The sequence below is a fragment of the Giraffa tippelskirchi genome, chromosome 5, assembly GCF_054371585.1.
Source record: "Giraffa tippelskirchi isolate mGirTip1 chromosome 5, T2T-mGirTip1v1.2.pri, whole genome shotgun sequence".
Taxonomy (NCBI): Eukaryota; Metazoa; Chordata; class Mammalia; order Artiodactyla; family Giraffidae; genus Giraffa; species Giraffa tippelskirchi.
The window spans coordinates 76,992,115-77,062,818 of NC_137279.1; the positions used below are offsets into that span (position 1 = coordinate 76,992,115).

Genomic DNA, 70,704 nt, shown 5'->3' on the forward strand with positions numbered 1-70,704 from the left:
AGTCATATTTCTTCTTGAGTCTTTGAAGCTCCTACTCCATTTTGAAGACATCAATATACATTGCTAGCATGGTTCATGCAAGAAAATCATCTTGGAATCCAACCAGCAAACTCAGAAGACCTGGTCTTACATGAAAATATGGATCTACACATGTACTTTTAGTTATTTTAAATTGAAACTGAATGTTTAAGGTAAATATATACTGTTTCGTAATGATTCCTTGCTTTAACTAGGTTCTTTTTAATGAATCATATTTTTATTTATTTATTTGGCTACATAGGGTCTTAGTTGCAGCGTGCAAGCTCTTCATTGAGTCATGCGGGATCTTTCATTGTGGCACATGGACTCTCTAGTCAGGAGTTCCCTAGTGGCCTAGTGGTTAGGATTCTAGGCTTTCACTACTGTGACCCCAGGTTCAATCCCTGTCCGAGGAACTGAGATCCCATGTGCATGCACATGTGGTGTGTAGGGTCCAGAGTGTGCAGGCTCAATAGCTGCTCTGAGATATGTGGGATCTTAGTTTCCAAATTAGGTATGGAACCCACACCCCCTGCATTTCAAGGTGGATTCTTAACTACTGGACCACCAGGGAAGTCCTAAACTGAGTTTTAAGATAACCTACTTTCCAGAAGCCCAGTACTACTGAATGAGAGGCCTTCCAGTGTTTAACCATTTTACAAATAAGAAAACTGAGGTTCAAGAGATAAGGTGACTTCCCAAATCCCCAAAACAACTGACAGATTCCCAAACTCTCAACTGTTACTCCAAGTGATCCTCCTCCTTCTTGGGAGCTCTGACACCACAGAGCCAGACACAGGCTACCATCTTTGAAACTGATGAAGAAGCCAGTTCTGGCTTTAACAGGCTTATTACAAAAACTGAGTTGCAAATGCTCCCTTGGAAGTTGCTCATTTGGCCAATACTTCAGTTTATGGAAGTATTTAACTACATGAAAAATGAAACCAGGCAGCACAGCCCTGGCTCTGTGTCAGTCCTGCCCAGATCCCTTAGCAGAGGGTTCCCTTCAGTACAGCTGGTGCTCCATCCCTGCAGGGCTGCGGCTGCCAGACCTTGGGAGGTGCTCTGAGTCTCAGGATCCCTCTCTCTGACACATAACTTTCTTTACAGCTTACAAACAGATTTCTGTCACGTTAGCTTTTTTTTTTTTTTTGGTCAGCTTGTGGGATCTCGGGGCTTCCCGGGTGGCACTAGTGATAAAGAAGCTGCCTATCAATAATGGAAACACAAGAGACATGGGTTTGATCCCTGGGTTGGGAAGATCCCCTGGAGGAGGGCATGGCAACCCTCTCCAGTATTCTTGCCTGGAGAATAATCCCCATGGACAGAGGAGCCTGGCGGGCTCACAAAAAGTCAGACATGACTAAAGTGAGTGAGCATGCATGCACATGGGATCTCAGTTCCCAGGACAGGGATTGAACCTGGGGTCACAGTAGTGAAAGCCTAGAATCCTAACCACTAGGCCACTAGGGAACTCCTGACTCTCAGCTACCTTTAAAGTCAGTGGGACAGATTTTACCTCATTTTACAGAGAATTGAGCTGAGAGAGGTTAATTTCCCTAAGTCCCATGGCTACTATGTGTCAGGGATAGAGCTGAGATATAAACCCAGGTGTGTGCTTTCAGCTCCATATTCCTTCTGCCACACCACATGACTTTCTCCTGCTGCCATGCCAAATCCCATCACCTCAAAACCTGGTGCCTCTGTGCCCAGTGAGAGAACACCTTTGGAGGTGAGTAGCCTTGGTTTGAGTCAGGGCTCTGACTCCTATCAGCAGTTTTCTCATCTTTCACATGGGAAAGAATAACCACATCAATTCACATAGAAGTGGTGAGGATCAAGTGTGCATTTGCTGAAAGCCACAGTCACGACATCTGGCTCACAGTAAGGCTTCACTCCCGCACTAGTGTCTGTACCTAAGTGTTAATGTCTGTGCTCTGCATCTGTGCCTTTCATTCTACCCTTACAATGGGCTACGTCTAGGGGCTTCCAGCCTGACTGGAAATTTCCCAAGAGCAGGGACCTTGTCCCCTCTATGCAAAATGCTTTGAAGTAGCTCCGGCCCTTGACCAGGAGCCAGGAGACTTGAATTCTAGTCTTGGGTCGTTTTCTTCCTCTGAGTCTCAATTTTCCCATTTGTAAACTGAAGAGGTTTGACCAAGTGATATATATGATCCTTCTAAATGAGAATATTCTATGGTTTTCCTCACACAGGCTAGAAGCTACCTGAAGACAGAGGAACTGTGGCCCATTTTGCCTTGAATACTTCCTATCTCCAGCCCAGCGCCTGGACAGGGCTCTGCATGTTCACAAATGTTTAAGTGCGAGTGTTGTGTGCTCAGCCTGATGCTCCAGGAAGACACAAGGGAAAGAAAGCAGCCCCATCCCCCAGGACTCCTGCTCACCAAGTTCTCCCCTCTGGTCTCTGAGAAGATAGCATGAGCACACATGAAAACATGGATGACACTTGGTTTAGGCCCCGGGTGTCTCTCCCTTGGAGGAATCTAAACAGCTTCCTCACTAACAGACTTCCTCACTTCCAGTATCCCACCTTGCTAATTTACCGCCCACCCCACCCCCACCCCTGCCCACGCAGCTGCTGGATATTCGGAGGCCTGATTTCATCAGATCACCCTCTGGCTCTGAATCTTTCAGTGCTCCTTCTCTCTTTCTATTGAAAATCTAAACTTATTAGCATGGCAGCGAACTCTTGGCTGGCCTGTCCCAGGGCCTGCCCTGGGGGCTCCAGCTGTCTTCACTCCTCACCAGAGCCTGGATGCTGGTCAGTTGGAAAGCGCCTGCTCTCATTCCCATTCCCAGCCCCAGTCTTCCAGCATGCTTGGAAGCCTCTGCAGCCCCCATGATTTGCTTGACCAATTTAGGTATTAAAACAATCCAATCACATTTCATTTACTTATTTCATCTTCATTTCAGCCTGAAGTGCCCTTATCATCAGACATTCCAGAATCTTCCTTTTCTCTCTCATTTCCTGCTACTCCACTGCACCCAATTGCCTAGCAACCTGGGGGCAGACTCAGTCCAAAGAGATTCGAGTGTGAGAAAAGTCAAAGTATAGGGAAAATGAGAATCATGCAAGATAAACCAGGATGGGTTTCTCGGAAACAAAGGACTTTCATCAGAATTTAGAATGTACAAGAACTTCAACAGGTCAATGGGTTGGGAATGGGGAAGGGAGGACCTCTGAAGAATGGAATCAATAGCCAAGGGGTAGAAAAAAATCAGAGCCTCTGACTCAGAATGCAGTGACTTCAGTCATCAAGACAGTATGGTACTGGCACAAAGATAGAAATATAGACCAATGGAACAAAATAGAAAGCCCAGAGATAAACCCACGCACCTATGGACACCTTATCTTCGACAAAGGAGGCAAGAATATACAATGGAGAAAAGACAATCTCTTTAACAAGTGGTGCTGGGAAAACTGGTCAACCACTTGTAAAAGAATGAAACTAGAACACTTCCTAACACCATACACAAAAAAAAACTCAAAATGGATTAAAGATCTAAACGTTAAGACCAGAAACTATAAAACTCCTAGAGGAAAACATAGGCAAAACACTCTCCGACATAAATCACAGCAGGATCCTCCATGACCCACCTCCCAGAATATTGGAAATAAAAGCAAAAATAAACAAATGGGACCTAATTAAATTAAAAGCTTTTGCACAACAAAGGAAACTATAAGCAAGGTGAAAAGACAGCCTTCAGAATGGGAGAAAATAATAGCAAACGAAGCAACAGACAAACAATTAATCTCAAAAATATACAAGCAACGTCTGCAGCTGAATTCCAGAAAAATAAACGACCCAATCAAAAAATGGGCCAAAGAACTAAACAGATATTTCTCCAAAGAAGATATACAGATGGCTAACAAACACATGAAAAGATGCTCAACATCACTCATTATTAGAGAAATGCAAATCAAAACCACAATGAGGTATCATTTCACACCAGTCAGAATGGCTGCTATCCAAAAGTCTATAAGCAATAAATGCTGGAGAGGGTGTGGAGAAAAGGGAACCCTCTTACACTGTTGGTGGGAATGCAAACTAGTACAGCCACTATGGAGAACAGTGTGGAGATTCCTTAAAAAACTGGGAATAGAACTGCCATATGACCCAGCAATCCCACTGCTGGGCATATACACCGAGGAAACCAGAATTGAAAGAGACACGTGTACCCCAATGTTCATCGCAGCACTGTTTACAATAGCCAGGACATGGAAGCAACCTAGATGTCCATCAGCAGACGAATGGATAAGGAAGCTGTGGTACATATACACAATGGAATATTACTCAGCCATTAAAAAAATACATTTGAATCGGTTCTACTGAGATGGATGAAACTGGAGCCCATTATACAGAGTGAAGTAAGCCAGAAAGAAAACACCAATACAGTATACTAATGCATATATATGGAATTTGAAAGATGGTAACGATAACCCTATATGCGAGACAGAGTAAGAGACACAGATGCAAAGAACAATTTTATGGACTCTGAGGGAGAAGGTGAGGGTGGGATGTTCTGGGAGAATAGCATTGAAACATGTATATTATCATATGTGAAACAGAACACCATTCCATGTTCGATGCATGAGACAAGGGCTCAGGGCCGGGGCAATGGGAAGGCCCAGAGGGATGGGATGGGGAGGGAGGTGGGTGGGGGGTCCAGGAAGGGGAACACATGTAGACCCATGGCTGATTCATGTTAATGTATGGCAAAAACTATTACAATATTGTAAAGTAATTAGCCCCCAACTAAAATAAATAAACTTATTAAAAAAAAAAAAAAGAATGCAGTGACTCTGCTTGATAAATTCCAGTCTGGTAAGACTTTCAGGAAATGGGTGCCCTCATTCAATGCTGATATTGTTCTAAATTGGTGAAGTCCTTGAGAGCCATATGTTCATGTCTTTGACAAGTAATCCAGCTCATGAAAATTTATGCTTCAAGGAAATAACTCAATGGAACACCAAATGCTCTTAGAACAATAGTGTTTATAGAGGCATTCTATATAGAAGAAAGCATTTGGAAGCAATCAAAATTTCAACAGTAGGAGCTGGTTAAATAAAATATGAAGCATCTAGATAATGAAGTGTTAGGAATATATTAAAACTGATTATTGAAACAGACACAGAGAACAGACTTATGCACATGGTGGGGGCAGTGGGGAGAGGGAGGAGAGGGTGGGATGTATGGAGAGAGGAACATGGAAACTTACATTACTACACATAAAATAGATAGCCAATGGGAATTTGCTGTATGACTCAGGGAACTCAAACAGGGGCTCTGTATCAACCTAGAGGGCTGGGATGGGGAGGGAGATGGGAGGGAGGTTTAAGAGAAAGGGGACATTTGTATACCTATGGCTGATTTGTGTTGATGTTTGACAGAAAACAACAAAATTCTGTAAAGCAATTACCCTTCAAAAAATAAATTAATTAAAAAAAATGAAAAATAAAATAAAAAGTGATCATTAAAGTCTGCACTATTTAATTCTGAATTAACAGTTCAGCAAATATGGATAGAAGGTGCTGTATTAGGGCTGCTATAACAAAGTACCATAAACTGGGTGACTCAAAGAGCAGAAATTTATTTTCCCACAGTTCTGCAGGCTGGAAGTCTGAGATCAAGGTGTTAGCAGAGTTGGTTTCTTTTGAGGTTTTTATCCTTTGCTTGCAGATGTCTTCTCCCCATGTCTGCACATGGTTTTCCCTTTGTGTGTGTCTGTGTCCCAGTTTCCTCTTATAAGGACGAGTGCTACTGGATTAGGGCCAAATCTAGCGACTTCTATTTTAATTTAGTTAATTCTTTATTTTACTGTTTATTTTTTGGCTGTGCTGGGTCTTTGCTGTTCCGTGAAGGTTTTTATAGTTTTGGCAAGTGGGGGCTGCTCTCCAGCTGCAGTGCGCAGGCTTCTCATTGTGGTGGCTTCCCTTGTTGCAGAGCGTGGTTTCTGGAGTGCGGGCTCAGGGGCTGTAGCACATGGGCTTAGTTGCCTATCAGCGTGTAGAATCTTCCCAGAACTTGGATTGAACCTGGTCCCCTGCATTGGCGGGCAGATTCTTAACCACTGGACCACCAGGGAAGTCCAATTAACTACTTTTTTAAAGACCCTATCTCCACATACTGTCACACTTGGAGGTATAGTGAATTAGGACTTCAATATATGAATACTGGCAGGAAATGATGGCTTGTTCTGTATCCACGACTGCACTGTAGGTGTGTGTGTGTGTTAGTTGGTTAGTCATGTCCAACTCTTTGCAACCCCATAGACCACAGCCCACCAGGCCCCTTCATCCATGGGATTCTCCAGGCAAGAATGCTGGAGTGGGTTGCCATTTCCTACTCCTAAAGAAACTATAGAAAGAAAGAAAGTGAAGTCGCTCAGTCGTGTTCGACTATTTGCAACCCCATGGACTGTAGCCTACCAGGCTCCTCCATCCATGGAATTTTCCAGGCAAGAATACTGGAATGGGTTCCCATGTCCTTCTCCAACTGTAGGTGTGGGGGACTGATATAAGAAATACCCAGCCACTGGTTGTCAAACATCTGTAGACAAGAAAAAAGGCTGGCTTTCATGGAAGGATACAACTCTGACAGGCAAAATGGTTGGGTGGGCAGGGAACAATTAGGGCACAGGCCTGGAAGCAGAGCAGATTACACTTGACCTCTGTGAAGTGATTCTTGGATGCTATACACACAGGACTCAAAGGCTATAATCACTGAGTGAGTTTATTTTGTCTCCCATCTCCTTTTAAAATTTGTTCAGCTGGAAAATTTCCTCCTCTGCTCCTGCACAAAAACTCACACAGTCTGATCATTCTTAGTTAATAAGATTTTTGGATTATGTTAAGTTGTCAAACTCTATCCCAGTTAAATAATCAAATTAACTTGATGATGTCAAAGCCTAACACTTAAAATTATAGCCCCTTGTTTTGCTGGCCCACTTGTTACAGGTGAGTTATCTGGGGCAAGGGGCTGGGTGATGCTAACCTTTCCCCCATTCATCTTCCTTCTCTCTCCCACTCTTGGATTGGGATTGAGGGAGGGAGAAAAAGATATGCTATTCCTGTACACACACTATCTCTGTGGCTACACAGGATCTCCTTGGCTCGGGAAGGTTTTTGCCAGGTGTGGACTGGCCAGCCAAGAGCAGAGAGTATAGGGAGCTATCACCTAAGACCTCTCAGCTTTTAAAGAGGTGACACAGCCTGGTCTGTGGTTTCCTAATGACCGCCTTAACTTCAATCAGTTCTAATAATTTATGAGCTTGAGACTTAAGCTGGCTCTCTTGAGAGCCTCTCAGGCCAAGAAACGAAATCAACTCTAACAGAAACTGCAATGCAAATTGAGATATGGGGACCATATGTAAGTTTATGTTCTCTATAAAAGTGATAGAAGAGGTTAGAGGCAGTGAACCTCATGGACAAGAAGCAAGGTCAGAGATTGTCTGGTGTCTCACAGTGGAGAAGTGCTGTAGCCTGGATCTGCAGACTTCTGGCCCCAGAGATATTGCATTACTTGCTTGAATAAGGCAGTGTAGTGTTAAGAACATAGGCTTTGGGGTCACAGACATAAATTCTGACTCCATCTCTACACTAATTAGATCTGTGGCCTTGAACAAGTCACTTAGCTTCTATTTTATCTAGTTTTCAGAGTTGTCATGAGGATTACAATATATAAAATATACAGAAGCATCTACCCAGTACCTGCTACATGAAAAGTCATAAATTAGTTATTTTTGCCTCTCCTTTCCTTATTAATGTTGAAATGCAGCCTTTTCTGAGTCTAAATGAAAGACTACAGTTAATGAGATGTGGTTGAGCTGATTCTCTGAAATGTGGGACCTTGTTGAGAGTTTCCAGGACCTGAGGGTAACCCAGGTAACAACATTGCGAAGGACATTAAGACTTGTCCAGACAGGAAGGATGCTCAGACAGTCTGCTTCCCCTCCAGCTACTCCAGGTGCCCTGGTCTCACCCAGTTGCAGATCCAGAATGCTCACCCTCTAGGCAACTGGATTCCTATTAGCCATTGTCCGGAACCTCAGTGCTGTGGTCCTCATGGCCTCGCTGGGAGGTGTCCAATTCCCACCCTCCTCCACCAGCCACCAGCCAAGTGGCCGGTTCCCCATCAGGCTGTGGCTGTTCCTCCTGTGGGCCCAGTTCGGTGGGGACCCAGTCTCTACTCTTCCTATTTCCATGAGCAAGGGCTTCTCTGGGTATCCTGATCTCTCTCGTCCCACCCAAGGAACAAGGCATCGACTTACTCTGTTAGTGGTTTTTGAGGATGGGATTGAATATCTCTGTCTTGAGATCTGCACTCTGAACTACTTGTCTACTCCGTGTGAGCTTAGGGAGCATGGTCTGACTCCTCAGAACAGGCTGACTGCTGTGTGTGGGGTGGGCGATGGGAGTGGAGGGAGGGATGGGGGGAATGGAGAGTGGGTCAAAGTATAATTTTCAAAAAAGTTGAAAACATCACTTCCATACAAATATATGGAAGAATATATGTCAAAGTTGTGTCTAACTCGTGAATAAGAAAATGTTAAAGCTGGGTCTTAAAAGCATTTGATGAAGAAATTTATATAGTTAGTCAAGAAAGGAATGCTGAAATAAGTCCATTAAATTAGATGTAAAACCAGCTAATATACTCCCATGCAATCAAATGATAGCCTCTGCAGTTATTTTCCCTATCAAGCAGATTCAAACAGACCTCTATCAGACAAAAATCTACATTTAACATGTAATGTTAATGAATGCTAATGAATCTGGGCCTTAATACAGAGTCAATAAAAGTGAAGTAAAAACTAATTTCTCCTTGGTGGAGCTCTTAAACAGTGGTCCACTCTAATATTGAGAGAACAAGAAGTCATGTTTTTGCATTATTTCCAAAATTTTGATAATCCTGAGTAATTCTTAATAAGGGATAAATTCAGTACTGGGGAGGGGATATTAGCAAGCACAGAACATCTGTACATTTTGTTAAGATATAATTTTTTTACTATCTCTATCTTTGTAATTACTGGGTCTCTCTCTCCTTTGGCTTTTCACTTAGGTAGAGAAAAGAGGGGTGCTATTTATTGAGCCTCCTAGACTCCAACAGGCATCCTCTTTGTTTGGTGAATCCCACCTCTGCCTTAGGAGCTGCTCCAGGCTAGCCCTGGTTGGGTGATGGCCTAGATCTCTTTGTTCCCTGTGACTCCCAGGCCAAAAGGCAACATCAATTCAACTCTCAGACTATGAAAGTGCAGGAGGAAACAGACTTATTCATTTTCTGCTATAAATCTGACAAGATGCCAGTTTAATAAACAAAATAAGTATTTCTTCTCAGTGTTTTCTCCTACTATGTATATTTATGAGCTCTTAGAACTTAGGGAAGAGGCAGGCTTTTGAGGATAACTCCTGGATTTAGAGCCCCAATAGGCAGAGAATTGCAGAGAGCCTGTGTGCCCTATTCTTTAACCCCCAAGAACTTCCACCTTCATACAGGGCCTCTGAAGATGTTTAGGGAGAAATGAGATTGGGTGAATAGCCACATCAATGAACATTCAGTGAATGTTGTTGTTGTTCAGTTCTAAGTCATGTCTGACTCTTTGTGACCCCGTGGACTGCAGCATGCCAAGCTTCCTTGTCCTTCACTATCTCCTGGCATTTGCTCAAACTCATGCCCATTGAGTTAGTGATGCCATTCAACCATCTCACCCTCTGTTGTCCCCTTCTCCTCCTGCCTTCAATCTTTCCCAGCATCAGAGTCTTTCTCAATAAGTCATTTCTTCGCATCAGGTGGCCAAAATGTTGAAGCTTCAACTTCAGCACCAGTCCTTCCAATGAATATTCAGGGTTGATTTCCTTTAGGATTGATTGGTTTGATCTCCTTGCAGTTCAAGGGTCTCTGAATAGTCTTCTCCAACACCACAGTTTGAAAGTATCAATTCTTCAGCCCTCTGCCTTCTTTATTGTCCAACTCTCACATCCATACATGAATGACTAGAGGAAAATCCATAGTTTTGACTATACAGACATTTGTTGGCAAAGTGATGTCTCTGCTTCTTAATACACTGTCTTGGCTGGTCATAGCTTTTCTTTCAATGAGCAAGTGTCTTTTAATTTCATGGCTGCAGTCACCATCCACAGTGATTTTGGAGCAGAAAAAAATAAAATCTGTCACTGTTTCCATTTTTTCCCCACCGATTTGCCATGAAGTGATGGGATCGGATGCCACAATCTTAGATTTTTGAATGTTGAGTTTTAAGCCAGTTTTACACTCTCCTCTTTTACCCTCATCAAGAAGCTCTTTAGTTCTTCTTCACTTTCTGCCATAAGGATGGTGGTATCTGCATATCTGAAGTTATTGATACTTCTCCTAGCAATCTTGATTCCAGCTTGTGATTCATCTAGCTTGGCATTTCACATGATGTATTCTGAATATAAGTTAAATAAGCGGGGTGACAGTATACGGCCTTGACGTACTTTTTCCCAATTTTGAACTGGTTCATTGTTTCATGTCCAGTTATAACTTGCTTGTTGACCTGCATACAGGTTTCTCAGGAAACAGGTGAAGGTGGTCTGGTATTCCCATCTCTTTAAGAATTTTCCACAGTTTCTTGTGATCCATACAGTCAAAAGCTTTAGTGTAGTCAATGAAGCAGAAGTAGATGTTTTTCTGGACTTCACTTGCTTTTTCTATGATCCAATGGATGTTGGCAATTTGATCTCCGGTTCCTCTGCCGTTCCTAAATTAAGCTTGTACACTGGAAGTTCTCTGTTCACATACTGTTGAAGCCTAGCTTGAAGGATTTTGAGCATAACCTTGCTAGTGTGAGTGCAATTGTGTGGTAAGTTTGAACATTCTTTGGCATTGCCCTTTTTTGGGATTGGAATGAACACTGACCTTTTCCAGTCCTATGGACACTGCTGACTGAGTTTTCCAAATTTGCTGACATATTGAGTGTAGCACTTTAACAGCATCATCTTTTAGGATCTGAAATAGCTCAGCTGGAATTCAATCACCTCCACTATCTTTGTTCATAGTGATGCTTCCTAAGGCCCACTTGACTTCACACTCCAGGATGTCTGGCTCTAAGTGAGTGACCACACCATTGTGGTTATCCAGGTCATAAAGACCTTTCTTGTACAGTTCTTCTGTGTATTCTTGCCACCTCTTCTTAATCTTTTCTGCTTCTGTTAGGTCCTCACCATTTCTGTACTTTATCATGTCCATCTTTGCATGAAATTCTCACTTGGTATCTCTAATTTTCTTGAAGAGATCTCTAGTCTTTCCCATTTTCCTGTATTTCTTTACATTGTTCACTTAAGATGGCTTTCTTATCTCTCGCTCCTATTCTCTGGAACTCTGCATTCAGGTGGGTATATCTTTTCTTTTCTCCTTTGTCTTTTGCTTCTCTCTCTTTTGCTTTTCTCAGCTATTTGTAGGGCCTCCTCAGACAACCATTTTGCCTTCTTGCATTTCTTTTTCTTTGGGATGGTTTTGGTATTCCCCTCTGTACGATATTATGAACCTCCATCCATAGTTCTTCAGGCACTCGTCTGTCAGATCTAATCCTTTGAATCTATTTGTCATTTTCACGGTATAATCATAAGGGGTTTGATTTAGGTCATACACAAATGGCCTGTGGTTTTCCCTACTTTCTTCAATTTAATGCCTACTATTTGACAATCACAGAGCTAGGACCAAAATGTATAAACTAAAATGTCCAAGATGTATATTCTCAGTCCTTGACAAGTTCATGGTTTTCTTGGAGAAAAATGTGTAGACAAACAGATCTCAAATGCAATGTGGCAAACAGGGCAATGGGAGCATGTGGGTGGCGTAGGCTTCAGTTGAATGTCTTGGGCGGCCTATTTGTAAAATGAGGTCAATGCCCTCTTTACTGATTTTGTGAGTTTTGGAAATAATGTATTTAAAGCACTAAATATAGTAAGTAGCATCTTATTGGCACTCAATAAAGTATAGCTGTTAATAAGAGGCATTTAAAATTTTATTTATCTATCTATACTTGGGCTTCCCTTGTAGTTCAGTCAATAAAGAATCTACCTACAGTGCCAGAAACCCTGGGCTGGGAAGATCCCCTGGAGAAGGAAATGGCAACCCACTCCAGTATTCTTGCCTGGAGAATCCCGTGGACTGTAGCCTGCCAGGCTCCTCTGTCCATGGAGTCGCAAGAGTGGACATGACTTAGCGACTAAACCACCACCATTTGTACTTAGCTACAATAAATAACTCATGATAGAACGGCCTTTTGTAGTGTATAAGGCACTTTCAATCCATTATCTCAACACTGGGAAGGAGTTATTTTTGGCTCTCATTTACTGATGAGGAACCTGGGGCTTAGAGAGGTGAGATGCCTTGGCCAAGGTCCATAGTTCATGCAGAAATGCTGAGCGAGAATCACTTTTGGTTAAGACAGAGAGTACTGACCTTTTCAAGCCCAGTGCTAAGAAGAGGGACCACCAGAAGGAAAGAAATTGGTGTGGCCTTTGCTAATGTAGGGCTTGTTGGAAGGTGGTAGAGGTCACATAGCCCACTTAGGGCGATACAATCAGAGGGTGGGAGCAAGTGGAGTCCCTACCTTTCCTTTCAATTTCAGAAAAAAACTTTAGACAGGAGAGGTCAAGTGTGTATAAATGCCCACAGACTTGGGAATCTTTGTCACTTTCCCTTGTTTGATGGTTTTATCTCCTGCCCATTCATTCTCCTGAACCATGAGCAATAAAATCCTAATAAAAAAAATCATCTATCTGCATATTTTGGAGGCAGCAAAGAAACAAGAATTACATGGAAAAAGAAGAACCCCAAAGGATATGTGGCTAACGGCAGCTTTTCGGAGGAAAGGCTAAATCTTCAGGACATAGCAGAGGCTGGGAAAAAGTAAGAACACAGGAGCTTCCGAGTGAGAGTGGGGCCCATCAGTAGTCCTGGGATTTTACAGGGGAACAGCTAGCTGCCTGGGCCCACGTGGAGCCAGACCATGGAGCTAGGTCATATCATCACACTGTACACGGCACAGAAATGCTGCAGCTCCTGGTCTCAGGCCTCAGGTAATGAAGGGGCTCATCTAATCATCTAGTGGCAGATGACCGGGAGCTTTCAGAGAAGTTCTGAGGAGGGTCAGATAGTCGGCCATTGGCTGCATCTGCTGCCAGACTGAGAGAGGAGGGGAGGCAGGGAAGATGGCCTCGAGTGTGTTCAGCTTGAGGGCTCCCTGAGGCGAGTGCAGCAGTTCCTCTCCAGCAAGAAGACTTGGGAAGAGCCGCAGCGTGCCGCCTGGGTCCTGCCCCAGTCACCAGCACTGACTCATCTGTGCTGCTCTTTCACACAACTCCCCAGGCCACCATGTCTTCACTTGTAAAACGGGGACAAATAATTCTAACTTTAACCATTTCATAGCATTCTGAACAAGAACCAGTTGAAGTTAATAGATATAAAAGAACACTGAAAATTGTAACAAATTCTGAAGGACTAGAAGAGAATTTTGTGTGTTCTCATTTATAATTAATTAATTTTAAAACACTCTCTAATCCACTAGTGTGGCAATGTGTCATTTATTACTGACTTAGAGCTCTCTGATTCTGGTCCAGGTGTATGTACCCATCTAGACTGTCGGGTACAGGTGAGCAGCCAGTTTCCATGTCAGAACAGAATGGTACACGCTTCATTTGCAGCAACATGGATTTTGGCTAGACTTTAGATAGATTAAGTTAACTGGAAGGCCCAAGGAAAGAAAAAGAAGAGACTGTGTGAAGTTTTGAGAATTTTCTTCTAAGATTTTTTTTTTTGATCTTTTTTTCTGAAGCATTTTACAGTAGATTAAAGATATTATGATTTTTCATTCCTAGTTACTTCAGTTTGATGATTTTTGATGATGAAGGTGGATTTTGTATGCATGTGTGCAAGTGCAGGCAGCTCTTTTTGAGAGGGTTTGGGCACCCCTGTACTCAGAGTCAGGAGAATAGACTATATATATTCTCCTCACGTCCCTCCTGGATTTTAGTGCTGCCATCTCATGCTCAGCCTGGGTGTCTTCAAGCTCTCAGGGAAGGGAGGCACCTGGAGCCGAAGAGAGGAGCAGACAGGGCAAGCTGACTCAAGGGAAATTCCTGTTTCTCTGTCTCCCATCACAGCCTTTCCCTGAGGCACTAAGTATCCAAAGCCAGTGGCTCTATAATAATCTCTCACCGAGAAAACTGAACAAAACTGAGGGTTGAGTGTGGTACCCAAGTTGCAAATCAACGAAGTCTGAATTAAATATTGATTTTCCCCATTTTCTTTCAGGAAAGCTCCTTTAGAGTAATTGCCTTGCTGGTTTTGTTTTCTACTTTCAAATTTTCACCCTGATTTTTAGTCACTCCAGTGCTGAAAGACTAATAATCCTGTAAGGAAGAGCTCCGTCCTCCCCACTTCCCTTTCACCTTCTTCCCAGCCCTCCTCCCTCCTCCCCTGGTAACTTTCCTCTCCAAAAATGGAATGTCAGGAAGTGGGAGATGCGGCTCATAACATAGGACTGAGCACATCAGCCCACAAGGCTGTGCAGGGCGAAGGGCAGTCAGCCCCACCCCCGGGGCCCCTGTATGGACGCCTTGTCCCAGAAGGAAGAGCAAAGTATCGTCTTCTTAATGTTTAAGATGTAATACATAAACTCTAAAGTCCTTTAGCAAAACTGACCATATGTATATCAAAAGCATAAATATGTTAAGGCCATTTTTTCCTCCAGTAATTCTCAATTTTTGACAATTAAACCCAGGATAGTAATCCTAAACACACACACACACACACACAAGCTTGTAGCACAAATAAGAGCAAGGCATTATCACCAAGGTCAAATAAGAGATGAAGACTAAGCATCACAGGGGCTTGACTTCAGTGGGATTCACATAGGCTGTTCTCTTCACACTCTTCTTCAAAAAGTCTTCCTTGGTCTGTCTCTCCTAAAACCCAGGGCTTTTATTCTTGGATATGGGCCTGCCAGAGCTGGAGGGAAATATTTAAGAAGTCCTGAGCCTTAAAAAGATTCTGGTGCTTTCTCAACTGTGCCAAATCCTCATATAGCAGAAAAGGAAACATAAGTTAAGGCAAGAATCTCCAAAATAGTTCTGACTCTCCCATAATGATGACTAGAATGTCAAGTAGGAATCATTCAAATTGTTTTTGTGTGTGTCTGCTTTGTTGAGTGTCCAATAAGTGGTGGAGCACTAGGTGTGGTGAGAGGGCAGGTCCATTTCTGAAAGGCTGGAGTCTGCCTGGTGGCCTGTAATTCTCCACCCTCCCTGGAGAAGCTGTCAGTCCCAGGCTCTAGGTAACAAGGAAAGCACCTCACCCCGACCCGCCTTCTCTCCCCTGTGTGCCAGAAGCTTCTGGGCCTCTAGCACGTCCAGTCAGCCACTGGCTCCAGGCTGCAGAAAAAGAAAACAGTCCAGTCTCTATTCCCGGAGGACCAGACTGGAGGCAAAGATGTTCCGGGATGAGCTCATTAGCAGAGAAATTTAATTACTTCCCTCTCACCAGACCAAAGGTTCTATGTTTCCACAATGCCTCCCTCTTGAGCTCCCCAGTGTTGGTTACGAGCAGGTCTGTAAGTGTCAAGGTGCAAGTGTGGAGAACAGGAAGATGGTGCAGGCCCAGGGGATTTCAGAGTTCCCCCAGGAGGAGAATAATCTACGTGCTTCCTCCTGCCCTGCTTCATTCACTTTTGCTGGAAATTCCTCAGACTTCAGAATGAGCCAAATCTGGGTTTGCATGGCAGCAAATGCATTCATTCACTAAACACTTATTGAGACCTACTGTGAACCAGGACTCAGGTAAAGAAGTATGGAGATAAAAGTCACAGCCTGTGATCTTAAAGACCCCTTTCTAGGGAGACAGACACATATGCAATTATAATATAGCTTGGTGAGGGCTGTGATGGGCACATCCACGAGTGCATGTAAGAGGAACACCTAAAGTCTATTAAATGAGACCAAGTGGGACCAGCTTTATGGGACTTTGGGAAGGTAATGAATAAGTGAGACGATCTGTATAAAGTGCTTCCCCTTCATGGATCACAGTGTTGTCATGGAAGAGAGGCTTTTGTAACTCAATGAAGCTATGAGCCATGCCGTGCAGGGCTACCCAAGATAGATGGGTCATAGTGAAGAGTTCTGACAAAATGTGGTCCACTAGAGGAGGGAACGGCCAACCACTCCAGTATTCTTATATGAGAACCCTGTGAAAAGTATGAAAAGGCAAAAAGATATGACACCGAAAGGTGAGCCCCCCAGGTTGGAAGGTGTCCAATATGCTACTAGGGAAAAGTGGAGGGCAATTGTTAATACTAATAGCTCCAGAAAGAGTGAAGTGACTGGGCCAAAGCAGAAACGACACCCAGCTGTGGATGTGTCTGGTGGTGAAAGTGAAGTTCAATGCTGTAAAGAACAATATTGCATAACCTGGAATGTTAGGTCCATGAATCAATGCAAATTGGATGCAGTCAAGCAGGAGATGGCAAGAATGAACACTGACATCTTAGGAATCAGTGAAATAAAATGGATGGGAATGGGTGAATTTAATTCAGATGACCATTACATCTACTACTGTGGGCAAGAATCCCTTGGAAGAAACGCAGTAGCCCTCATAGTCAACAAAAGAGTCAAAAATGCAGTACTTGGGAGCAATCTCAAAAACGACAGAATGACCCTGATTTGTTTACAAGATAACTCAATTAACATTACAGTAATCCAAGTTTATGCCTAAACCACTAATGCTGAATAAGTTGAATTTGACCAGTTCTTTGAAGACCTACAAGACCTTCTAGAACTAACAGAAAAAATAGATGTCCTTTTCATAATATGGGACTGGAATGCAAAAGTAGGAAGTCAAGAGATACCTAGAGTAGCAGGCAAGTTTGACCTTGGAGTATACAATGAAGCAGGGCAAAGACTAACAGTTTTGTCAAGAGAACACACTGGTCAAAGCAAACACAATTTTCCAACAACACAAGAGGTGACTCTACACGTGGGCATCACCAAATGGTCAATACCGAAATCAGATTGGTTATGTTCTTTGCAGCCAAAGAAGGAGAAGCTCTATACAGTCAGCAAAAACAGAACGAGGAGCTGACTGTGGCTCAGAACACGAACTCCTTATTGCAAATTTCAGGCTTAAATAGAATAAAGCAGAGAAAACCACTAGCCCATTCAGGTATGACCTAAATCAAATTCCTTATGATTATATAGTGGAGGTGATGAATAGATTCAAAGGATTAGATCTGTAGACAGAGAGACTGAAGAACTATGAACAGAGGTTTGTAACATTGTACAGAAGACAGTGACCAAAACCATCCCAAAGAAAAAGAAATGCAATAAGGCAAAGTAGTTGTCTGCAGAGGGCTTACTCTGAGAAAGCTGAGAAAAGAAGAGAAGTGAAAAACAAGGGAGAAAAGGAAAGATATACACACCTGAATGCAGAGTTCCAGAGAATAGCAAGGAGAAAAGAAGGCCTTCTTAAACTAGCAATGCCAAGAAACAGAGGAAGACAACAGAATGGGAAAGACTAGAGATCTCTTCAAGAAAATTGGAGATATCAAGAGAACATTTTTAGTGCAAAGATGGGCACTAAAAAGGACAGAAACGGTGAGGACCTAAGAGAAGCAGAAGAGATTAAGAAGAAGTGGCAAGAATAAACAGGAGAACTATACAAAAAAAGTCTTAATGACCCAGATAACCACCAAAGTGTAGTTACTCACCTCTAAGCCAGACATCCTGGAGTGTGAAGTCAAGTGGGCCTTAGGAAGTATCACTATGAACAAAGTTAGTGGAAGTGATTGAATTTCTGCTGAGCTATTTCAGATCCTAAAATATGATGCTGTTAAAGTGCTACACTCAACATGTCAGCAAATTTGGAAAACTCAGCAGTGTCCATAGGACTGGAAAAGGTCAGTTTTCATTCCAATCCCAAAGAAGGACAATGCCAAAGAATGTTCAAGCTACCATACAATTGTGCTCATTTTACATGCTAGCAAGGTCATGCTTAAAATCCTTCAAGCTAGGCTTTAGCAGTGTATGAACCAAGAACTTCCAGATGTACAAGCTGGGTTTAGAAAAGGCAGAGAAACCAGAGATCAAATTGCCAACATTCGTTGCATCATAGAGAAATCAAGGAAATTTCAGAAAAGCATCTGAAATTGACTGCTTCATTGACTATATTAAAGCCTTTGACTGTGTGGATCACAGCAAACTGTGGAGAATTCTTAAAGAGATGGAAATGCCAGACCACCTTCACTTGTCTCCTGAGAAATCTGTATGAAGATCAAGAAATAACTGGATATAGAACAACAGACTTGATCAAAATTGGGAAAGAAGTATGAGCAGGCTATATACTGTGACCCTGCTTATTTAACTTATATGCAGAGTTCAGTTCAGTTCAGTCACTCAGTCGTGTCTGACTCTTTGCTACCCCATAAACTGCAGCACTCCAGGCTTCCCTGTCCAATCACTAACTCCCGGAGCTTGCTCAAACTCATGTCCATCGAGTTGGTGATGCCATCCAAGCATCTCATCCAATGTCTTCCCTTTCTCCACCTGCATTCAATCTTTCCCAGCATCAGGGTCTTTTCTAATGTGTCAGTTCTTTGCATCAGGTGGCCAAAGGATTGGAGCTTCAGCTTCAGCATCAGCTCTTCCAAAGAATATTCAGGGTTGATTTCCTTTAGGGTGAACTGGTTTGATCTCCTTACAGTTCAAGGGGCTCTCAAGAGTCTTCTCCAGTAACACAGTTTGAAAGCATCAATTCTTTGGCTCTCGGCCTTCTTTATTGTCCAACTCTCACATCCATACATGACTACTGGAAAAACCATAGCTTTGACTAGATTGACCTTTGTCAGCAAAGTAATGTCTCTGCTTTTTAATACACTATCTAGGTTTGTCATCTAGGTTTGTCAGATTGAAGGTGGGAGGAGAAGGGGATGACAGAGAATGAGATGGTTGGATGGCATCACTGACTCGATGGATATGAATTTGAGTAAGCTCCAGGAGTTGGTGATGGACAGGGAAGCCTAGTGTGCTGCAGTCCATGGGGTCGCAAAGAGTCGGACATGGCTGAGCAACTGAACTGAACTGAACTGAGGTTTGTCGTAGCCTTTCTTCCAAGGAGCAAGTGTCTTTTAATTTCATGCCTGCAGTCACCATCTGCAGTGATTTTGGAGCCCGAGAAAATAAAGTCGTTCACTGTTTTCATTGTTTCCCCATCTATTTGCCATGAAGTGATGGGACTGGATGTCATGATCTGATCTTAGTTTTTTGAATGTACATCATGCAAAATACTGGACTGGATGAATCACAACTGGAATCAAGATTGCCAGGAGAAACAACAACCTAGATATGCAGATGATACCACTCGAAGAGCCTCCTGATGAGTATAAAAGAGGAGAATGAAACAACTGGCTTGAAACTCAACCTTAAAACCAAGATCAGGGCATCCAGTCCCATCACTTCATGGCAAATAGATGGGGGGAAAAGTGGAAACAGTGAGAGATTTTATTTTCTTGGGCTCCAAAATCACTGTGGATGGTGACTGCAGCCATGGAATTAAAAGACACTTGCTCCTTGGAGGAAAAGCTATGACAAACCTAGAGAGTGTATTAAAAAGCAGAGACATTACTTTGCTATGGTTTTTCCAGTAGTCATGTATGGATGTGAGAGTTGGACCATAAAGAAAGCTGAGTGCTGAAGAACTGATGCTTTTGAACTGTGTTACTGGAGAAGACTCTTGAGAGCCCCTTGAACTGCAAGGAGATCAAACCAGTTCATCCTAAAGGAAATCAACCCTGAATATTCATTGGAAGTACTGATGCTGAAGCTCCAATAGTTTGGCCATGGGATGCAAAGGCCAACTCATTAGAAAAGACCCTGATGCTGGGAAAGATTGAAGGCAGAAAGAGAAGAGGGTGGCAGAGGATGAAATGGTAAGGTAGCTTCACCAACTCAATGGACATGTATTTGAGCAGCCTCCAGGAGACAGTGAAAAATGTGCTGCAGTCCACGGGGTTGCAAAGAGTCAGACACAACTTAGAACTGAACAACAACAATGATATAAAGTGCTTAACACAGTGTCTAGAACGTAATTACCATCTATATATTTTAGTTGCTATTATTACTGAGTTGTATGATCTTGCAAAATTTATTTAACACAAGTTATTTAACTCTCACCTTTAGTTTTTACATATGTAAAAGGGAATTTAAAAATCTATTCAACTGTGAGCAGATAGAGGGATTGTCCTCTTGACTTGGACCTCCCGGCCCCTAAACAGTGCCTGGTATTATACAGATGCTGGTTTCTCGTTTCTCTTCCTTTCCTTGCTTTTTCTTCTGCCAGCCCCACTTAGGGCCTAAACACTTGAAAACAGTGGCAGCTACTTTTTTTCAGTTCAGGGTCCATTTTGCTTTAAACTCACCTTCCAAAAATAGATCTGATTTTAAGTTCAGCCTTCTTTCCACTAAACTCGAGCTGCCATGACATGTTTTTAATCTAACAATGACATAGATATTTTTGCCTAACAAATTAGCACTGCATTAAAAAAAAAAAACCCAGTGGAGGTAGGAATACAGAGAAATGGGCACATTTATTCATTGCTGGCATAATGTTTAAAATGTAATATATAAACTCTAAAATCTCTTAGGATAACTGACAATATATATCAAAAACACAAATATGTTTAAGCTGTTCTTTTTCCCAGTAATTCTTGATTTGACAATCAAACCCAAATTAATAATCATAAATACAGACACACAAAAGCTAGCTGCACAAACATATTTGTTGCTGCATTATTGTTGGGGAAAGACTGGAAACAATCTGTATGATTAATCCTAAGGAAACAGTTAAATTATGATAGGGCCATCTACCCACACTTGTGAAATTATGAGGGTCAAAGAGCAGTCAAATTCATAGAGGCTGAAAGTAGAATGGCAGTTACCAGGAGTTGTGTGGGGGAGGGAATAAGTAGTTGTTAAATGGGTGTAGAGTTTTAATTTGGGAAGATGCAAAAAAAATCTGGAGATGAATGGTGTTGATGTGAGTGTACTCATTGCTATTGAACTTTAAGATGGTTAAACAGTCAGTCTTATGTACACCTTACACAGGGCTTCCCTGGTGGCGCAGATGGTAAAGAATCTACCCGGAATGCAGGAGACCTGGGTTCAATCTCTGGGCTGGGAAGATTCCCTGGAGAAGGGAATGGCAACCCACTCCAGTATTCTTGCCTGGAGAATTCCAAGCATAGAGGAGCCTGGCGGGCTACAGTCCACAGGTTCACAAAGAGCTGGACTCCACTGAGTGACTAACACTTTCACTTTCACATACCTTACACAATTTAAAAAAAAGTGCATTAAAGAAAACTAAAAAGATATTAAAAATTCTCTTTCCTAAAATCTAGTTAATTTAAACAGAACTTGTTTGGAGTTTGGAATATCAGATAGTGAATGAGAACAAGGAGAATACTTGTTCATTCATTTGTTCATTCGTGTCATGAAACACACACCTTTGCACCAGGAACTGTGCTCCTAACAGGATGCACAGTGGGACAAACACAACAGACCTAGATGCCGACCTATTTTTCTCCTCAATAATGATCAGAACTACAGCAGCAGGGGCACTGCAGTTCTAGGGGAACCAGTTAAACTGTTGGAGATCATATAAACTGTGATGTCTTATGTGCCCTGATTTTGCTTGTTCAGGCTGGAGAGCTGGTTAGGTCCCAGGTGGACGACGTGGACACAGCCATTTCTAATGAGCTCCTCTATATTGTCCCATCTTTAAGAAAACTCTGCCTCTGGAAGACAGCAGCTTCCAACTCACTTAGCTTTAGGCTTCTGAGAGAATGAAGAGCCAAGCATGTACTGGGTTGGCCAAAAATTTCGTTTGGATTTTTCTGAAACATCTTATGGCAAAACCTGAATAAAGTTTCCAGCCAACTCCAGGGGGCTTCTGGGTTAGTGTTGTGGCCCCACAGCCATGAAGAGGACACGGCCAGTTTTCATAACTTAGCCAGTGCTGGGGAGAAGGGACGTGGGAGTGCTCTCCCACAGGCCCTGTTCAAGCTTACCAATGCTGCTAGAAAATATTTTAGAACACATCCAAGCTCTGGAACAGGGTTAGATACAATAAAAGTGGGGGAGAGTAGTGTTAAATATCATAATTGGGAGGGACTAGGGGCAGCTTAGTGTTCCAGACAGCCAGTGAGTTTGATAAGCGTCTGCTATGTGTCAGACGGGCTTCCTTGGTCGCTCAAATGGTAAAGAATCTGCCTGCAATGCAGGAGACCTAGATTCAATCCCTGGGTTGGGAAGATCCCCTGGAGTAGGGCATGGCAACCCGCTCCAGTATTCTGACCTGGAGAATCCCATGGACAGAGGAGCCTGGCCGGCTACGTCCATGTGGTCGCTCAGTTGTGTCCATGGGGTCACAAAGAGTTGGACACAACTTAGTGACTAAACCACCACTCATGATGATGAAATGAGTTTATATTTGCAAAATTGTTAAAGTAATGTGTGGTACATGATAAGCACTATTCAAGCGTCTATTAAATGAGATTCAGTAAATTATCAGCCCATGGAGCTCACAAAGCGAGAACGTCTAGAAGCCTGAACAGATTCACTCCTGTGAGAGTATGGCCTCTGAGTACGGAGCTCTCCAGGTCCTCTGTCCCCCTCCTCCCATTTGGGCAGGGAACTTCCCTACAGACCAGTGAGTGAGGCAGCACTGGGGCTGCGGATCCCACAGAGGCTGGGAATAGGGTCAGGCCGGGCTGCCTGCTTTGGCGGCCATCTCTGCCCCTCCCGAAGGGCTCCAGGCACGGGCATGCCAGCAGCAGGCAGATGCAGGTTGAGATGGAGTCAGATTAATATCATCGCTGTATGACCAGCCCTACTCATTCCCCCACACTTTCCCTTAATAGTGATTATTATACTTATCAGAGGCTCAGCTGCCAATGGTTATTGATTTTCCCTGCATTTTAATCAGGGATCTGCATCTATTGTTGTAACACAAGCCTCTGAGGACCCCAGGACAGAGGCTGAGCTGGGCATCGGGACCATGTCAGGCACCCAGTCGGGGTCCCCAGGGCTTCGGAGGCATACAGAGCGCCTGACCCGGAACCATGCTGCCCCGGCCTGGTGTCTGGGAAGTGGGCTCCCATCACAGATGCTGGACTCACTTTCCAGCTCGGGGCCCTGATTAGGGTGCTTTCTGTCCCCTGCCTCCCTCCTTGGCCATCCCACTTTCTCACCCACACCTCTCCCAGAGGTGGTGGGGATGGACTCAGTAGTGGTTGGGTGTCTGCAGAGCTGGGAAGAGGCCGTGGATGAGGCGGGTGTGGCCAAGACACCTTGACTGTCTCCCAGAGTCAGGGGTGAGCGTGAGAGTGGATGCACATCTTTTGTACCGCCACTACATGTCAGGCATAGTACTGGGAGTTTTGCCCATGATATTCCCTCTAACCTCACATCGGCCTCTTCAATGGCACATTATTCCCACATTATTTATAGAGGAAAGTAGAGCTCAGAGAACTAGAGTGACTTGTGAAAGGTCACTCGGCTAGAAGAGGCTGAGCTGGGATTGGACTCAGATCTTGGATCTGCGGGTGAGAAAGACTCTATTTCAGAGATTGGCAGTGGCAGAATCTTCTAGATCTCTGCTGATGTCGGTCCTGCTTAGCCCAGCCCTGTTTTGTGCAGGCACTGAGGATGCTCATTGAGCTGTAGGGGCATCATGTACTTGAGCCCAGTAGAGTGAAACCTATACCACGGGAGGCCACCAGCCTGGGCAACAGCCCTGAGCTGTGGGAAGAGCCCCTGTGGCCACCGCCCTGGGTTTCAGCTCTGACTTCTGCTGTGCCTTCCAGGACCCCTCCTCTGCTGGTGTGCTGACGGGAAGGCCACACTGGTGGGCTGAAGCCTGTGCCATCACTGCCTTGGGAGCCCTGTGGTCCCAGGGTCCGCTGCAGGCTGGCACCTGGCACTCTTCCATCATCCAGGATGCCATCGTCTCTCCTGCTCAATTTGTGCAAACTGTGGCCCTGCTCTGTGAAGCTCTTGCAGCAAGTGCAGGAGAGTAGAGTGGCCAATAAAATTCAAGTGAAAATCCAATAAATCAAAAAATATTAAACATAGATTTCCTACTTCCACAAACAAATAGATGTGTAACATGAACACTTTTCAGTTCTGCTGAAAATATTAAGTGGCTTAGGTGTTAGCAGTTACAGAGGATTGCAGGTCTTTGGTTGACACTGGTGAATTCTAGGTCCTTCTGGGAGACCATCCATTGGCCTGCTTGTGGCAGAGGGGCCAAGAGGACAGTATCACAGACCTTCTGCTGCTGACTGCCTGTACTGGAAGCGTCACGGAAATCTTATAACTGGGCTCTGTCCCTGCACAGAGCTGTGCTCTAGTGATCTTCTGACCTGCAGGCCCCCTACTTTCAGAGAGGGCAGTATGGGCAGGCAGCGTGAGCTCCTCCAGAGGTAGCACCCCCACCGGCGCAGTGTGTGGGAGTGCCCCAGTTCTCACAGGCTCCTCGACTTCCCTCTCCCTGTCTCCTCTGAGTTGCCTCAGGGCCTACTGTGGAGGCTGGCAATGCTGTCATCTCTCAGGTCGCACTGGCAGAGCTGCAGGCAGGGCTCCTGTGCGTCCTGTGGGACCACCCCCGTCCCTGTGCCTGCGGCTCCCACTCCAGCGGGGTGGCTCCAGCCCCGGCCAGCATTCCCAGCCCCAGACCCCAAGGCTTGGTCTCTTGTCAAAGTGCCAGTGCCTCTTTGTTGTTGTTGGCGTGCCTCTTTCTCTGCCATTCTCCCTACCTCCATATTTCAGAGAAGCACACGGACACTCTGTGCCCAGCTTGCTACCTAAGGGATCTCTGGTGCTGACTGTCCCCAGCCCCCAGGCCCCAATCTGTGTGCTGCTCAGTACTCCTGCCCTTCAGGCCCAGCGGTCACCAGCCCCGCTGGCTCACCAAGATTCACCCTGCTCTTGCCCAGTGACCTCCACCACCCACTGAGCTCCTAGATGCAGCCGCCCAGTCACCCAATACGCTCCTGGTGAAGGAGTGTCCCTCCCTAGGAGGATGAAGCTTAGGGGAGTGGAGGAGTAGGGCTATAATCCTGTTGATTAGCTGCAGGTCATGTAGCAAACACATCACCCTTAGGAGCCTTAGATTTTTCTTATCTGATAAACGGAAATACAGCTGATTAAAGGTATGGATCAAATTAGACAGTGGGTATACAGTGCCTACATGGACATCTGGCACACAGAGGGAGTTCATCAGTCTTAGTTTCCAATTCCCCTTTCCTTCTTTTAGGTAATTTGTGTCCTTCCAGCATCTGGTCGGGGCAGGAATGTGATAGGCCTGGTAGTCAGTCAGCACCTGGGAGGCTGGTGCAGCTGCAGCTGCCCTCACCTTGGCCTCATCTATGTCACCTGAGGCTTCAGGCCTCGCTTCCTGCTTCCCACCCCCAAGCTGCGGTGTCTTTGGATCCATATAGCCTCTGTGGCTCCTGATGTACCCTGAGACTTGGAGAATGAGTCATGGCAGTTGATAGCATGGAAATGAGAGAAGCCAGCACTATGATCTCAGTATGATAATGAGCATCATGGAACTTGGAAATGAGTCAGAGAGGCCAGCTGGACCATCGTGGCCCTCACCAATTGGGATTCTAATACAGAGTCCTCACCAGTTGGGATTCTAATACGAGGGTCTTCACCAGTTGGGACTCTAATACAAGGGTCCTCACCAATTGGAATTCTAATACAAGAGGTCTCTGTTAACTGCCCCCTACCCTGACTTGCTGCTCCTGGGCTATTCCTATGGCACCAGGGGGAGGCTTGGAGGTCTCCTGGGAAGGGAGCCTTTCAGGAAAAGGGGAGTCTGGGATCCACGCTCCGGGAATCGTCCTGCAATCTCTCAGAGGCTCCAAAGTAGCCCCATGTCTTGGTCACTATGACTGCTTGTTGGGCCCTAAAGGGAGATGAAAGAGGGAGGATTTAGAGCCTGTCATACTTCTTTTAAAACACAATAACAATCATTTCTGTTTGTCCAGCTCTATGTGTCAAATAATGGTAAGCATTATGTGTGTGTATGCTATTTAACTTAACCCTCATAACAACCCCAGGAAGGACTGGTATTCCCATTTCACAGATGAAAAACGTGAAACACAAGAAAAACACCTTGTGGTAGAACTAAGATTCAAACCCAGATTTGTCTCTAAGTTAACCAGACTGGGCCTTGTTCTGGTGCTGCGGTCAACATATTTTTTTCCCTATTTCCTGCTGGTCAGGAGAGCAGGGGTGAAATACGCACTCGTGGGGCTGCAGCAGGAAAGAGGCGGCGTGTGCACCGAGGCGGGTTTGCAGGAGACCAGGGAGAGAGGGCGAGACACCCTGGAGGGACGGGGGAGAGCCATCCGGAGACCTGGAGAGAGCGGCAGCTGCGGGGAGCGGGGCTGACCGAGGACAGGAGGTCTGCACAGTCCTCCACTGCCGGGTCCCCAAGAGCTGGTCCCCCTAGAGCCTGATGTTCAGGCGCCTGGTGGGTGCAGGCTTAGAAATCAGCCTTCCAGGTACAGAGATGCTCTAATGTTAGAGGTTGGAGATGCTCTGTAATTCCTGCTGCCCTGTGCTCACCTCTAGAAAAGAGAGACTGATAATGCAGTCGTTTTTGTCTGTTGGGCAGGTGAGACCACTAATGCCAGCTGCCCTAGTCCCAGGCCCTGCCCCTGTACCCAGGATCCTTTCACATTAGCTGCCTGTAAGGGTGGCTCCCACTGCCTTCTGTTTGTGTGATTCCCACCCCCACCCCCTTATCCAGCAGCTACTGGGGAGGGAGAGGGCAGGCGTAACCTGCCAGCATCCTTACTGATCTGTGGACACATGGGAGGGGTGGAGTACAGCCTGGAGGCCTGGACAACTGGAAGGCAAGGGCTGGAGGAGAGTAGGCTGAGGCCCCACTCATCACATCTATGGACTGTGGAGCCTGCCAGGCAGCTTACAAGGCTGGTTCAGCTCCCAGAGAGATTGGCTGCAATCCTACTGTACCTTGGACCCTGGGATGGAGTCCTGACTGGACTGAATCCTAGCAGAGGTGTCTTTCCCTCGCTAGCTGCTGGCCCTGGCATCTCCTTGTGCCTGGAGGAGTGAGGTTGAATGGGAGCTGAATCTCTGCCAGGAGAGTCTGGGCCAGGGCCCATTTCTGGGGCACTGGGGCAGGGACCAGTCTTGACTGCTGGGCAAGCCACTCCACAGCCAAGAGCCTTCCAAACTCGTGACCTTTGTATCCTTGATTTTTCTCCTTCTCCTCTCAGCTGACCCCAGGCTCTCTGCGTCATTTGTGTCGTAGAACTTAGGACCTGGTGGGAGAGACAGGCGGGTGACTGGGTACGTCTGAGGGAAGGACCTAGCTCCCCATCACTGCCATCCAGCCCAAGTGTCTCTCTCGTTTCTCAGTTGCTTGGCCATATTTCTCTCCCTGCTCAGCCCCACTGGTCTCAGCGGCCCAGAGCAGCTCTTGCCTCCTCATCCATCATCCTGACTGCAGGGCACTGGAGTACATTTCCCAGAGAAGCCTGCCTGCCCTAGGCCTCCGAGGAGAGAGCCTCGCTGTCAGAGAAGAGAGCGGTTTCCAAAAGGGTCAGAGCCCTGGGCCCTGCAGGGCTGATGGGCCATGAATTACAGACCTCTCACCCCAGTCGGTCCTGGAGCTGCAGAGCCCGCAGGGGTGTCCCTGCCTGCCTTCCGGAGTCAGCCTCTTCTCCCAGGTGTCCCTTCAGCATGCGTTCACTGACTTTAGGTGCAGTCCTGATTGATACCACTTTGTTGGCTGCTTTTTTACTGATGGAGACTTTGTGCACACACAATCTCCCGCACTAGACCAGGGGCTTTCTGAGCAAGAGGGCCGTGCCTGTCCCACTCGATAACAGCCTGTAGAAGGCCGGCCTGCTAACTGATGCTCAGCAGTCACTGTGATGGATGGTGGGGTGCAGAATGAAGACTGGTTGTCTCCAGGAAGACCTCAGAGGCAAGATGAGCAGCAGGGAGCCCAGACTGCTCGCACAGGTGTGGCCCCGTGCCTGGGGCCAGCATCACTCCCACTGCAGGACTGTGAGCAGTGCTCTCCCAGAGTGGAGCCCGACCCACCTCCTCCCTGATTCCCCCTCCCGCCCTCCTTCCCTCTGGGTCACCGGTTTCTCCCGCTGCTCTCACGCCTGGCTCCTCCTTGGCCTGCACCCCGGCCTGGCCTGGGGCTCCTCCTGCTGGGCACGCTTTCCGGGCCCTGGCTGCCCTTCTCATGGCTCTGTGCTTAGTGATCATCCCAACCCTCTCCTGGATTCTCACCCGAACTACTGCAGGCTCGGTCTTTAATGGCTCCTGGGACCTCTCAAGAGGTCAGAACTCACTTCTATTTCCAATATTCTGGGAGGTGGGTCATAGAGGATCCTGCTGTGATTTATGTCAGAGAGTGTTTTGCCTATGGTTTCCTCCAGGAGTTTTATAGTTTCTGTTCTTACGTTTAGATCTTTAATCCATTTCAAGTTTATTTTTGTGTATGGTGTTAGAAAGTGTTCTAGTTTCATTCTTTTACAAGTGGTTGACCAGTTTTCCCAGCACCACTTGTTAAAGAGATTGTCTTTTCTCCATTGTATATTCTTGCCTCCTTTGTCAAAGATAAGGTGTCCATAGGTGCATGGTTTACCTCTGGGCTTTCTATTTTGTTCCATTGATCTATATTTCTGTCTTTGTGCCAGTACCATACTGTCTTGATGACTGTAGCTTTGTAGTAGAGCCTGCAGTCAAGCAGGTTGATTCTTCCAGTTCCATTCTTCTTTCTCAAGATTGCTTTGGCTATTCGAGGTTTTTTATAGTTCCATACAAATTGTGAAATTATTTGTTCTAGTTCTGTGAAAAATACCATTGGTAGCTTGATAGGGATTGCATTGAATCTATAGATTGTTTTGGGTAGTATACTCATTTTCACTATATTAATTCTTCCAATCCATGAACATGGTATATTTCTCCATCTGTTTGTGTCCTCTTTGATTTCTTTCATCAGTGTTTTATAGTTTTCTATATATAAGTCTTTTGTTTCTTTAGGTAGATATATTCCTAAGTATTTTATTCTTTTCGTTGCAATGGTGAATGGTATTGTTTCCTTAATTTCTCTTTCTGTTTTCTCATTGTTAGTGTATAGGAATGCAAGGGATTTCTGTGCGTTAATTTTATATCCTGCAACTTTACTATATTCATTGATTAGCTCTAGTAATTTTCTGGTAGAATCTTTAGGGTTTTCTATGTAGAGGATCATGTCATCTGCAAACAGTGAGAGTTTTACTTCTTCTTTTCCTATCTGGATTCCTTTTATTTCTTTTTCTGCTCTGATTGCTGTGGCCAAAACTTCCAAAACTATGTTGAATAGTAGTGGTGAGAGTGGGCACCCTTGCCTTGTTAAAAAAAAAAAAAAAAAGAACTCACTTCTAATGCTCGTGGCATTGGTCTCCTGACCAGGCTCCCTCCCCGACTTCTCCTTGTCCTCCTCAGAGATGCCTTTCTGAAACACCAGCCTTTTATTACTCAGAACTTCTGAAACACCAGCCTGACCTTTCCGGCCCCACAAACAGCCCAGCAGGGCTTCTTTCATGAGTCGCTCCAGCCCCCCACCCCCTCTCACCCCCCAGCCCCCTCTCACCTCCCCCCACACCCCCGCCCCCTCTCACCCCCGCCCCCCTCTCACCCCCCTCACCCCGCCCCCCTAGCCCCCTCTCACCCCCACCCCTCTCACCCCCGCCCCCCTCTCACCCCCTTTCACCCCCACCCCACTCCCACCCCCCATCCCCCTCTCACCCCCACCCCCTCTCACCCCCTCCCACCCCTCTGCCCCCTCTCACCCTGCCTCCCCAGCCCCCTCTTACCCCCCACCCCTCTCACCCCCCCCCGCTTCCCTCTCACCCCCGCCGCTTCCCTCTCACCCCCACCCACCCCCCAGCCCCCCCAGACCCCTCTCACCCCCACTCCTCTCGCCCCCAACCCCTCTCACCTCTCACCCCCCTCCTACCCCTCAGCCCCCTCTCACCCAGCCCCCCCAGCCCCCTCTCACCCCCCGCCCCCCCTCACCCCTCACCCCCAGCCCTGGACCCCAGGCTCCCGCGCTCGGCCCCAGGCCCCCTGCCCCGGCATCACGCCATCTGCCTCCCGTGGACTCTGCCCGCCTCGGCCTCGGGCCTGTGTGTCACCGCTGCCACAGTTACAGCTTCGCACTTTATTGGTTTCTTCATGTACCCCGCACCCCACCCCGCTCTCCCACGTGCCTCCTACCCCCAGCGCCTGGAGTCCCTGGCACATGCAAGCAAGGGCTGTAAATTGCTGAAGGAGTGAGGTGACCTGAACGAAGGAACGGAACGGTTAGGAGCTAGGAGCGGATGGATCCTGTGGGCCCCGGGCTCAGCGGGGAGGATTAAGAGAACCGGGTGCCCGAGAGGCAGGTCAGAGGAGCCCGCTTTGAGGAAAACGTACTGCCTGACTCAGCCACCGGCGTGGGGCTGAGGGAACGTAGGGAAGGAGACGGACGCTCCGAATACACAGGACACCCTTTACCTAGCTGCTCCTGTCAGCGCCTTCTCAAAGTGAGAAGAAGAAAGCTGTTTTCCTTATGACAAAGCCTCATTTGATGATAAACCCTCTCAGTTTCTCAAGAGGTGGCAGTGGCTCTGAGGGCTGGGGAGGCGCGGGAGAAGCTAAAGAAAGCGGGTGGGAAAGATGGAGAGAAAGAGAGAAAGGTGGGAGAGGGGAGAGGAAGGGGGAGGGAAGGGGGAGGGGAAGGGGCTCTGGTTCCTGTGCTGATTACCAATACGGTGGAGAGCCCCGCGGCTTCCCAGGAAGGCTTTCTGTGCTGAAGGAAGCAGGCCATCTGCTAGAGCAGCTTTGCCTAGGCTCCTGGGACTGAGCTAGAGGAAGCAGCCAGAAAGGAGGGGGCTGACCAGGCTGTGGAGACTCTGCTTGGCCCTGACGCAGCAGGGTGAGTGGGACAAAGGACCTAAACTCTTGACGGCCAGGTCACAGGCTACACCAGGCCCTCTCCAGAAGCAGGGAGGGCTCTTCTGCTCCCCAGGGGCTATCTCACCCAGAGGTCAGAGCTACCTTCCTTGGGGAGCTGTCTGCCTTGCAGGGGGCTGCATCCAACCCAGTCCTGGTATGGAAAGACAGATGCTGATGGAATCTTCTGAGAGTCCTTGTCCCCGAGGGAGGTCAGCTCCTTGGAGAAGACTGGACCTGAGCAGTGTGTGTGGGTGTTAGGAACTGGGTGGGCCCCTAAAACTGTCCTCCCTTGATGCCAAGGGCAGCAGAGTGGCTTGCTTCAGGGGTGAGGCCGCCTTCTGGAGGTCAGTTCAGTTCAGTTCAGTCCCTCAGTTGTGTCCGACTCTGCGACCCCATGGACTGCAGCACACCAGGCCTCCCTGTCCATCACCAACTCCCGGAGCTTGCTCAAACTCATGTCCATCAAGTCAGGGATGCCATCCAACCATCTCATCCTCTGTTGTCCCCTTCTCCTCCTGCCTTCAATCTTTCCCCACATCAGGGTCTTTTCTAATGAGTCAGTTCTTCGCATCAGGTGCCAGAGTATTGGAGTTTCAGCTTCAGCATTAGTCCTTCCAATGAACACTCAGGATTGACTTCCTTTAGGATGGACTGGTTGGATCTCCTTGCTGATCTTCTCAAGTCTCTGTTAAGAAAACAGATGAACCTGTGGCGTCTTGGAGTCCCAGACTGTTTGCACCTTAGAGATGAGGTAACTCAATCATCTCAGGTCCAGAGGAAGGGAACAGAGAAGTGACTGGCATGAGGCCACACATTCACAGCAAGTGAGTGTCCCATTGGGGGCCTTTTCACCCGTGTCCCAGTCTCAAATTGTACTCAGTACTGGGCCCCTCCTGAGGCCCACTTCAAGCTAGAGACTTACTCAAAAGGAGCAGACATTAGACTGTAAAAGCTTTGAGACATAGTACAACTATTAACACAAGGCCTTCTTAAGAGGGTGACCAAGGGAAATTAAACTGCATGAAAACCCAACTTTCTTAAATCCTCTGTCCCCCTCTTCAAAGAGCCCTAGCTCCTGGTTGCTGCTCATGCCCTTTGCTCCATAAGCTCCCTGAGTGAGATCTCCTGCTCTCAACCCTCGCTCAGCCCCTAGTGTCTCTCTTCTCACTCCGCTTCTATGCCCATTTCCCCCCAGGCCTGGGAGCCAAGCAACAGACTCTTCCTCCCTGGAAGGATGCACTGGCTCTGGTCACTGTCATCCCTAGTGAATCAAGCTTCCTTCCCCTCCTTCCTTGTGTTTTTAGTTTTTTAGCATCACTAACAGAGAGACAAGGGGGTAATAGTGTTTGAGTTCCTTGGAAAAGATCACATTTACAGTAAAATCCTACAAGATCTTTATGTTCAGGGTCTGCTGCCTCCCACCTACCTCACACCAGCCCTGACTGCTTGCATAGGGCTCCTCTTTCCTTTTTAAAATTGCTTGTTTCTGCTTAGGGCCGTTGTTCCTTCTCTCCCCTCTGCTTGGAGAGCACTCCCCTCAAATTTGGAATGGCTGTTGCCTTCCTGTCCTGAAAGTCCAAGCTCAGCACCACCACCTTCAGCAGGCTTTCCTTAATTACCTTTTCTAATCCTGTGGGCACTGTCACTAGTCTTTGGCATACCATCTTCATTTTGTGGCATGTCTGGATTATACTGTTGATCTGTTGCTGTTCATTTATTCCATTACTGCCTGCCTCCACCACTGGGAACCAGGGACCTTGTCTGTCTATTTATTGTAATGTCCCTGATGCTTGGTACTTAATGAAGAGTTGTTCAAAGAATCAATGAAGAACATTGGAGATGGTTTAGGTTGAAGGAGGGCCTGGTTCTATGTGAATCTCTTGGTAAATGGGCCCTTGCAGATTCAGGGGCTCCTTCTCCATCCTGCTCAGAAAACTGAGACTCAGGATCTGTGTGAGTAAAGAATTAAGGTATCCCCAATATGATGGAGGAGCTATGGCTGCCTGCTCTGTTCAGGTGGGTGTGTCTCCCTTTTTGGGTGCTGGTGTCTCTTCCTTGTTTATTGCTGCTTCTCTGCCAGCTGTCATGGAGGTTACTTGGAAAACAAAATTCTTCTACCCATCAGATCTCAGCCTGGGTATAGGGTGGTGGGAACTTTCTTGGTGATGGCAACAAACACTTTCCCATTCCTCTTCTGATATTTCAGGCAGGAGCTGAGAGAGCAGTTTCTTGGCTCTGAGTTAAAAAAACAGGGAGTACATTTGGTGCTGTACTTCTTGCCCCCTAAGTTGCAGTGTGCAAGAATGGCAGGGGCAGAGAGGCAGGCACGGCCAGGCTGGGCCACCTCTAGGAGGTCATCTCCGTTAGGAAGATCTAATGGCAGGAGGGCTCCTTGAGGAGCTGAAACCTGGTCAGGAACACACCTCCCTCGGAGTGCTGTGATTCTGTGTACTGATGCAAGGGAAGGAGCCTATTGTAGTCACGGTGAAAGAAGCAGAAAGAATTTGGTGAATCGAAGATCAGGAGCCAAGAAGTTGAGCTCAGAGACAATGGGTAGGAAGGGAAGTGGGGTAGGAAGGGAAGTGGAGTAGGAAGGGAGATCTAGTCTGGAAACACTTGGAGGAGAGAGTCAGGTGTGTGGGTGCCAACACTGGGGTAGAGAAGGGGCAGAAAAGAAGATATTTATGATCAGATTTCTGCAGAAGTCTGCCTACCCCCTTGCCACGGAGCTGGCCGCATAGTGTTTATTGGGTGTGTTCCCTATGCAAGGCTCCTATAGGAAGTGTGAGGTTACCAGGAATGTCAGACACCCAGCATCAATCCAAGAGGGCTAGAGGGCTTTGCAGCCAGGCCAAGTTTGAATTTCCATTCACACTCGCCTCTTACTTGCTGAGTGACCCTGGACAAGGAACTTAACATCTCAGAGTTCTATAAAATTGAGACAGTGCCCACTTCATCGAGCTACTTTGGAGATTAAATGTAACCATGCAATCAATGCCAACGGCTGGCCTGCAAAGGGTGGCTGGGTAGCTCTGGGCAGCCTGGAGCTCTGGCTCCTACTTAAAACCAGGGAAGCCATCTTGTGCACTAGATAAAGGCTGCCTAGACAGGGGGCTTGGACCAAAGAGCTCTGAGGAATTTCAAAGCCTTTGGAAGACTGAATTTCTCCCCATCTTTCTCTACCTCCCATAATCTCTGCAGAGATCATGCCCTGATCTGCTGACTTTAAAATGGACCCTATTTTTCAGACTGATTTGTTCAGAGTTACCAGAATCCAGATGGACAAGGTGACTTCAACTCAACTATACAGATGATCTGGAAGACTTGAATCTTTAAAGGCAACACTGTTTCCCTCTTCTGAAGGATGCTTTAGCTTGAACCATCTGTGTGACTGCTTAATACCTTCCTACTTTGCAGAGCGTTTCCGGCATGGGGGCTATGGGCATCCCTTTGTCCTGGCATTTGTATGCATGACCAGGGTCTACCTCTCCTCTGCTCACGCCAATCCCCACCTCTCCCAGCACTTTACTCAAGGCCACAAGCTCATCTGCCATTGCTTGTTTCCAGGGTTCAAAATTGCTTGTTTCCAGGATTCAAACCTGCTAACCTGCTTGTCTCCCAGGACATGGCTCTGTGGGGGTTTCTTAGGTCCCCAAGAGAGGTGCTGCACCTCTGGCAGGCCCTGGACTCCAGGAGCCCATCCTGGGATGCAGTTTCCTCTCTGGGGGAGGGAAGCACTTCCCGAGAGACTTCAAGTCAGTTATTCTTTGGTGGGTGGATACTGATCATGCGCAACCTGCAACTGAAGAGTTGCCTCTCATGTCAAGAGGAGTCAGGATGGATGTCCATGTCCCAGGTTCCTGGGAGGGTTTGGTCTTTGTTCCTAGACGAGAAAAATAATGAGGATGGGGAGAAACACCTCGCCCACCAGGCTTGTTTATGCCTTGAGCCACGGAATTAGGCTGAGCAGCCCCAAGCAGGAGGCAGACAGGGTATGGTGCTGGCATGACTTGCCACACGTCACACAGCACGTCAGGGTTTGGGGTGGTCAGACTCAGGGCTCTGGAATCTCATTCCTGTGCTCTTCCCGGAACCATTGCTCCTTTGCAGGTGGCTTTGGCACAGAACCCTTTGCGTTTCCTCCTGTGTGTGAACTGTGTTAGACACACACCAGAGATGAGGGTTCTGTGCAACGGGGCTGGAACCCGTGGTGCCAGGAGAAGGCTAAGAACTGTTTGCTCCAGGGCCTGGGGCATAGCAGGGGCTGCAGGAAAGGGGCCAGATGCAGAGGGGAAGAAAGGGGAGAGTAGGTGTAGCATGCTTTGCACGTATGTGCTGCAGGGTGTGCACACACGTGTCCCAGCCATAGTTGTGGCCATGCCCAGGAGGGATGAACAGGTTGGGCTGAAGATGAGAAGGAGGTCTGAGTTTGCGAGATTGTGCAATGAGACAGGCAGGACGTGGTTGCTCAGCTGCTTTATCACCTTTGGAAGAGCAGGGAGACATGGATGCTGTGGGGAAAGAAGCGTCCCCGCTACACATGCGGACCCTTTTCAAGCTGCTAGCAAACGCGGGAGGGAGTCTGTGAGATGGTGGCGCCGGGGGATGGGAAGCTGGTCCAGCTGAGAGAGATGACCTTGAAAGGGGAGAGGCCTAACCGGCTGGTGTGCAGAGCTGGGAGGGGCAGGCCAGGAGGAGGAGAGAGGGAGAGAGCCAGACAGTGGGGGGCGGGCCGAGCCCACCTCTGCCTGCCGCCTCCCTCCTTCTGGCTGGAAGAGGAAGGACACGGGCATGTGGATGCTGGGTGGGAGCAGAGACAGGGTGCAGCATGTCCTTGAGTCCCGGAGTTTTCCATGCTCAGATCCATGGAAGCCATCTCCTTCTCATCACCTCTGTGCACCATCAGTATGCAGGCCTGCAGCTCTGTGGGTGGTAGCGCTTTGCCAGTCTGGGAAATGCTCTCTTTCCTTTTCAAAGAGCTCTTGGGGAGTGGGGAGGGGGACATAGATCCATGGCTCCAGCAGGTGGGGCTGGGATTTCCATTTCTCCTACAGGAATTCCCGAGTGAAGGTTGTCTCCCCTACTCCCCCTTGTGTTCCTATATGTTAAGTCAGCTGTCTCTTGAGCAAATCACTTAGGCTTCCATTTTCTATCTGTAAAGCAGAGATAATAATATCGTCTGCACAGAGTTATAGGGACTATAAATTCAACCCCATATGTCAAAGAGATCTGCAAAGTGCCAATTTACAACATAAGCCTAAGAGATCATTATTCAGGGAGGAAATTAAAAGGAAAACAAGCAGCAAGGCAAGGTCAGGGTGAGGAAACCCTCTTCGGCTCCAGCCCCACAAGCATGCCTCCCTCCTTCGGTTCTCCACCTATCCTTTCCCAGCCCTGGCTGGCTGTGGAGTTGACGGGCGGGCAGACGGGGCTGTCACTGCCAACGCTCCCTCTTCGCTCTGCCTCTTCCCACGGCAGTCATAGAACTGTCCAGGGTGCCTGCCTGGAGCTAGAACCGTCCTGAAGGCCATGGGGGTGTTGCGGGGGGGGGGTGCCCCCCTTTTCTCAGGGCTGGCAGGAGGGCCACCAGGGAGCCACCCATGAGCAAGGGTCCTCTCCAAGTGTGCCATGGTGGAGCACAGTGCTGACTGCCACCGAGGACCTAGGTGAGGGAGGCTAGGAAAGACTGGCTCTTGGAAGAGGTGAATCTAAAACCAACACAGCCCTGTCCACTGGCATCAGCAGTGAGGCCGCTTCACTGCCTGACTGGACCCCTGCAATCCCCTCCTCTCTGCTCTCCCTTTCCCCGCAGGGGTAGCTCATTCCCATCTTGTCTTTCCCTTCCTCAGGACAGGAGACCCTCAGTCCGGATAAAGAGACACCTTCTCTTTCTCCTGCCAGGCTCTAACCCTAGCTTCTCTAGGTCCCAGAGAAGAGCCCCGGCTCCTTCAGTCAAGATGCAACAGCTGCTGGGAGCTGCTGGGAGCTGCTGGGATTTCTCCCCCTGCCCCACTCCCTGGGTTACGGGAAGGCCCAAAGATGCATTGTGTAGAATTTCTGTGGGGAGGTGGCCAACAAGGGCATTATTTCTGTTCCTTGGGTTTCCCTAGCCAAAAATAGGGGATTAGTTAGCAGACAACTACAGAGGCAGCAGGCCCCTGGGGAAATTCTACCCCACACAGCAGGCTCAGCCTTAGGGAGGAAACTCTTGCTCCACTAGCCTTGACAGCAGTGCCTGCACTGAAGTGTGCTGTGAGAACAAGACTCAGCTGCCTGTGCTTAGAGGGCCCCAGGTTTGAATCCTGGCCCTGCCACTTATTAGCTGTGTGGATGCGGGTACCTCCCTTTCATAAGGGAGGCCAGGCCTTGTTTTGCCATCCACAGTATGGAGATCAGCATCTCTATTAACTAGAGTGGTACTTGGGGTTAAGAGAGTTGATGTGCATAAAAATTCCTAATACATGCCTGGCAGATTCCAGGAGTCCAGAAATTCTTAGTCCACTTCTGCTACATGAGAACAGGCGTCAGATGCCTTTCTTTACTTAGCACATGTTAACCTCAGGGCGTGAGGGTATGATGCAGTTTCTGGTACCCGAGAGCCCCACTTCTGGAAAATTTCTTCGGTTCTTTTTACTGGATTATTTCAAATCAGGGTTTCCTGCACTCAGGGATCTTGTGGTTTCCAGCTGCTGCATGTCAAGGCCTTGTCATAATCAAACAGAGTGGAGGATGGAGAGGATGCAACTGGGGGATGAGAGAGAGAGGTCCTTGGGTCCCGGGATCCTTGGATCCCTAGGGAGAGGGCAGACACAGCAGCAACTAAACCGGGCCTCCCTTACCACCTTTAAGACTTCCATTCACAGTTTGCAGCTTGTGTGTGGGCTAGTCTCTAGTTCTCAAATTCTTCATCTGAAGCATGTGAATAACAATCCCCAACTGGTCTGCTTACAGCACTGACCTGAGCATCCACAGTGCTTGCAGAAGTGCCAGACAGAGGCAGAGGAGGCAGACAGATGGGCCCCCTCCAATGTAGACCACAAGACACACCTGTTCATCCAGACATGAGGATCACCTGGGACATTGAGTGGTTGCTTGGCTGGCTCCTAGTTCTTCAGCTTTCAGCTTAGACATTGATTCTTCAAGGTCTTTTGGACCCTTAACCTGTGTCACCCTTCTGTAAGTTCTCATAGCATTTTGTATATTCCTTTTACAGTATTTATCACAAGTTGAATAGTGTGGCTACCTTGTGTGATTATCTGTTTAACACATGTCTTCCACACTCAACTTCATGAAGAAAAGGAATATGTCTGCTGCATATTGTCTGCACATAGCAGGTAGGTGCTAAATAAAACCCTTGCTTGAATGAATATATGAGTTGCCTGCCTCACCAGGTGGCTCAGTGGTTAAGAATCCACCTGCCAATGCAGGAGATGCAAGAGATGTGGGTTTGATCCCTGTGTCGGGAAGATCCCCTGGAGACAGAAATGGCAACCCGCTCCAGTATTCTTGCCTGGAAAATCCCATGGACAGAGGAGCCTGGAGGGCTACAGTCCATGGGGTCGCAAAGAGTCAGACATGACTGAGCGACTGAGCACATACACCCCTCTTCTATACTCCAATCAACACCTGATGCCAAGCATTCATCTATTACACCCTTCTTGCCCACAAGGTCCTTATAAGAAGAAGAAAGATGACCATCTCTCCTACCATTATAATTCAAGGAGTAAGTTGGTCAGATCATAGTTGCCCTTCTTCCCATCCTTCCAGCACAGTGGGCCCTGCCCTGGATCCAAGAAAGCTGCAGATGAGTAATTGGGGTATTTATTTATTTATCTTTGCACAAGGCTGCCCTCTGGTGGTTAAACACAGAAGAGAGCATGGCCAGGAAGAGCCAGGAATAGATAAGTGCTGCAAGAAGGGCGTCCGGATGAAGACTCATGTCAGTTTCCCATCCTTAGGAAAGGCTCCCTCCAAGTCTAACAGCAAGCCTTGGCATGGGAAAAGCAAGGAACTTTCAAAAGCCCTAGAAACCCCACCCTATCACCAGTGGGATGGCCTGGAGATAGGCGGAGGCTAGTTGTAAAAGAATGAAACTAGAACACTTTCTAACACCGTACACAAAAATAAACTCAAAATGGATTAAAGATCTAAACGTAAGACCAGAAACTATAAAACTCCTAGAGGAAAACATAGGCAAAACACTCTCTGAAATAAATCACAGCAGGATCCTCTATGACCCACCTCCCAGAATATTGGAAATAAAAGCAAAAATAAACAAATGGGACCTAATTAAATTAAAAGCTTTTGCACAACAAAGGAAACTATAAGCAAGGTGAAAAGACAGCCTTCAGAATGGGAGAAAATAATAGCAAATGAAGCAACGGACAAACAATTTATCTCAAAAATATACAAGCAACGTCTGCAGCTGAATTCCAGAAAAATAAACGACCCAATCAAAAAATGGGCCAAAGAACTAAACAGATATTTCTCCAAAGAAGACATACAGATGGCTAACAAACACATGAAAAGATGCTCAACATCACTCATTATTAGAGAAATGCAAATCAAAACCACAGTGAGGTACCATTTCACGCCCGTCAGAATGGCTGCTATCCAAAAGTCTACAAGCAATAAATGCTGGAGAGGGTGTGGAGAAAAGGGAACCCTCTTACACTGTTGGTGGGAATGCAAACTAGTACAGCCACTATGGAAAACAGTGTGGAGATTCCTTAAAAAACTGGGAATAGAACTGCCATATGACCCAGCAATCCCCCTGCTGGGCATACACACTGAGGAAACCAGAATTGAAAGAGACGTGTACCCCCAATGTTCATCGCAGCACTGTTTATAATAGCCAGGACATGGAAGCAACCTAGATGTCCATCAGCAGACAAATGGATAAGGAAGCTGTGGTACATATACACAATGGAATATTACTCAGCCATTTAAAAGAATACATTTGAATCAGTTCTATTGAGATGGATGAAACTGGAGCCCATTATACAGAGTGAAGTAAGCCAGAAAGAAAAACACCAATACAGTATACTAATGCATAGATATGGAATTTGAAAGATGGTAACGATAACCCTATATGTGAGACAGAGTCTTATGGACTCTGAGGGAGAAGGTGAGGGTGGGACGTTCTGAGAGAATAGCATTGAAACATGTATATTATCATATGTGAAACAGAACACCATTCCAGGTTCGATGCATGAGACAAATGCTCAGGGCTGGGGCGATGGGATGACCTAGAGGGATGAGATGGGGAGGTAGGTGGGAGGGGGGTTCAGGATGGGGAACACACGTAAATCCATGGCTGATTCATGTCAATGTATGGCAAAAACCACTACAATATTGTAAAGTTATTAGCCCCCAACTAAAATAAATAAATTAAGAGAAAAAAACCCAGCTGTTTTTGTCCTCAGCGGTGCTGGCAAAGGCTTAAGAACAGGCTCTCTTTCTAACAAAATCCTAATACGTAGAGTTTACTAATTCTGTGGTATAAATACTCCCACCACGGCCAATTTCAAACTACCAGTGTGATGTCACTAAAAGCATGTCATTATATAGTATTTCCACTACACAGATGCCACGGACATAGAAAAGTTCAAGAACATGGTTAACAATAAACCAGTAAAATAATTGGGAAGTGATGAGTTTGAGTATTTATTACATTTGTTTTCAACATAAAATATCTAATTGTGAGTTTATGTGATTTAGTTTTTAATAATGACTGCATTTAACAACTGGCTTGAAAAATTCTGGAAAGTTTAATAATCAGTTCTTGCAAGCCTAGTAGTAAGAACTAGCTCCAGCACACAACTGCTTATTCCCCTTCCTCTTCTCTTTCTGTCCCTCCTCCTCTTCTTCCATGACTCTTGGCCTTCTGTGTGGGTAGGAAGAATGAGGAATATGGGAAAGAGCTTTGCTGCAGACATCTCTATTCTTTGATCCAGGAGCCATAAGGTGTTAAGGAAAGAGGGTGGAGAAATGCAAATCTGGCTCCTGGAGGACATTTCAGAGTGTGTTGCGTGTGTGTGTGTGTGTGTGTGTGTGTGTGTGTGCATGCATGGATGTGCGCGTGTGTGCATTGCGTGGGTGTGTGCACACACGCGTGTGAGTGAGCATTCCTGTGTGTGCGCGCACGTCTGTGTGTGTGCGTGGGTGTGTGAGTGCGTGTGCGCACGTGTAGGTGTGTGCGTGCGTGTGTGTGAGTGTGTGGGTGGATATGTGTTGAGGGAGGGGGAGCAGTAGATTTTGGCCACTGGATCTTTAGGCTGACTAACGCCTGGGTGAAAGGTGGCTGCTTAGGGTCAGGGTCAGGGTCAGGGTCAGGGTCAGGCCCTGTGGCCCCCGCCCTGGGGTCTTCCGAGGGCTCTCACGGCGGGGCCCTCCCCCGCAGAGGCGGGCAGACTTAGACAAAGCGGCCCGTGGGGAGCCGGGGCAGGCAGAAGTACGCGCTGGGGAAGAGGCTCAGGTTGATGGGATTGCCGTCCAGGCGGATGTCTTCCAGCTGCCTCCTGGTGTGTCTGTGCTCCTCCGCGTCGCAGAAGGCGTCCCTCTGCATGGTCTCTATCACGTTATTCTGGAAAGAACACACAGACAGCTGTGAAGCTCCTCCACCTGGAGAGTCTGCCCTCAGGCAGCACGGAGGCGGGATCAGTCCTCTCTGCCCACCAGCTCACCTCCCCTATGCAACTGGAGACACCGAGGCCCAGAAGGCCGGGGCCAAATACAAGGAAGAAGGCAGGGGACCCACTGAGGACGGAGAGAGGGGGCCTGGAGAGGGTGAGGGTGAGGGGACAGAGGGGAAGGGGAGGGGAGCAGGAGTGAGCATTGGGTGAGATGGGATAAGAACGGAGGGGAAGTGTTTTAAAGAGCAGGAAGGGGAAGGAATCAGACGGAGGCTGTAGACAGTGGTCTGAGTGAGATGCGCCAACTCTGGTCTCTGAGCTCTCAGTGACGGAGACCCACCACTGCTGAAGGGGACTCCCTGCAATCCGACCTCCACCTTCTGTGCTGTTCAACACCCTTGTTCTCATGGAAGCCACTCACCTGCAGGTGCAGTGAACGCAGGCTCAGGGGCAGGGACCGGGGGATGGCATCCAGCAGGTTATCAGCCAGGTAGAGGAACTGCAGCTTCTCCAATGCCTGGGGAGGGTGCAAAGGATGTGGGAGGCTGGTGGCTCTGTGGGGCCCTAGGAGTAAGGGGCACTGATGTGACCCCATTCCTTCACTCCTGGGCCTCAGCCAGGTGCCGGGTCCTGAGCTGGGTGCTTCAGGGACGGCTCATCTCCTCCCACTGGATGCAGAAGGAAAAGCTGCTGCAGCTGAGGTGCAAGCAGCTGAGGGCCATGAAGGGGCTCAGCAGTTTCAGGGGGACTCTGGGAGGAGCAAGCAAGGGGCAAGGACGGCTGGGAAGCAGGCCGGCAGGACATTCAGGCCCAGCTTCAACATCCCTGCTATCAGAAGGGACTTTCCCAAGTGAAAAGTCTCTAGAAAAGAAAAAAAGTCTCCAGATGCTAAATCTGGACCAAATATGGAGAGTACGGCTGGGAGATACTGGACCAGCATAAGGAGAGCCACAGGCACGATGGAGAAAGTTGTGCATGTGAGTGTGACAGCTGGGTTGTCAGTCTCACTCACAGCTCTCTCCGTTCCCCCAGTGGGACTGCCCCCAGGGCTCCCTGGACCGCTGAGTGGGCAGCCCAGGGGGCTGTATCCGTGCCATGTGTTTAGCCCTTCCCATTGAAACTGGCCAGCCAGGGACCAACCAGATTGTCTCTCTTGAGAAATTGCTCCTAGAAGGACAATGGTTGGTCAATTAGTGGTGGGTTCTGAAAACAAAAGGATATTCAGAGTGAAAGCAGGAACCAGTACAACTCCAAGTCAAATCACATGTTAGTCCAAGTTTTGGGGAGCAGAAGGTGAGTGTGTGGAGAACACTGGTGCACAGGGAGGTGAATAAGCAGATGCACAGAAAGAACCCAAGAGGCCCGGTGCCCCAAGAGGGAAAAGGGGAGTTGCTGATGGTTTAGATGAAGAAAATGGGGTTTGGCTTTTCCAGTAAGCGGCCTGAGGTGAGCTCTAAAAATGGTTCTCTATCTGCTTGACCCAGAAAACCCCACGAAATCATGCAAGTCAAGAGGTTTAAATCTTCTTGTTCACTTTAAGAACTTTTGTGAAACTACCCAGGTCATTAAGGGTATGCATATCTGAAAGGCCACCAAGTATCTGAAAGATGTCACTTTACAGAAGCAATATCGCCACCATTCCATTGTTACAATGGTGGAACTGGTAGGTGTGCCCAGGCCAAAGGGTGGGGCTGGATGCAGGGTCGGTGGCCCAAAATAAGTGCTGAATTTTTACTGCACATGCTCAGAAATGCAGAGAGTAATGCTGAACTGAAAGGCTTAGATCCCTGGTCACTCAGCTTCTCATGTGAACAAAGCCCCGAAGATGCAGCTCGGGGCTTGGATCAACCCAGACATGAGCTCCCCCTGCCACGTTGAGATGACCTTTACTGAAAAAGAACAGACTGTTCCTAAACCAGAAGAGGACGTTTGCACAGAAGAAAAAGATATCCTTTCAGAAGAAACTGAAGAAACAAAAACTGATGGCCTGGGAATAAATGCCACAAAAAATAAATGCAAATAAAAGCAAAAGACAAAAAAAAAAAAGAAAATAACACTTGACTTTCATGCCCCAGAGCAGGGTTGGGACAGAGATATTCCGTGAGGGCCAGGTGCATGTGTGTGGTTGTGGGCATGGGTGGCATGCGGTAGATGGGGACGCAAGGCCTTGGCTCACCCTGAAGGCTTCAGGCTGTATCCCTGAGCTCTGCAGCCGATTCATGCGGACGTCCAGGACCTCGATGCCGGTGGGCAGTGCAGGCAGTGCCGTGAGCTTGTTCTCAGGGAGGATCAGATCCCGCAGAGCAGGCAGCAGGCGGAGGGCCTTGTCATCGATGGAGGAGATGGAATTGCCAGAGAGGTCAATCCTCTTCAGTTTTGCTAAGAGGTGCAGAGCAGAACACAGGGACACACCATCTCCCCTTGCTCCTGCTGGAGCTGCCCGCGCCCTTCTCCTGTCTCAGCACAGGGGGTGCTAGCCAGCGCTCCACTTGCACCAGGGTCAAACCAGAAGGAAGAACTTTATAAACCTGGGAAAGTCCTCATATTCTGTGATACCTTTCCCTGGAGTGTTCTGTCTTGTGTGGATTGGCTTGGAAGAAGGCTTCTGAGGGTAAGACCCAACAGGCGCAGGAATTCCTGGATCCATCCTACTTCTACCTGTTAGTTTACACAAACTAACAAAAGAACCCAAAAGAACTCTGAGGCCCAGGAAGCCTGTCAGCAATTAGCAGTAGAATCTGGGTTAGAGACCAGCTTTAGCATGGTTTTGTCCAGAGGCCAGGAGGGCAGAGCTACAGCTGCTAGGACAGCCTGAAAACATGGGCTTGCTCACATCTTCTCCTCCCCAGCTTCCCATAGCTTCACGGAGCAAAAACAAAAACAGGTCACTTCTGCCATAGAAAAACCTTCAAGGCCAGGAAGTAGACTAATTTCCAAGCTGGAGAGACTGAAAGCCAACAGGGAAGGGCTGACACAGGTGGGCACTCTAATAACTTCAGTATGGCTGAATGGCAAGGGAAAGAACCCAGGGGCTCCCTCTGCGCAACCACTCTTTTCTTTGCCATGACGTTACATACTCAGCCCTTTGAAGTCTCCCGCCCGAATATGGCTGATGCGGTTGAACCGGGCATATAAGTAGGCAGTCGTCTGGGGAAGAGGAGGGATGTTCTCCAGGTCCGTGTCATCACAGTACACAGAGGAACCGAGGCACACACAGATCAGACAGGTTGGCAGGTCTGGTCCAGGTGGAGGATAGAACAAAGGGAGACCCCACACACCCCCGTGAGACTTCCTCAGCCTCTGGGACCAATGGGAGACACCCCCCTCCACACACATCCCCGTGAGACTCCCTCAGCCTCTGGGACCAATGGGAGACACCCACACACACACCTCCGTGAGACTCCCTCAGCCTCTGGGACCAGTGGGAGACACCCACACACACACATACACCCATGAGACTCCCTCAGCCTCTGGGACCAATGGGAGACCCCCCCCCTCTACACACATACTCGTTGGACTCCCTCAGACTTTGGGACCAATGGGAGACCCCCACACACACACATCCCCGTGAGACTCCCTCAGCCTCTGGGACCAATGGGAGACACCCCACCCCCCACCCCACACACACACCCATGAGACTCCCTCAGCCTCTGGGACCAATGGGAGACACCCCACCCCCCATCCCACATACACACCCGTGAGACTCCCTCAGCCTCTGGGACCAATGGGAGACACCCCCCACCCCCACCCCACACACACCCCCGTGAGACTCCCTCAGCCTCTGGGGCCAATGGGAGACACCCCCCAATACACACCCCCGTGAGACTCCCTCAGCTTCTGGGACCAATGGCCCTGGGCAGGGAATGCCTGTGCCTAGGTCACCTGTGTCTTCTTGGGTTACCACCCAGACCGACTGTCACAGTGCCCCCTGGGAGTGCTGCTGGCTGCTGCTGGTCTGGCACTCAGCCCTTGACTAAGAGAAGCAGATCCACCCTCAGTTGTTACCATTACAATCCAAGCCCGTTAGTGCCTTCATCAGACTCTGGTCTTGTATAGATTTTCCTGGGCCTATGTGGGTATTTCTAGGACATTTAGATGCAACCACATAGGTGGATATATTAGTCTCTTTTCCATGGGACTTCTCTCTGGCCCCCAAAAGTGCACTTCAGATGATATAAAGCCAGTGCAATGGCCAATGGCTGCTGGCTCTGCCACCTGCCTTGTGGGTGAGGAATTAGGTTCTAGGTGGCTCCAAAGAGCAAAATAGAGTCAAGGTGGAGTGGACACTGACTGTCTAGGATTCATTTCCCCTTCTTATGATATCAGCATCTCAGTTTTCTGTTGGGAAACATCCCTCCCCTCTTCTCAGTCTATGACCAGTGGTCATGAGACTTAGGCCAGGCCACTGAGCTCAGACTGGCTTTAATGAGTTGGGAAGGTTTTATTGAATACTGCAGAAAGTTTCCATCTCTTGCTCTTAGAAAGGACAGAGGTTACTAAAGACAAGTGCTAGTCCAGCTCAAGGAGGAACTCTGTTGGTAGTGACATGGACTCAAGATTAAGAGACAGCTTTTCCTCACCAGCCATGATTAGACAGTGTGCTTATCCCCAGGCCTTGGATGGCAGGTCCAGCTGAGGCCCTTTAAGCCTGGGAGGTCGTAGATTCCTGCCTGAAGTGTTTTCTCTAATGATGCCTCATTACCCTGTACCCACTCAAGGCAAACATCTCAAGAGAAGAATAGGAACTGAGAACAAGCAATTCTGGAATTAACTGCATCCTCCTGTGCCTCAGTTCTGACCCCTCAGCAGAGTGCCAACTCCCTACTGATGGATATGCCAGCGTCTGAGTCTCCAGGAGGGCCTCAGGGAGTGGGGGAGAAGATGCTAGGGAGGGAATTCAAGCTGAAAAGCAAAATAAATTCTTCATTTGCCCCCATACCAAATGACAGCCACAAAGTTATTCTTCTCTACAGGTTTTTAATTGTCTCTAATCTAATTACTACTCAACCTGCTCCCCCAGAGATGCCGTTAATTAAGGTAGGTGGCCTTGCTAGGCACAGGGGAGTTCTTGCTTTCTTTGCCTTCCATCCAGGTTGTGCATTCAGGCAGAAGCATCAGGAACAGTCAGCCTCTACCTTTGTTTCCCATGCCCCCTGCCCCCACAGCTGTTTCCCCTTCTCTCCCTGACCCTCTGCTCTCCACCCGATGACACTCCTCTTTGGCACCCCTGGTGCTCGGTAGTGGCTACCCAGTTTGTACCCGTGGCTACTGAGACTGTGCCTGTGAACTTACCGTGGTTGGTCGGGGCAGCCAGCAGGCCTAGTGTCAGAGGCCTGGCCGTCGTGGGGTTTGAAGGGAGTGTCCTTGAAGCCTCCGTGCTCTGAGTAACATGTGTCCTGGTGAGAGAAGCCAGGCTGGTCCCTTTAACCTGGAGACACAGCACACAGTCAGTTTTTGCCTGAGAGGAACTTTGCTTTGTAGTCTGGGAACTTCAGCAACCAGTTCCAAGCTTACAGAGAGTCCCTGTGGAGAAGGCGGCAGTTGGGGGGGAGCAGAAAAAGTGACAAGCAAGGACTTTCTGAGCATCTGGTCTCTCATCACGCTATGGAGGTGGAAATGGAGGTCCAGACAGGGAGGGCCTGAGCTCAGGGGCCAGCAGGTGGCCAAGCTGGTGGGAGAGCTAGGACTAAACTCCAGACTCGCTGACAGGGGACCTTCCCTTGCCCGTGGGATCAGGCTCACACAGCAAATGAGTGCCATCTTCATGTCAGCCCCTGTGAAGGCAGGCAGGGCTGAGGAATGGACTTCTGAACTGAAGGCAGTCTAGCACAGGTTGTGGCACTCCTTTTTTCTAGGAGAATGTGAGGACACTGCTGATGTTCCAGTAAGATATACTTTATGGTCTTACTTGAAGGCAGAGGGAGGGAGGGATGTGTGACTCTTAATTTTTGCTACAAACAAATTTGAAGTTTTGTGTCTTCTTTCTTAGCATTATGTAAGTGACAGTTTCCTGTGGAGGAACAAGAATTTCCACTTCCCAGAGAAAGACGGAGGCTTGAGACAGCTGATTACTAGGTAGAGAGGGACCAGGCCTCTGGTTCCCAATTTCTTTCAGGGAATGCAGTGAGTCTGCTGCATGGCCCGCACCTGGGGGAGCTGGTCCCCATAGTCTGTGAGCTCGTCATAGTTGTTCGGATCAATGACCTCATCATAGCTGTCCAGGCTCAGGACATAGTCCCCCAGATGCAGAATGGCATAAGAATCGCCTTCCCCATACGGCTGGTCTTCTCCCTTCCCGCTCTCCTTCGAGAGAGATGCTGTCCCTCCTTCCTGCAGCATCAGGATCAGAAGGCTCAGTATGGCCAGGAGCTTCATGGGGTTCCTGGCGGGTGGGGAATGGAATGAGAATGGAGCCAAATCACTAACGTGTCCAGTCTTGGGGGAATAGCTCACAAACTCATCCCACTTCCCACTCCCACGCTTGAAGACCCTTATGCCATTCATCACACACTTATTGTCTTCATTGCACATGCAGGCTCCCTCTAGGCCGGGGCTACATCTCAGGGGATGTCTCCTGTCGGCCCCCGCTTTAGTTTCGTCCACACACTGATATTCATTTACGCATGCAGGAATGTGCAGGCACCTGGCAAAATCTCATTTACTCATCTCAACACACACACTCTTGCGTGTCCCCTTGTCTGCATAACTCCCTACTAACTAGGCATACACAGATGTTCCCTCTTACACAGTCACCTATTCAGAGTACAACTATTAGCCACTACACTAGGTTTAGAGAAAGTTCACCATTAAGGAAACCTGTGGTTTTTAAGAAGATCATTCATTCATTCCTGCCTTTGCCTGACAAATATTTATGAGCTATCTTAATAGTCCCAGGCCCTGGATTTGTCTCTGGGGGCACAGAAATAAATAGGGCAAGCCTACTTCCAGGAATGTCTAATCCATTTAGGGAACATAGACTTAAAAATTGATTCCAGTTAGAATTGATTACAGTAAAGAATGTTAGTTTTAAAATATATTTATGAATGCAGCTTTTTAGAAACAAAAGATTACAGAAACAAAAGAACTCTTTGTGTATGGTTGTACACACCCAGAAAGTTCTGTAGGTATCTCTGTACAGATGAGTTCAAATGTTCACGCACATTCATCCACATATACACAGATGGGTCAGGGAATATGTGTCGTGTGGGTGTGAGGTACCAGGTGTATTTCTGATAATGCATCTTTCCCCAAAGCCACCTACACAAGTCTCTAGGAGACTCTCTCTTTTTTCCTTCAATTTTTAAAATTGAAGTATAGTTGATTTATAGAGTTGGGCCAATCTTTGTTGTATAGCAAAGTAATTCAGTTATAAAAAGTATGGAATGCTTCATGAATTTGCATGTTATCCTTGTGCAGGGACCATGCTAATCTTCTGTATCACTCCAAATTTATTTTGTTTTTTATTTTTTAATTGGATGATAATCGCTTTACAATGTTGTGTTGGTTTCTGCCATACAACTCGACTCAGTCATAATTACATTGATAAACGTGTGTGTGTGTGTGTGTGTGTGTAGCATATATACATATATATATATATATATATATATACACTGCTAAAGCGAGCACTTTCCCTCTTTCTTAATTTTAGCTGGGCAAGGGGGTAAGCCCCCATCCATAGCAAGAGCTGTCTCTTCAACTTACCTCCCATACCTTGCTCCAAACCAAATTATATAATAAAAAAAAATCTTGAAGAAAGCCCTAAGACAAGTTACTGCCTCCCTCCAGCCTCAGTCCCCATCTCAACGCCAACACCCTACCCGGCTGAGCCCGGTGCTCCCCTCCGCCCCCGCACTCACCCTCATTTGCATACCAATAGGCCTAATACCTCAAAGCCTACAACCTTACCTGTAGACCTTTGGGGGAGCCTCACAGCTTCCAGGGAGGCGGGAACTTTGACAGAGAAGTTATGACCGTCTGAGGGGCCTGGGTAGAAGGGGAGCCTGGGGAGGGCGGGGAGGACAGGGAGTGAGTCAAGCCAATGACTTCTCTCTTTCCTGACGTCCAGCCGTTTCTTCTCCTCTTTCCTCAGCGGGTCCCTCACGTCACTGCTCTGCTTGGTTGGAAAGACTTTCTTTCTCCCTCCCCCCAGCCCTCCCTTCCCAGCCCCACACGGACCCCTCCCACCTCCCACCTCATCCTTTCCTCTCTCTGTCTGCCGTCTATCTCTTTTTCTGGCCCACCCTCTTTGAGGGGGCAAGTGGCTACCACCCCTGCAGGGGACAGCCACCCCTCAGATCCTGCACTCTCCAAGAAGAGAAGGCAGCCGTGGGGCTTTGTGGAGGGACGGAGCTTGCCTTTCCCACTTTCTTCAGCCTGAGAGTGACGAAGCTTTGGTTTCAGATATGGAATCCAAAGATTTAAAGAGGCTCAGCTGGGGTACTCTGACCAGCACCACTACCTGCCACCTGGACTTCTGATATGGGACTATAAGTGCACAAAAATCACTACAGGGAGAGAGATTCCAAGACGAGATGAACAGGGGATGCAGTAGAATTTGAAAGCCAGCTTCAAGCTATCTGAAGCTATCTCCATCATTATGGAGAGGAAGATACAGAAAACTCTCCAAACTTACAAGCTTGGGCCCTAGTAAAGCATTTCCTGATCATAAACACCAGAAAGCATCGTGGGGGTCCTCAGGTGTCTGAGAAGAATATCCCCACTCCGGGGTCCTTACCAAAGATGCACTTCTCGGGAGAGACTCTTCTTTCCCGGGCGCCTTAGGCAAGCCCCTGCTGAAGGCTGTGGGAAGGAGCTCAGACACCCTCCTCCTGATTCTGCCAGCCTGTGTACATGGTTTGCCCAGGTTCTTAGACGATGCTCCTCCTCTCTGCTTCCTCCCACTAACCACGTACTGAATCCCAGCTGCATGGGTCTCAGGATCGTTAATTAATCATTAGGATCATTTAATCCAAATCTTTTATAGTACAGGTGGAGAAACAGAGGCCAAGCAAAGAGAGGTGACTTGCCCAAGATCACACAGAGCCAGGGTCAGGTCCTAAATCCTTTATTCATATGACCCCTGCCTTCTTTGTCTCACCCTAGAAGTCCTTGAGGCCATGTGTCTCTGTGCCCTCAGAACAGATGGCTCTGGCAGAACTCATCTCTGCCCTGGCATAATACCTGAAGGGGCAGAGCTTATAGCCTGGCCCAAGGGGCAGAGCCTGGCTTGCAGTGTTCCTGGGCACCAGCTGGAATGGAGGGGCTTTCCCAGCCCAGAAACCTTGTCTCCAGAGCAAAATCTGTTCCTGATCCCCCAGCAGCCCCCCGCATGGGGAGAGTCACAGAGGGCTCTGCTGGTGGAGAGAGACAGCCCTGGAGCCAGGAAGGTGCCCAGGAAGCGGGAAGTGAATGCGGTCGGAGGTCCTCAACCTTCTTCACAGCCAAGGCTCTGCGTTCAGATCCCCCGGCCCACTCCAGTTAGCCGGGCGTCACCCCTTCCACCGCCACACCGCTTGTTCCCTGAGAAGAAAGCAGTGTGACTGCTCCTTCATCTCCCCTGCAGTCTGCCCCCACCCTCGTTCTCCCTGGGCCGCACCCCCCAGCACTTCTGTTCTCAGGGTCTATGGCTGCAGCCCCTGCAATCCCTGCTCTCTGGCTCTCCCGCTCTCGGCAGGCTTTTGGAGTCATAGTCCTGCCGCCCATGCTCCAGTTCCCTGCTTCCCTGTCCCCCGGCTGAGCCGCTTCTGATTCAGGCTTCTCAGGCTTCAAGTGCTAGACCCTTTCCCCCTCCTACTCTCGGCTTCACAAACACACCGGACACGCTGTCTGGTTACCATGGGTTTCAGGGAGGGTCCATGGTGTCTGTGTGTGTGTGTGATCTGTGTGGGAACCATCTAACCATCGTGTGTGTGTGTGTGTGTGTGTGTGTGGGTGTGAGGGTCCATGGTGTGTGTGTGTGTGAGGGTTCACGGTGTGTGTGTGTATGTGTGAGTGTGTGTGAGGGTTCATGGTGTGTGTGTGTGTGAACATCCACGGTGTGTGTGTGTGTGTGAGGGTTTGTGTGTGTGTGTGTGAGGGTTTGTGTGTGTGTGTGTGTGAGGGTCTGTGTGTGTGTGTGTGTGAGGGTCCACAGTGTATGTGTGTGTGTGTGTGAGAGTCCATGGTGTGTGTGTGTGTGTGTGTGTGTGATCTGTGTGGGAACCGTCTAACCATCCTGTTGTTGTTCCAGGCAGCTCAGCCCTGGAGAGCCACTCTAATCCGAGCCTCATTAGGAGAAGCAGGAGGCGTGATGATGGAGTGGAAGTGGCAGGCCCTGGGGACAGAGGTCTGGGGCAGGGTGACCCTGTTGCTTCCCTATTCGCTGGGCACAGAGAGAAAGAGAGAGGGGCAGAGGTGGAAGTTTCAGGAACCCTCCTGCTTTTTGGACAGCAGGGGTCTATTCCCTGCCGAGGGCTTGTAGCCACATAACTTCATGACTGGAATTCATTCCTCTTCCTCTCTCAGACACACACACACACACACACACACAAGGTAGACTCCATGTCTTCTGATCTTTTTCTCATGCTGGTTCCCTTCTTTCCTGCTTATGTGCTTTTTCCTCCTTCTCCCAGCTGGCAAAATCTGATTCAAATCTTAAGATCCAGCTCAAATGATAGGAACCATTCTGGTTTCTCCTAGGCAGAAGTAGAGACCCTCTCCACAATGCTTTTTGTACCCAGCATTATTGCAAACACTTAAGACGTGCAATTAGTAATTCATGGATTTTTCCCTTTATGAATTCCTCAAGGGCAAGGGGGTATATATTACCTGTCCTTGAATTCTTAGCTGGAAACGTTGCACATGGTTGATACACACTGAATACTTGCTGAATTGAACTGAAGGAGGAATTTAGGAGGCAGGGTAGCAGGAGTGGGATCTGGCAGTTTTTTATCCAAAAGAAGGTGGTGTAGTCCGGGAGGATTACACAGCTGGTTCCGAAACAAACCTTCCACCTGAAGAGAGATTCCAGGGCATCCTGATCTTGCCCCTCTGTGAATATCTGCATGGCCTATAGACCATTCCAGATGAAGTGGTTGGCCCTTTGCTCACTGCGCTTGATATACCTCCACCACACTGTTCTGTTCATCTTACACTACTGGTCCTCAACTAGTCTGTAAGTTTTGTCTGGTTAGGAATGGAGATTGGTTTGTGTCTTTCTGTATCAGTCTCAGCATTGAGTATTTGGGAGACCCTCAACCATCTAGTATCTGTGGATTGAAAAGAACTTGGAGCTTCACATGCAGCTGTCAGATTTTTTTATCTGACTTTAGGAATTATTTTTTTTGTGACAGTTGTGAATTTAGGGGAAGTTCACCAAGAAAAGGTTTTGGAGTCATTTCCCTAGAGTTTCTTAGGAATAGGATCCTATCTCTACCAGTCTTCTCAGAGGCAGTAAGGTTGGAGGCAGGGGGAAAAAGTGGCAAGATAAATTTAAGATACTAATCTCACCTGTTTACATTGTCAAATTCAAGCAGGATATTTTTCATATCACTTTATTTTCTCTGCTGTGAAGCGTGATGGAATGTGAAAGTTGTTTCACAAAGTTGTCATGATCTTCAAGAAGGAATAGATGTAGGTACAGAGTACACATACACACTTATTTACACATCTGTATGTGCCTATGCCAACAGCACTGAGAGGATGAAGTTGTATATGGAGGAGGCGGCCTCCTGAAACCCAAGGGAAACCAGCCCGTTGTGTGTGTGTGGTACTGTACAGCCAGTTCAATTTCCTCTGATTTACAGCTGCAGGGAGCTATAGGGGAAGCCGGCGTATTCTAGGGCAATGCAATGATGGTGAATTTGTTGCTGCTGAAACAAAACAGTTCAGGTTTGCAGGAGCAGGGGAATGACCCCTCCTCCCTGAGGAGTCCTGGGAGCTGTGCTCATTATCAGAGGGGCTGAGGGTACAAGGTGGAAGTAAGATACAGAAGGGGGGCTTATCCAAGCCATAGCACCTTGGCTACAATATAGCTTGACTTTAAGCAAGATCTTTGGAAAAGCTAGCTGCAGCTACAAAGAATGAAGCAGTTGGATGGGAACATGGGGAGGAACTTGATGAAACGGGCCCATTTTCTGTAAATTAGCAAAAGAGAAAAATTAGAATAAAATGGAGATTTCTTAAAGTTAGGGACCTAGCTTGATCCAATTTCTTAAACATCTCTGGAACTTTTCTCAACCTAACTTGAGAGTGGGCACTGCGTCCTACTCATTTCTAGGACATACACCCCCCAATCCCACCAACATACACTTGGGGGCTGTAGGAGGGTGGCATCTCCACCTACTAGAGGGAGGAAGGGGGAGATGAAGGTCAGTCAGCTCTGGGGGACTCGGGCTTCCCTTAGAGGCCTTTCACACATTGCTCCCCTGGGCCAGACTGGGGGGTGGTGTGTGTGAAAACTTTGGAGGAAGGACAGTCCATACAGGGAATAAATTATTGGAAAGGAAGGGGATAATATTTAGGACTTGTGCTGCCTTAAAACATGGTCTAAAGGGTGGAGCTGCATAGGGAACATGAGCTCCAGAGGGTCCTTGGAGAGGTACCTTAGCCACTTCCTTAGTCTACCACCTGAAAGCAGAGAGCAGAAGGGACCCACAAGGTGAGAGGGCAGAGGGGAATAAGCCATATCCTCTTCTGGGTTCCTGAAGTTTCCCTCTTGGGTTCACTCATATGGGAACCAGGTCCCCTATCTTGGTACTTCTATACCTGTGTGCCCTATAGACCCCAGAGGAAAGAGACCATGGATATCACCCATGGCTTTTCAAGTGGGAACTTGAGGCCAACTCTCGACCTTGGCAAATCACTCCAGAAAGATGATGAAGACACAGGGGCCAGCTGTGGGCAGTATCAGCCACCAGATGTCACTGCTGTGCCTGGCTGACAGGGGAGGCCGCTGCACAAGTAGAAGAGGGTTCTGGGAGATTTCCAGGCTCTCTGCCGTTTCTGGAGCAGTTTCTCAGGAGCTGCTCCCCAGCAATGGAGGGGCAGGGCCGTTCTCCCTGACAGAGAGTGCATAGCAGGGCAGGGTTGGTGGCTCTGTCCCCTCCCTGTGGATGTTGCTCCTCAGGCATTGGGCCTCTTGTCCAGTGGCCAAGGGGCCATCTGCACCCACACGGGCCATCCTGGGCTCTGACTCTCAGCCTTCTCCTACTGGCTGGTTCCTAGGTTTTTGGGCCATTCTTCTGCAATGTGCTTCCCTGCTCTTACTGTTGGCACAAAGGGGCTCAGCCAGGAGGCTGCATGCCGAGAAGGAGGCCCCATCTCACCCTATGAAGGAGCAGTAGGTGCGGATCCCTGTGCACATCTCCAAGCCTGCGCCCTTCTTCAGCCATTCCCTTGCACTTCCTTTCCAGAGAACCCAGGCTGGCAGAGGGCGGGTGCCTGTCTGGTGCCCGTGAACAGGACAGGGCAGCAGCCGTTTTGGAAGATGGGATCCTTGACCCAGGAGGCCTGAGTTCCTCAGTCTGTTTGGGTCAGAGCTGCCCACAATAGAGGAGTTTCCAGCAGGACTTTCCAAACTTCACGTCTAGGCTGCCCCTGACCATTCTCTGCTTGCTTTGGCCAGGACGAGAACCAGATTTCAGTCCATGGCCCAGGCTAACCCAGGAGTGATGAGGGGAGGAAGAGAGTGTGACATCTTTAGACATACACCTGTGCTTCTGGGACCAGAAGTTTGGATGCACAGCAGGTGTTTTTGAACTGGGTGGACCAAATCAAGCCTTTGGAAATCTTGTTCTAGCAGCTGCAGGGGCAGCAGAGTATGTGGCTTGTCCCTGACTCAGGAAGGTGGGATAAGAAAGGCAAAGCTGGGAGCAAGAAAAGGAGACAGAGCAAACAAACTGTGGGCATGGGCACCTGGGCCTCCACATTCAGTGTGGCCGGAGGAGCTCCAGGGGCACAGGAGGGCCTAGATGACCACGGACTGCAGCAAGCGGAAGCACATCATGAGGTCCAGTGGGATGGGCGGCTTCAGGTAGTTCCCATCCAGCCGCAGGTAGCGGAGGTGCGGCACGTGCTCCAGATCCGAGGAGAAGTCCTGGAAGGCAACTAGATTGTTGGGGCAAATTTGGGTTCCATTGATTTCTGCAGAGAAAGAAAGGGAGAAGTCAGCAGGAGAGGTGGGCAGGGGGTCAGGCCAGATAGGGCCAGAGGCCAAAACGTGGAGGGAGAAGAGGGTGGACAAGGATAAGGACCCTAGAGATTTCTTCTCTGGAACTGGCTGACCGATTCTCAGGAACATGCGACCATGAGAGATTGACCCTAACTTCCAGGCTTGGTTTACCCATATGTAAAATGAACTAAGTTGGAACTGATCAACAATTGTTATTGGAAACTCACTCTAAAGAGTCATGGAGGAAGTGAACTTTGAGCTGACCCTTCAAAGATAGGATTAACACTTAGAGACCTGGGGATGGTGTTCTGATGCTGTGACCTAACTGAATGATGTTGTGGAGGGCAAAAAGCTCTCGGCAGAGTTTGGAACCAGTAAATAGTACAATGTGATGTACTAAGCAGAGTAAACTGGAAAGGCTCCAGTTGTGGCCACCAATTATAGAAGACTTTCAGATATTTCACTAAGGATGGGGTCTTTGATTTCTAGTCTGAGTAATGTCACTGAGCAGGACTGCTGTTATGAGAGGGATGGTGGGATATATGAACTGGTGTCCTGCGGGGGATAAATCTGGAAGGGCCCTACGATCAGGTTTATACTGTAGAAAGATGAATCTGGCTGCATGTGGAGAAACAGTGGAGGGAAGCAAGATCTGAAGCCAACAGTGGATGGATTACCCTGGAGGTTTTCCTGTAAACAGGATGTGAGACTTGAGGGTGGGCAGAAGATGGCTACGTTTCTGAACTAGGGATGACAGGAAGAGAAAGGGGGACCAGGGATGGGCACCGGGCCCCAGTATATGATGGAGCTGTTGATTCTGTAGTGATGACTGATGCTGGGGAAAGTGAGCTACAAAGCTAAGAGATGGGCAAATGGAGGTAGGTTTTCCAATGGAAGATGAGTTTCTGTTTTCCCCTTCACCTTTTGTTAGATGACATGAGGCATGCCATCTTCTAAAGGAAGCTTTTTAATCTCCCCAAGCCTTGCTTCTTTTATCTTCTGTGGGTGGGTGGTTGGTTGCTCTTCATCTTCTTCTTCCTCTTCCTCCTCTTGCCTCTCTCCCCTTGCTTCTCTCTTCAGCATTGGAGTAGCAGAAACAGCCCTGACATGGATGAATTTTCTTCCTATGACCTTTGTGGCTTTGGACTTTACCCCCCTGATGTGCTGTTCTAAAATCTGTGAAATGGTGAGTGTGGATGGAATCTTTCTGTCTTCAACCTCAGAAGGCTGGATAACCGCCCTCCTCCTGCTGCAGCCTGTTTTTATCCACAATCTGGTAGAAACTTGTCAACTATTTATTAATCAAGGTATCCTTTCTGTCCAGATTTTTGGCCTATACAGCCTCGTGGGAGTAATGTGTTCCATCAGTTTGCTACCTGCAGGGTAAAATTAGACAGTTTTCCCTTTTCCTGAATTTCTTTCTTGCAAGATTTAAGAAGCCTTCCCCTGCTGCTCCTGCTGCTGCTGCTAAGTCGCTTCAGTCGTGTCCGACTCTGTGCGAACCCATAGACGGCAGCCCATCAGGCTCCTCCGTCCATGGGATTTTCCAGGCAAGAGTACTGGAGTGGGGTGCCATTGCCTTCTCTGGAAGCCTTCCCCTACCTTTGTGTAATTATCTCAGATGAGTGAATAAGCCTGTTCTATCATCCACTTGTTTTGAGATTATAGGAATTCAAAAATTCCCTCTCATCCTTTGGCTTGAAAGCTAAGGATTCCTAATATTATTTTAGGAGTGCTTCTCTTTCTCCTTGGTCTCCATTCCTACAGCTGCTGCATTCATTTTCTGGATGCAGCCTGATTTTGTCCAGTGACGAGAGAATATTCTCTCATTTGTTTTTAAATTGTTTTGCTGATGGTCTACTCCGATCTGATGTTTTTGATTGGGCAAAGCTGTCACTTCCAGTCTTTTTTCTGGCCTACAATTTTTATCCAAAACCCGAGACCCTGTAAATGTAGCTTAGGCAAATTCTGCGTTGAGTGTACTGACTTTTATGACCAAATCTTTCAGCCTTCCAGATAGATTCAGAAAGCATCCACATACAGACATGTTCTTCTGACTTCCACGTCTTTTCCAGTCGTAAACTCTTAGTATGGGGCTTCCCTGGTGGTTCAATTGGTAAAAGAATTCGCCTGCGATGCAGAAGACCCAGGTTTGATCCCTGGGTGGGGAAGAGCCCCTGGAGAAAGAAATGGTAACCCACTCTAGTATTCTTGCTGGAAAATCCCACGGACAGAGGAGCCTGGCAGGCTGCAGTTCATGGGGCTGCAAAGAGTAGGTCATGACTGAGCGACTAAACATGGGCACTCATAGTACATACAGAACTGCCTCTCTGTGTATGTTTTTACAGACTCTTTAAAACCTAGGCTCAGGCTTGGGAAAAAGCCTCTTTTCTCATGCTGCCAGCTTCTGCAGTGGACAGGCCCAAGACATTCCAGACTCAGCATCTAAATGTCACCATTCTTTAGGAGAATGTCCAGGACTGTATTTCACGTCTCCCTTACCTACAGGTCTGGAGGGCAAAGGAGCAGGGGCTGATGAGAAGGGCTGGAGGCAGAAAAAGCTGTTACCCTCCAACCATAGTGTTCTGGGCACTTTATCTGCATTAAACTAATAAGTCTTCATATACATTTTGTGCCATTTTACAAATGAGGAGACTTCCCAGAGAGGTCAGATATTCTTTGAAGGTCGCGTGGGCTGCAAGTGGAAAGACCAAGGTTTGAAGACTGTGCCAGACTGTGTGCTTTTGCGTCCACAAGCATGAGGCTCGCGTGAAAGCAATGAGGTGGGAGAGCCTGCCACCCCCTCCCACACCGCCCCAGCCCCCCCACTCACTCTCGATGCTGTTGTTGTTGAGGTACAGGTGCTCCAGCCTGCTGCTGATGGCGGGCACACTGCTGATCCTGTTGTGTGACAGGTGCAGCACCAGCAGGTTGGAGATGTTGAATGAGTTCTTGGGGAGGCCCCGGTCCGAGAGCTGGTTGTAGTTGAGGCGGATGAAGGCCAGGTTGGGGAAGCCCTTGAAGTACCCACTGGGGATGGCCTCGATTCTGTTACTGTCCAGGTAGAGCTGGTGGATGGCGGTGGGCACCTTGGGGGGCATCTTCCTCAAGGTGTTATGGGCCAGATTGAGCTGCATGAGGTTCTTGAGGCCCTGAAAGGTGTCGGGTTTGAAGACACCATCACTCAGCTTGTTGTGCTGGAGGTCCAGCAGCAGCAGGTTCTCCAGCTTGCTGAAGACCCCGGGCGGGATCCTGGAGATCTGGTTCTGGCTCAGCCTCAGCTGCTCCAAGTTCCGGGGCAGGGCTGCGGGCACCTCTTCGAGCTGGTTCTTTTCCATGTAGAGGAACACCAGGCTGGGGAGTTTCTCCAGCACCCTCTGGTCCACCTTTCGAATTCGGTTGTTGTCCAGATTGATCCACCTCAGGCCCGTGGCATTCTTGAAGGACTCTACCGGGAGCTCACTGATGAAGTTGTTCTGGAGATAGAGGTAATGGATGCGGGATGGGATGACAGGGACCTTTCGGAGATTGCGGCTGTCACAGTAGAGGGCGGACGGGAAGTCAGGGGGGCAGTAGCATTCCCGGGGACAGTCAGGAAAGACTGATGGGGGGCCTGGGGGCAGTGGGGGAGGCAGGTCTGTAGGCTCCGTTGGCTCATCGGGCTGCGGAAAGCTGGGTGTGGGCCTGAGTCTGGGTCTGGGCCGGGTCCTCTGTCTGGGTCTTGGTCGTCTTGTTGGCTGGCCTTGGGCCACTGAGGCCAAGATGAGAAGTGTGAGGAGCCAGCAGAGGGATGACCTCATGATCCAGGTGACGCACCTGTGGGGAGGAATGCAGGAAGTCATCAGCCTGCTGGGCCTCAGTAAAAAGAGCACGTGTCTTTGCAGCTGGAGTTGGCTGGGATGGGCTTGTGGGGAGCTGTGGGATGGACCTGTGGAAGCATCTCCTTGCTTGCCTGTATCTAGCAGCTGAGAAAGCAGCAAGGGTTTGAGTGTCTGGCTCCCTTTCCCAGAGGCCCAGGCACTGATGTGCTAAAGTGTCAGCCGTCTTGGCAGAACGCACTGGGCTGTGAATCAGGACTCCCAGGGTTTCCTGGATAACACCCTTAACCACTCTAGTCCTCAGTCTCCTGGTTTGCAGCATGAGAAAATCATCTCTCCCCATATAGGAGAGCTGTAGAGTCCTGGGGTATTACATCTGGAAGGGTCCTTACTGGTGCCATAGCTCAGTGGTTTTCAAACTGTGCCCTATTTCTGTGGAGTCCTCCTGAGGGAGGGAGACCAAGGGGATGGCCCTGGGGGACCCCCAGCTCACCCCTGTGCCAACCTGAGGAGCTCTGTGGTTTTAAAATCTGCTACACATATTAAGGGTTAGCTGATGCATTCATTTGAAAAAAATGTAGCATTGCTAAAAGTGTTTTGAAATTCATAAAGTCCAGACTCAACTATTTGTAAAAACTGAGTACTGGAGGGGAGTAGTAGCTTATCAAGGCCAGGAAGCTATATAATAGCAGACCCAGGACAAAGCCCCATGTCTCCGTGGGCTCAGTGAGCTCTTGGGAAGGAAGTGCTGCAATCCCCTTGCTTCTGCATCCGCTCACCCCTCCTCCCCAGGGCTCAGCTCAGAGAATGCTGCTCTTTGCCAGCAGGACATACACCAAGAATTTCTCCCCAGATGTGGAGGCTCCTGGAGAAACAAATAAGGAAGCAACTGAAAGCTGTGAGGAATACAACAGACTAGTGAATATAACAAAAAAAAGAAGCAGATTCATAGGTATAGAGAACAAACCAGTGGTTACTAGTGAGTGAGTGAAGTCGCTCAGTCGTGTCCGACTCTTTGCGACCCCATGGACTGTAGCCCACGAGGCTCCTCCATCCATGGGATTCTCCAGGCAAGAATACTGGAGTGGGTTGCCATTTCCTTCTCCAGGGAATCTTCCCAACCCAGGGATTGAACCCGGGTCTCCTGCATTGAAGGCAGATGCATTAACCTCTGAGCCACCAGGGAAGCCGGTTACTAGTGGAGAGGGGCAATATAGGGATAGGGGATTAAGAGGTATAGACTATTATGTATAAAATAAGCTAGGATATATTGTACAACATGGGAAATATAGCCAATATTTCATAATAACTATAAATGGGTGTAACCTTTAAATATTGTAAACCACTGTATTGTACACCTGTACTTAGATATCAACTATATTTCAATTTTTAAAAAAGCTGTGGGGAAACCACTTTCATTTCTTCTGATCTGGTATTGCTGCTTCCCATATGCATTGGAGTTGATGGTATTGGGGTGGGATATAAAGAAGCACTTCCTGCCTGCCTCAGAGACATAGTGGAATAGGTTGCTGAAGGATGCTCTGGGGTTGCCCTTCCTATTGGTTCTGATGATGCTTCAGATAGGGCCATGTGGTTTGAGTCAAATTAGGCTGAGGAAACTGTGGTAGACCCAAGGCTTCAGACACAAACTGGCATCTCTCTCAGACTTCCTGCCCTGGCTGGCTTGGGTTGCCTGTCCTTTCCCCTCCCAAGGTCCCTGTGACAGCCTCTCTAGTCTCCTCCGGGATCTGTTTCCATGTTGCTTCCAGTGGCCCTCTTTCCTGCTTCTTCACAATGTGCAGTCATCTGCCCCTCCCCTTCCTAGGGCTTGGGACACTTTGGAGATGCAGGTTTCTTGGGGTTCCTTGAGAGAAAGGGGGCTGGAGTGTATCCTCAGCTGCATCTGGACCCTGTGATCACTGCCTCTGCTTCAGGCTTCCCCTCCTTCTTTGGAGACCACATCGGTTAGGTTCTTCCCTTGTGTGAACCAGTACTGGCTTCCTGCTAGCTTTGCTCAAAGCTAGCTCAGTAGAAGCCCCTCACCAGATGTTTAGCCTGAGTCTGTTACTCAGAAGGAGCTGAGTGTGACAAGAAACAGGGACGAGGGCAGGGCTCACCCTGGAGGGACGAGGGAGTCTACCTACACCTGTTACACACCTGCCCTGGACACCCAGCCCACACACGCTCACACAGACACTCTTCTCCCTGTGCCACATGTGTGAGCAAATGCATACGTCCCTCTTCTATGTGCGTGCGTGAGTCCTCATAGGGTAAAGAGTGTGGAGGGAAAGGAGAAAGAAGACAGAGGGGAGGGAAGGGAGAGGAGGCTGCCCTGCAGCTTCTGCTTCTTCTCCTCCTTCCTCTAAGGTGGCCTCTTCCCAGGCAGACCTCTCCAAGGGGGCCCAGGGGGCCATTTCCCCTGGCCTCCTATCACAAAGGACGCTGCAGTTAGGTTCTTGGCTTTATCTCCAGTTGTGCACATAACAATCTTGGGGATACATCAAAAAGACTGAGGTGAAAAGACATTCATTGTAAAACTAAACTTGAGTCTTGTTGCCAGACCCCACACCACTTGTAATTGGTGAACTATCAATGAAAATATTACAAGTTCCATAATTTTCTTGAAAATAGCACAACAGTGTTACACATGGATTTTAAACAGTTAAAGCATTACATTAGTGTGCTAAAACCAAACATTTTTAAATGTCCCAGTTTTTGTGACCTTGAATTTTTTTTGCTTTGGCACTTTTTACTTCCTAACCAGCTGGGAGCCTGACAATGAGCAACAGGTCTCTTGTGGAGTGAGAAGCCCCAGGAAGGCTTCCCAGCCTTGCGGAACCCCATCCTCTTCACTGCCTTGGTCAGCAAGAGCATTTACCAGGCCCTGGGCCTTGAGTGAGCAAGCCACGCCTGTGCGGAGGGGCAGCCACTCCGTGATGCAGCCGCTCTTGCGCTGTGACGTGAGGCCTGGGCAGCACTTGGCCCCTGTCAGGTGTGTCAGGGTCACGGGTCAGTCACAGCCCCACCCGACGGGCATGCCTCCCACCCCTGCCATCCCCATGAACACAGGCCATCCTCGTCACCACCTCCTGTGCCAGACCCTTCGGGGCCTTCTCTTATCTCCCCAGCGGTCCTCTGACCCATCTATGCTCCAGACCTCTGGGGGCTGGCCAAGCTCCTTTCAGAGCTGAGACAGTTCTCAAGGAGAAGCTCCTGGGCCTGTTCCATGGAGAAACTAGGCCTGTTGAATTCCCCTGCTCTTAGCCCTGGGGCTGAACCATTCTGTGTGTGTGCGCACACGCTCCTTCCTTGAGGAAGCAGTGCTCATTTCTAAGGCTTTTCTCATGGGACAGTGCTCCTTCCTGATGGAGCCTGGGCTGTCCCCACAGACTAAGTCTCCAAACCAGAATTTGGGACAGACGAGAAGTCCCTGGACTCCAAAAGGAGCCATAGTCTCTCCCACAAAGCCCAAAGTCACACCTTCTTATGTTCCTGTCTTCGCAAGCACACCTCCCCACTTTCTGCTGGGCTGAGCTCACTGCTTGATCAATGAATGCATGTGGACCACCTATAACCACTGACCTCCTGTAACCCTGTTCACCAACACCTATTCTCAAAAAGCTGCTCATTTGTGAGGGGAAAGCAATTGCTTTGACCAACCCAAAATTCACTCTCCCATTTAAGAATGCTTTTTAAGAGAGTTTTAAATTCAAATTTCATTTTCAAGTATTAGAGGCTTAGGCTTGAATCCTGGCTCTGACCCACCTCCTCAGGCCCAGGGTCCTCAACTGTATGAGGATCAAATGAGATCATCCACATGAAGGCATGTCACAGTGCATAAAATCTCTGCAAATGGCAGGGGTTTCATTTATTCATTTATTTGTTTGCAAAAGAACATATCCTCTCAAGAGACTCTGATTTTTAAAGTGAGATAGCCCTGTCCCTCTTTAGCTCATAAATTCATTCATTTAAGGTTCAAACTCCCAGGACTCTTGCAATGTTTAGCCTCAGGGCAGGGTTGGGTTGAGGTTCACTTGGGTTTACCAAATCATAAGGTAATTGGCTTTGTATGGAGAGAGCCTGGGATTGGGGTTGAGCTGAGAGTGAGGTTGGGTGTGTCTCCTTGGGGTAAAGAAAGATGACTCCACACTACTTCCTGGTGTTCTTGTCAGATTTCACATCCTGCTCATTACCCTGAGCCTCCATGGCTTAACCCAGCTTGTGACCCTACCGTTGGAATGGGGCTGCCCCTGCCAGAGCCATGCCCGTGCACATTGGGATGACCCTATTTTTTGGTTTCCTACTTTCTGTCCTAAACTCAAACTTCTGAAAGCCATTCTATTCTCTGTGTCTTCCTGAAGCCCGCAAGGGAGTTGGAAGCCAGGAGAATCAGGCAGTCTCTGCCCAGTTGTTAACAGAGGAGTGAGGCAGACCCACCTCAGAGTCTCAGCTGCCTGAGACTCTTCCAAGGCCTCCAAGTAGGCGTTGTGGGGTTCTCGGGTAAGGCAAGAGCTAACACTGAGGCATGATGAATTAAGCATATCACCAACTCACTGTCCCTTTCTTGGGGAATGAAATCAGAATAAGAGTAAGGCTGACTGGGGCAAAGATGAAGAGAGCATCATGGTGCAAACTAGGCAGAGGGTGTGGGGTCCCCACCCAGCCACCTCTGCCTATAGTGACGTGACCCTGTTCTCAGCCTCACTTCCCTTACCTATAAAACACAGATAGAGAACTCTTCCCTGTCCCTCTGTTCCTCATCCGGTTATTTTCAGAAGTAAATGTGATAAGCGACTTTAAAAAGTGCTGCAGATCAAAAAGAGCTAAAAATAAATCTAACACTCTAATGGAGAAACCATCTGTCTCCCCAGTGTCTACCACAAGGCAAAGTGTAAACACAATGTTTTTTGGCCTCAGGCCACTAGTCCAGAAGAGCAAGTTTTCCATTCTAAAGGCAAGGGGAACAATTTAGGGTGAGATGGCTCCTCACTATGTCCTTCTCTCTGCCTCAATCCCCTAGCTTTTCCACCCCGTGAAGAAAGCCTACAAGAATCTGTCTGATGTGTTGAGTGCTTATAGATGTGGGTCTCAACCCTGCAACTCTTCAGCTGTTTAGCTGGGTACTCGGGAAATCTCTTACCTCTACTAAGCTTCAGTTTCTTCATCTGTAAAATGGGCATACTAACACATTTTTATCAGGTTATTTTGAAGGTTAAGTGAGTAAATGTGCAAAAAGTAAGTGCTCAGTGAATGTTAAGCTATTATTGACATTATTTCAAAGTAATGGGGTCTCTTTCCCTTCAGCTTGGCCAGAGGACAGCCGTTCCCTCCACTGAATGGTGATCCTTGCAGACGGTTACTTGGATTTCCACCAACTCTCCTACACAGAGCAAGTTCCTCCCCTTTCAGGCCCGTGAGACCACACTTAGGTCTCAGAATCAATTAATTAGAGAAGCCATAGATGCCCCCAGCCATTTGGGGAATGTTCGCTCTGTCCCTCCCCCTCACTAACACCCGCTCCCATCCCTGAGCCTTTCTGCAGCAGCTGCGGGGGTGCTGACCAGGGACACTGCAGGCTGCTGTCCTCAGCTGGCTGTGGAGTCCCACTGTGACTCATGACTTCCCCTCCCAACCTTTGGTACCTGTCCCTTCCAGCTTCCCCCAGAGGCCCAATGAGTGGGGCTGGCCCCGGGGGAGGTGGAGAGGGAGCGCAGACCTTGTGGTTCAGTCTGTGCAAGCCCACCAGAGCAGACAGTTATTGGGCAGGAGGAGGGGATCTAAAAGGGGTGGGGAGGAGCCCTGCACACTGCCCCTGGGGGCCCAGGCAGGCGGATTAACAGGTAGGAGGAAGCCTAAGCTCTTTGGAGCTACCTTGGGGGAAATTGCCTTCTGGAATGCTCCCTCATTACACAGCTGCCAGTGCTTACAAGAAGAAGAGCAGGCGAGAGCTCACAGGAGGTCTTTCATGTCCCCTCAGGTGCTTGCTTCTACTCTGCAAAAGAGGTGGCCCACTTGAGACACTCTGAAGCTGCTCCATCAGACAATCCTTGTCCGGGAAGCCACACAGTGCATCTGCCCAGCTAACGCTGCCAGAATCCTGGGCTCTGCAGTCCCACACACGTCTTCCTCAGGCCTCTGGTTCGGGTTCTCAAACCCTAGCTGCCTCTCACGTCCTGAAACAGTAGCAGATTCTTGGGTCTTGATCCCGTGGGTCCAGATGTCTGTATTTCTAGTGAGCACCTCTCACCCTACCCTGCACCCAGGAGATTTCGAAGACCAACCATATTTGGAGACCCTCTCCTAGCCCATGCCCTTCTTGCCTTGGGATAGCACTCTGCATAATCGAAGAGCAATGAGCTGGGGAAATGGAGAAGGTCACCCTATTTACAAAATTCAGTTTCCCACTTCAATTTTCCCCTCCCTTGACTGATTAAGGAATTAGTCTTTTTTCCTCTCCCATAGGGAGCCCTTGCCAATGTGGGATTATGCTGAAGTGGCTTTAAGAGAATTCTTTTCTGGCTGCCTGCCGAAAACAGAAATGAATACCCCCAGTGCTGGGAATTAGTACCTTTAAGGGTTTGGAGTAGGGTTGCTTTCTTCTCTCTCTTTCCAAAAGAAAAGTGGTTTGGACTAGTGAGGCAGAGAAAGTCAGAGCTACTGGGAATACACTGTGCAGGTTAGAAAGCTGCTTTTTCTCTCTCCCATCCAATTAAGTTCTGAAGAACGAAGAAATCTTTCCAGCCCCTGCCGTTGTTCCTGCTCTGCCTGGACTCACGACACATGATTTCTCTGGCTCTGCCACCTCGGTGGGCACGTTCTATTTGCTCTCGGGAGCAGCGTGCGTGCGCGCCTGTGTGTTCCTGCCAGGGTCTTGTCAGTGTGCGCTCTAGCTCTGCATGTCAAATGCCGTCAGAATGGAGGTGAATGGACAGGATGCCTTCACACCGTGTGTGTATTCGTGTGTGTGCATGCGAAGTGAAAGTGCAGCATCTGCGTGGCACATGTGTGTCCCTGTGACAGTGTGTGACAGAGCATCAAAGGTGCAGCAAAATGGGTTCTAGAGTAGAGTTTCTATGGGAACCCAATCTGCAGAAATACTGTGTGCAGCATAACTGCTACAGTACACATCTGTACCGGGAAAGTTTAACTTTTGCAACAAGCCAATTCATGGGTGCAGAATGATGAAGAGAAGGAAGAGGGTGGAGAAGAAATGAGGAAGACTGATTTGAGCTCCTTTGAAAGGAGAAAAATCTGGTAGAAGAAAGGAAGGAAGGAAAAAAGGAGGGTCAGAAGGAAAGAAGGAAGGAGAGGACAGAGCCTGGATTAGGAACCTGGCGTGAATGGAGCGGGAAGGAGCTGGCTGGAGACCGGAGCTTTCCTTCTCCAGACGCTTACCTGAACCACCTGCCTCTCCTCTCAGCTCTGGTTTGTCTCCGGCGAGGTGAGGCGAGACTGCCTCTGCTCCCCCCACCCTCAGTGGAGCTGTGGCAGCAGAGAGCCAGCCAGAAGTTCTGGTCTCCCAGTGGTGTGTGCGTGCTTGTGTTTGCCTGACTCTTCCTCCACCAGATCCTATTGGGATAGGGAGGTTAGGTTAGGGGAGGGCCAGGATCATTGTAAGTAGGGAGGGGAGGAGGAAGGGAGGGAGGAAGGGAGGGAGGGAGGGAGGAGGGAAGAAGGGAGGAGGGAAGAGAGGGAGGGAGCTTGGGAGAGGAGGAATGACAACAATAAAGTCTTTATTTGGCAGCCAAAATCCCAAAGACTCCATCCACACACCATGCCCACTAACGGACCCGTTTTTAATAACATTTCCTTCTGCTGCTGCTGCTTCTGGGAGGGAGGTTGTTTGACCCATGTTTGGAAAACAGGCCAAATTAACAGAAGAAAAGGAATGAAAGCAACCTCTGTGCAGGCGAGAACTGGATGGCTGGGTCCAGCACCAGAGTCTTGCATTCCTCCTCCTGACAATTGTCTTGCTTCTGATGCCCCTCACTCCTCTGCTCTTGAATTCCCAAATGTGAGGGGTGGGGATGTGTTTTCTGAGCAGTAACGGTCCTTCCCTAGGTCACCTTCTCTAGGAGGTTGCTAGGGGAATGGAGTCCTGCTCTGTGTGAGCTAGCATGGGAGATAGCCTTGGCTTGGCTGCCAGGTGCTCTGAGAACCAGAGAGGGAAAAGTCTGGCCTGGGACTGCACTGCAAAGGTAAGGCAGAATAAAGATTTTATGTGAGACCTAAAGTCACTGTCCATGTGGACAATGTCAGTGTCTTCTTTCAGCTTCTCCATGTATATCACACTCAGGAGAGATTTGGTTGCTGTATGGTCATCAAAGTAAATGGGGAAACCCAAATGTCCCCTATCCATGTCTTCCCAGGAGATGCATTCAGGTAAGACCTTCACTTCTAATAATTTTTCTCAATTAAAAAACTGCAGCACACTTGCAGTTAAGTGTTAAGTAGCAACCCCTGAAAACTTCCTGCCACTCCAGTTGACGACTGAGAAAACTTGCTTATGTTTACATTTTCTATCATCAGGTCCATGGAGAACAGCTTCATTGGAAGCATTGACAGGGAGAGCATTTTGTGATTCACTGGCTTCATATAGCTAGACGCTTAGCCTTTTCCAGAAAGAGGTAGCTCCTCCAGAAAGGGGCTTCCCTGGTGGCTCAGATGGTAAAGAATCCACCTGCAGTGTGGGAGACCCAAGTTTGATCTCCGGGTCAGGAAGATCCCCTGGAGAAGGGAATGGCTGGCTACCCACTCCAGTGTTCTTGCCTGGAGAGTTCCATGGACACTTGCACTTTTCCTCCAGAAAGAGCTTCCCTTTCTTGAATCTTGGACACCAATTGGTGTAGCTTGACCCCAGGGGAGGTATTTATCTCTTCATGGTGTATCGAGGACAATATGAAGCGACTGCTGGGGAGAATGGCGGGAAGTCAAGATACCGGGGTTGCTGCTGCTGCCCACTCCTAGGAAGTATAGTCAGGGGGACAGAACGTGGGGGCAGGAAAGTGCAGGAAGGGTGAGGCGGGAGGGAGGGGGCTCCCCAATGTGGTAGATCACAGATACATTTCCATAGAGTCAGGACCTGCTCACACTTCCCACCCAGGCTGAAATCTCATCTCCAGGGCTCACTAATTATTTGATCTGCTCAGCAACTGCTGCTTGATTATATGTAGTGAGTGCTTGAAGCAAGAGAAGAAAGGGCATGATTGTGTATGATCCTTTCCACAGGGAGGTGGCTCAGGCTCCCACCTCTCCATGGCCCTGCCTGGAGACTCTGCTGGGAAGTCACGGTGTGGCCTGGGGCAGTTTTGGCTCAGATTGGCTCCTGGTCGTCAGGCCCACTAGGGCTGGATCTGGGGCAGACCCTCACCCCTCACCAACTGAGGCTCCCAGCCTAGGGTGGCTGGGGGTCTGGGCAAATGCACAACAGGGAGGAACTGCGAGGGACCTATGGTTGCTTATCCCACCGCCCAGCCTGGGGGGTCTGGGTCACCTGGGGTGAGTGGCTCCTGGTGAGTAGAGGCAGCATCTTGCTCATCATGGTATAAGCCACAGCACCCTTCTGGGGCTTGGCACACCCTCAGTGCTCAGTAAAAGTCTGTTTCATCACATTTAAGAGGGTTGAACAAGGAAATTCTCTGTCACTCTCTTTAAAAAAAAGTTTGAAAAGCTAATACCGTCCCTTGATTCAAATTCCAAACGGTATAAAAGATTGCACCAGGGAAAAGTCTTCTCCCCACTCTGTTTCTCCATCACCCAGTTTCCTTCAGGACACAATCGGCATACCAGTTTCTTGTGTCTTGCCAGCTTTATTTAAGGCACATGTTAGCAGTAAGTACAAGCAACTACACACTTTTATTTTTGCTCTGTAGGATAGCTCTATGATCACTCATATTGGTACCTAAAGCTCTCCCTCACTCTCTGCTCCATAGCTATCTGAGCAGCCCCTCCTGATGGACACTTGGGCTTGTGGCCCCCTCTTGGCCCATTTTTAAGGTAAGCAGTGATGGGCTTGGAGTCTCACACACTTGGGTCCAGCTGTGGCTCTGCTTCCTTTCCATGCTGGCTAAGTGGCCTCAGGCTACTCATTTGCCCTTTCTGAGCCTCACTTTTCTCATCTGCATGTACCAGGTATCATTTGCCGTCTATTGACTGGATAGTTCAATTACTCTATAATTTAAACTTTCCTCTAAAAGTTAAGTTCATTTCTGAATTTGAGTCCTCCTATCACTGGTGCATTGGAAAACTCCATCTCAGTTCTTGGTTGTCCCTCCCCCTGGGGTTGTCCAGTCAGTAGGCAGTTAGCATTTCCCCTCCAGTGCTGCAGGACACTCCCTTTGTCCTGGAAGGCCCCTTTAGCCTAGCAGACCTCTGACACTTTCTAAGGCTGTGTGCCCAGAACAGAAACCTTCCACAGAGCAGTTATTTCCTTTCTGGAGACAGGCTGGCTCCTGGCACGTTGCCAGGGGCTCAGGCCCCACAGACCCCACATTCTTCCCTGGCTTGGCGCCAACCAGGGCTCATTTCTTCTCAGAGAAGAAGCTTTCTAGTCCTCCTTATTTCTGGCCATGGCACTGTATATATGTTCAGAAACTCCCCAGGGCTCTGGATTGTAGAAAATGAAACCAAGCAACTCATATGCTCTTTCTCCCCTAGCACAGATCTGACCCTCACCTGTCAACCAAAGGGAGGGGCAAAGACAGGGAGGGGAGAAGTGAGCCATGTCTGCAGCCACACAGGGAGCACAGTTGTGCTAGAGGACCCTGAAAGCCCTTTCCGCTCATTGTCTGTGATCCTGTCTAGAGGATTTGTGGGCCAGCTGAGCAGTCTTGCTACATCATCAGCTGGTGTGAACAGATAGTACTGGCCAGGGGGCTGCTCAATCAGCATCACCTCCAGAGTTCTTCAGGTCCTCAACAAGCCAGGTACAGGGGAGTGGTAATGGCATTCTGGCTTCCAAGGAGAGGTTCTTGAAGGTTCTTGGATGCCTACCCTACA

General features: G+C 48.4%; 2 protein-coding genes and 1 pseudogene across 2 annotated transcripts; all 3 read right to left on the reverse strand.

Annotated features, from left to right (window-relative positions):
- Positions 1-40,856: 40,856 nt before the first annotated feature.
- Positions 40,857-49,657, reverse strand: OPTC (opticin). Its single transcript, XM_081495040.1, has 7 exons — positions 49,645-49,657; positions 47,887-48,121; positions 47,032-47,167; positions 44,817-44,975; positions 43,916-44,118; positions 42,161-42,256; positions 40,857-41,690 (listed from the first exon to the last, which is right to left on the reverse strand). Exons 2-7 carry the CDS (start codon positions 48,112-48,114, stop codon positions 41,520-41,522), a joined length of 993 nt encoding a protein of 330 aa, XP_081351166.1. The 5' UTR covers positions 48,115-48,121; positions 49,645-49,657; the 3' UTR covers positions 40,857-41,519.
- Positions 49,111-49,210, reverse strand: LOC145508069 (U6 spliceosomal RNA; annotated as a pseudogene).
- Positions 49,658-53,256: 3,599 nt separating the features above from the next.
- Positions 53,257-67,267, reverse strand: PRELP (proline and arginine rich end leucine rich repeat protein). The gene is made up of 3 exons (XM_081495038.1): positions 67,102-67,267; positions 58,722-59,704; positions 53,257-55,860 (listed from the first exon to the last, which is right to left on the reverse strand). The coding sequence occupies exons 2-3, from the start codon at positions 59,686-59,688 to the stop codon at positions 55,685-55,687; spliced, it is 1,143 nt and encodes a 380-aa protein (XP_081351164.1). The 5' UTR covers positions 59,689-59,704; positions 67,102-67,267; the 3' UTR covers positions 53,257-55,684.
- Positions 67,268-70,704: the final 3,437 nt, after the last annotated feature.

Bases quoted from the DNA above. Each gene is read 5' to 3' on its own strand.
- OPTC (XM_081495040.1), bottom strand. From the start codon at position 48,114: ATGAAGCTCCTGGCCATACTGAGCCTTCTGATCCTGATGCTGCAGGAA. The intron at 47,168-47,886 runs GTGCGGGCCATG...CTGTGTCTCCAG, and splicing joins ATGGGGACCAGCTCCCCCAG to GTTAAAGGGACCAGCCTGGC. The intron at 41,691-42,160 runs GTGAGTGGCTTC...TGTTCTTTCCAG, and splicing joins TGCGTTCACTGCACCTGCAG to AATAACGTGATAGAGACCAT.
- PRELP (XM_081495038.1), bottom strand. From the start codon at position 59,688: ATGAGGTCATCCCTCTGCTGGCTCCTCACACTTCTCATCTTGGCCTCA. The intron at 55,861-58,721 runs GTGAGTGGGGGG...CTTTCTCTGCAG, and splicing joins CAACAACAACAGCATCGAGA to AAATCAATGGAACCCAAATT.